The following is a 71,754-nucleotide window of genomic DNA, read 5'->3' on the forward strand; positions in this document are numbered from 1 at the left end:
GCCAAAAATACCCTCATGGGCTCCTTTTCGTGGACCACCTTGGCCAGCAGTTTCCTGATGAGGCAAGGGTCCTCTCGCGACCTTTGACCTTTTGAGAAATACGCGCGATCGTCCCATGAATGTCCAACATGCCACTGGAAACGGTGATCGGTTACTGGAACCGGTAATTGAATGACGAAACGGTTACCGGTTTATATGCTCCGTTTTAACACCGAAATATATACGGACTCACGGGGTTATACTGACATATGCTGTAGACGCATACACACAAAGAGGCCCATAGAGTTACATAGAGTACGTGTTATGAAGATCTTGATCCACCAACAGACCCACGCGCGCTGTGGTGGTTGGTGGGTTTTTACCTCAAACGCTTAATTCATCACGAAGCCTCATGCGCGCGGGCGAGGTTGGGATCACATTCGCAAAGTTGAGCCTTAAAACTCATCTTTTTTCAAGAGTATATCCCTATAAATCTTCCGGTCCGCATCCTTAAAACCTTCACCATCCTCCCCCAGTCCCCTTCCTAACCTCCCCCTATCACCACCCTTCCTTGCCACCCCTTCCCCTCCCCAACACTCAAACCCCATCACTTTTCCCCATCAGTCAATAACTAATGAAAATGTTATAATTAATTATTGTAAAGCGCTTTGACGAAAGCGCTATATATCCTTGATAAGATCAGTGTCGTTTAAAATCACCCTCGATTTAAATAGAGGCGGCTTAATTCACCATCGCAATCCATTCGTGGAGATTAACTCTGGACTTGAGCACGGACAGGGAGCCAGCAGCACGGGAGGCTGCGAGCGGGGAGTGAATGACTATGGCAGGCAGCAGAGGAGATTGGACTATTTTTTTTTATAACTTTTGTTGTTATTTTACCGGAGAGGGCCCCGCACCGAGCTGTATAGTTATTTTCAGAAGCGACTTGGCCACATATGATAGCCCAACGAAGTGGCTCGTCGTGCAGAAATTGATTTCAGCCAAATAATCAAAGCGCACGTAAAAGTATCTAAATGTGGCGATAAAAATGGGAGAACAATCCACACGACGACGAGGAGCGCGTGCAAACCCCAAATACACAGCAGGCGTCAGTGTCTGGATCGAACTCCACGACCTCCTGTTTACGAGGCGAGGTAGTTAACATCTCGCCACCGTGGCGCCCATTTGAACATCATCATCATCACCACAATCATCACAAGCTATGAATGCGATTTCAATCACACGGCTAAATCGGACCCGGACTGGACGAATCGCGAGTTCTTGTTCGAACAAGTCCCCCGTCGATTTCCGCCGCAAAATCGGCGGAAAGTTGCGACTGAGACGGCAGGTGGTGAAACACGGTCGACGTGTGGGGGATTGAGGATAAGGAGTCGGGGGGGGGGGGGGTGGGGGGGGAAGAGGTGGGACGTGGATATCGGGGAGGGGAGAAAAGGAGCCGTGGTGGGAGGGTGATGAGGGTGGTGGTGGTGGGGGGGGGGTCGGAGAGGTGGGAGGGGGGACAGAGGGGAGGGGGCAGGGAGGGGAAGCAGGTGGGCAAGAGGTGGGAGAAGGAAGCCCCGCTGCGCTCGCGCGCTCCGATTGGCTCGCGACTCGTGAATCGCACGTGCGCGCGCGCGCGACCCGAGACCCGGGGACCGATAAAGAGGCCACGCGCAACAGCCCGGGGCTTCATACCGCACCTGCACCGGTGCTGAAACGGGGGACCACGTCCCATCCGGATCCGAACCACTCTCTACTAACGAGACCCCGCATCGCCGTGCCCTCAGAAACGGGCCACCCTCCAACAGAACCACTCCTACCTCCTACACCCCGCACCTCCTACACCCGGTCAACATTATTCTCACACCTGTACTGTTACACTTGTAGGCGACGTCTAGAACCGTGCGTTACACATCGAGACGTGAGCGCTAAGTTCACCTGTTGGCTTTGCTCACAAACCTGACGCAGTAGCAACAGCAGTAACCCACTCCACCTGCACGCCGTACTAAAGCACCCGCATATTTATCAAACACGTGCATACCCACGCAGCGGTACATACACAGGTGCACATATACTCGCGCGCGCGCGCGCACACAGTGTGTGTGTGTGTACACTGGTATAGACACACGTGCATATAGACGCAAGCGCACATAGTCGAGTACGTACACGTACGGAGTGCAGCACGCGCACGGCAAGATACGCGTGTGTACACAGAGACACGCGGCGAACACAACGCGCAGACACGCACGACCGCTCGTGTGCACGTGTGCAGACACACACACGAGCACGCTCACACGTGTGTGCTCACACCCACACGTGTGCTCATACTCACACTCACACGTGTGCTCACATCCACACGTGTACACACACGTGTACACACACACGTGCGCTCGCACCCACACGTTGCGCTCAGCCACACGCGCACGTGTGCACACACATCCACACGTGCACTCACCGACACGCACGCACACGTGTGCACACACACACACTCCTCGTGTACCGACCCACGCGTGCACACGTCGAGACGCATGCGCGCGCGCAGCATGGACGCCGTGCTGGAGCAATTTGTGGACATGGAGCGCTTCTCCTCCTCCTACCTCATCGACGACGACGACGACTTCTTCAGCGACGAGGGCGGCGGCGGCGGCGGCTCCTCGTCGCCGCGCGACCAAGTGGACCTCATCATGTGCGACAGCGTAGACTACCTCGCGCACTCCCTCAGCGACTACTACCCCGAGGACGACGACGACGACGAGGAGGAGGAGGACCGCCAGCAGCAGCAGCAGCACCACCACTCACATGGACAGCAGCAGCGTGGAGATCCCGGGTCCCTTCTGCTCGCGGGGGAAGGCTTCGAAGGTGGCGTGGGGACACCTGGCGGCGACGGCGGCGGCGGTGGTGGTGATGGGTCCGCTCCTCCGGCGCATCGGAGGTCATCGGGCAGGAGGCGCAGATCGCGCGTCCACGGCGACATGTCCCACCTGCGACAGGCGGCCAACCAGCGAGAGAGGAGGCGCATGCAGTCAATCAACGCGGCCTTCGAGGGCCTCCGCGCGCATATCCCCACGCTGCCGTACGAGAAGCGGTTATCCAAGGTGGACACTCTGCGCCTCGCCATCGGCTACATCTCCTTCCTGGGCGAGCTGGTCCACTCGGAGAGGCCCCTCCGCGCACAGGCGGGGCAACCGCTGTTGTGCCAGCAAAAAAAGATCATCATCTTCCATCGCGCGTCCGGTGAGTGAACTTGACTGCTCCTCGTCTGTTTTCGTGATCTTCCTCCTCCTCCTCCTCTTCTTCCTCCTCGCGGCACGCGTGTTTCGGCCCGTGTCATCTTTTCGTGTGGCTCGCTGTGTCCTTTTTATTGACGAGTCTCAAGGCTCATTTTTCGGAAAGACCTGCTCAGGGCTATAATTCTTGAGTGCGTATTTTCCGTGTCGCTGTTAGACCAGATTGGGTACGTGCCGAGTAGCCCAGACCGTAGCGAATATATCTACTCTACTGTAGGTGGTGTCCATAATACAGTTTTTTTGGGGTTAGATCGCGTAAATATAAATGTGTCGTTAAACCCGCCACCACCCGACGCAGCCAATTAGTAAGGGTTGTCACGGCAAAAAACATGCAAATGCATTACTAGTACAGCACACCGGTGTGTTGGAGAGCGAATTCGCAACATTTACAAGCTGAGTACGACGTTTCGCCAGTAATTACAACTGGCATCATCAGGCGGCAGCCATATTTCGTTGTACACATATTGTAAATGTGGATTTGCTCTCCAACACACCGGTGTGCTGTACTAGTAACGAATTGGCACGTTCTGTTTTACGCGACAAACCTTACTAATTGGCTGTGTCGGGTGGTTGCGGGTTTAACGACGCATTTATATTTACGCGATCTAACCCATAAAAAACTGTATTATGGATGATATTAGTCGCGAAAGCCCTCTACGTGTTAAACTGCATGTGGTGTGCCGGTGACGGAAATAGTGTCCGACTCGTTGTGCCGGAGAGACTCGGATGACAGTAAGCCATGGTCCTGGTACATGGCCATGTTTGGTCAATACATTATCGTTTGGGTGGAAACTGGAGTGCCTGGAGAAAACCCATCACGCATGTCAGGAGATATCACTCAAAAAGTTCCGCACAGATGGATTCAATGGCATAATCCCACAGTACCTGTTATTCCCAGACAGTCTAACATCCAAGTACCAACCAGGCTCAAGCCTGTTTATTTCTAGATTTGAAGCTTTCGTGACTGCAATGATTCATATTCTTAGGTTTTTTTCGGTAAAGTCACGTAGGTAAAAAACATTAAAAAGTAAAATAAAATAAAAATAAAAACAGGCTCAAGCCTGCTTAGTTTCGCAATGATTTGGTCGTAGGCTGCGTGGATGTATCTGTCTCTCTGTGAGTCTGTGAGGAGCGGGTGGACCCAGCGTTAGACTCCCTGCCGAGGCTATCAGCGGCGGGTCATCTGAAACAGCCCTGGGTCGCCATCCCCTCTGTCAATTTAGCCGTGAACGAGGACCTGGTGCGTTGTAGAGCTATGAACACGGGACACATTGGCGGGCAGGGCGATGTACTGGCCGCACCGACTCTCCATGCTCAGTGTTGGCCGCAACAGGTGCCCACGAACAAGACTTGCCCCAACAGTCTGTATGGTGTCGTCTTCTTGTTTCTTTCGGTAAAGTCACGTAGAAGGGAAATAATAAAATAATAAAAAATAAAACATAATAAAATAATTCTCACGACGTTTCGGAGGCAACACAAGCTCTTACTTGATACAGCTATCGTGGCTGTGACGGTTCCACCTGAAGACGGAAGCTTGTGTTGCCTCCGAAACGTCGTGAGAATTATTTTATTATGTTTTATTTGTATTACTTTATTATTTCCCTTCTACGTGACTTTACCGAAAGAACCAAGAAGATGAATCCTTGCAGTCACGAAAGAAGCTTTAAATCGAAATTTAGTCTGTATGGTGGTTTCGCGGAGAACCTGTGTCTGTTCTGCCACTCTGCGTCTTTATAAGTTGTGCGTTTGAAGTTTGTTCTGAATATTAGACTACTCTGTGATATTTATTTAGATAGTGTTTACTATACATATTTATTTTGTGCGTCTGTTGATATAGTATGGGGGGATAAACGATCGCATGGCTAGAAAAATAAATAAACGTAACTTGATTAAGAAGTAATACCTTCAAGACTTTGACAAATACACGTCCATAACCCTTTGTTTCGCTTCATCACTCTGCCCCCCCCCCCCTTCATCTCCACACAGCATCAGAATATATATTCATACTGGAGGAATCCGATAACCTATAAACTCTTTTCCACAGATGTCCAGTACACTGTCGCTCCTTCCATCCCTCCCCCCTCTTTCTCCTCGTCTCTGCCTCCCGCTCAACCCCCGCTCACTGTCTCTTGATCGTCACCGTCCGCGGCTCTCTCTCCCCCAGGTTTGTCGCCGGGTCTCACCCCGCTGGCCGGACATTCACTCTCCTGGACGGACGAGAGGCAGCGCCGAGAGCGACACGTGGTCCGCACGGCCCGGGTCTGGACCCCTGAGGATCCCCGCTCCCCGGAGGGTGCCGACGCGCCGAGAGAAGGCCCTCTGTGACCGCCCCCAGCACGTGCGAATCCCCGGGCATCCTTGCCCGCACGCGCGGCGTTCATCCCTCCAACCGCGTACACGGAGATCTGACCCACGGTGGACAAACGGGTGACCCTGTGGAATGGACTGGCACCATGGATAGGCTGGTTCCCGCGCTGCTGAAAGTGTGGATTTTTCACCACTGGCCCACCGCCGCTGCGGGCAACAAATTAAGTCACTAAAAGTTAGTTACGGTAGAAGCCCTCCTCTTAACGATGGTAATTGGTTCGAAGAAACCGGTCATTACGGTAAGCGATTTGGTCGTTAAGCAAGTATAGGGAATACACGGTTAAAGGGTTCATTCGTTGCGATAGCATCGAAAGTTACACTTTTCACCCCAAAAACGTGCTTTATTATAATATGTAAACAATGGATATGAATACATGAAGGTACTAACAACATTATGAACACATATTTAAAATAAAACGTGGTTAATCAATGCATTCAGTAATATTACTGTACCTACAACAGCGATTAGTCGTTAACAGCAGGGGTGGTCGTTAAGAGGGGTTCTACTGTTTAAGGACTTTGGTTTAATCACTTTGATGATAAAAATTGCAACTAAGCCATTAGACAAAAAATGCTTTCAGAGAAAATTCAACCCAAGTGGAATGCATTTTCCATTAAAATGGTAGTGTGGTACAACGTGAACCTCGCGAGTTCAAATCCAGGTCGCGAGTCGAATTATCGTCATCCTCACGGGGTGGATAAATGAGACTAACTTAGTGGGACATCGGGAATGGTTATATTTTGGATGAACCAGCCCCTGGCATAGAAATGGGGAGTGTCCAACAATGTCTCAGGGACCGTCAGTGACAGGGAGACGCTCAGTCTTGGTTGTATTCTATAAGTACCGTAGTAACTTATACAAAAATTGCTAGAATGCAATTGTGTATTACAAGAACTGTATAAATTACTTTGTAAAATGTGATGAAATTGACCGTATTGTCTCGCGTTATTAAAACTGACTCGACTCCATCACGCACATGTGCAGCAATTTTCTCAATTCACCACTGCATACTTACTTTGTCGAGATGTTAACTACCTTGCCTGGTATACAGGAGGTTGCAGGTTCGATCCCAAGCCTGACGCCTGCTGTATATTTGCACTTTGCGTGTCTCTCTCCCCGTGGTCGCGTGGATTTTTCTTCGGGTTCTCCAGTTTTTCCCTCCACATTTAGAATCAACATCACGCGTTCAGAATATTTGGCTGTTTTACATTTCCACGTGGTAAGCCACTTCGTTGTGGCTATCATTTGTGGCCAAATCGATTCTGAAAAAGAGAGCTATATGGCTAAGTGGGCCTTTCCTGTCAAAATAAAATAAAAGTTTATAGTTTAGTCTACTTCACCACGCCGGTCAATGCGGGTTGGTTAAAACGTTGAGCATAAACGTGGTAACACATGAACACAGTACAACAACAGATGCTGCTGCTCTTGCCTCTGCTGATCACCCACCAAGCACAGCCACGCGGTCGGCCCGTTCCACCACCACACGCGGTCAGGCTCAAACATTTCTGAGCCTCACAGACACGAACAAGATCGTGGCGCGTTCGGTGATAAGCGAGCAGCGCCACGAAAGTGAGGATCGTAGTTCATTAAGTTGCACGTGCATTGCGGGGAGAGCATTACCAAAACCATGAACACGCCTCTCACCCCCGAGTTACATCACCCCTCGCCCCCCAGCAACAAGGCAAACTGGTCGAGGTATGAAGCGATTCACACCCTCCTCCTCCCCCTCCTCCCCACATGATTAGATTATTCGTCATGATTCATCGTCACGTTTCAAGTCAATAATCGGTGTTTTTTTGCGTCTAGATTATTTCGATTAATTTGCTGCTGTGGATTTCCACGCGATGATGGGCCACTTCGTTGAGCTATCATTTGTGGCCAGGTCGCTTCTGAAAAAAGAAGCAAATGGGCCAGTGGGCATTACCTGGTAAGAGAAAATGAAGTTAAGTTTTATTTGTATATATTTTGAATGTGATGTGTTTTTACCCTGTCTATAATTTGCACTCCGATCGTGTTTTTTTTGCAATTGTGTTGTTGTTGTATCGTTCTAACCTCCCGACTGGACATCTGTGAAAAAAAGCTTTGTAGCTCATCGGATTCCTCCTCCGGTATAAACACATATCCTGATTCCGTCGTCTCGTTTGCGTTGGCTGCCTCGTGTTCTTGGTGTCGCTCGTTCAGTCCCTTGAGTTCATTTAAGCTAAATGCAACATTTGCATAACATTTGCATACGCTTTACATCTCATCTGCACATAAGAGTGTATGTATAGCCACGCCACGCCGTTATGAAAGGCGGACGTGGGTGATCATGATCATAATTATAGAAGGCGGTGGACGAAAAAGCGGCTTGCAAGAGCGCTTTGGCGAAGATTGAAGTTGACAATGAGCAGCAGCTCACACTCGTGAAGACAGAAGAAGGCTCTCAGTCGAAGTGTGGCGTGCGGATCCTCTTGAGCCAGCAGTGGAGTGGCCAAGGAAGGGCACATTATCAGCGCGAGACAGCAGCAAAAAACACACAAATACACACACATAGACACAGACACACACGCAGACACACACACAGACACACACAAACACAGTAACACACAAACACACAGACGCACGCACTGACACACACAGACACACACAAACACAGTAACACACAAACACAGTCACACACACAAACACAGTAACGCACAAACACACAGACGCACGCACTGACACACACAGACACACACAGACACAGTAACACACAAACACACAGACGCACGCACTGACACACACAGACACACACAAACACAGTAACACACAAACACAGTCACACACACAAACACAGTAACACACAAACACACAGACGCACGCACTGACACACACAGACACACACAAACACAGTAACACACAAACACACAGACGCACGCACTGACACACACAGACACACACAGACACAGTAACACACAAACACACAGACGCACGCACTGACACACACAGACACACACAAACACAGTAACACACAAACACAGTCACACACACAAACACAGTAACGCACAAACACACAGACGCACGCACTGACACACACAGACACATACAGACACGCACACAGTCACACAGACACACACACACAGTAACACACAAACACACAAACACACACACAAACATAGTGACACACACAAACACAGTCACACACACAAACAAAGTAGCACACAAACACACAAGACACACAAACACACACAGTAACACACAGACGCACGCACACACATACACACACGCAGACACACACAAATACACACAGTAACACACAAACAGAGTAACACACAAACACAGTAACACACAAACACAGAGACGCACGTAATGACACACACACAGACACACACAGACACAGAGACGCACGCACTGACACACACAGACACACACACACTGACACACACACATGCATACGCAACACACACGGCGCTCTTGTGGCAGAGCGAAACACGAAGACGTTCACCCCCCCCCCACCACCAAGGTTGAAGTCTTGCGAGTCAAATGAAACTTCAAATTCACATTCATTTCGCGCCGCCGTGACGTCAGTGCGGTGGCACTTTAGTCCTGTGACGTCACTGGAGCCCACCTGACGGATTTAAAACGAAAATTTTTGGTCGCTCTCGCGAAGCTTTTAAACTCGCGTGGGACAGGACACAGGCAAGACAAAACGTCCATATTTTAACGTAAAAATCGCATTTTATATCCGTCCATCGAAATAATGACCCCCAAATTGTCGTTGTTTTAAGCAGAGGCTTTTTGTTTTTTTTCGGGTCTCGTCAGCAATGGTGAGGCTGTTAAAAACTAAAAAATATAAAAACGACTTCTGACTTTTTCGCCATGCGCCAGAAAAGAAAACGTCGCTTCTCAGGCCGATCTGAGGCACCCCACCCAAAAACGCGTGAAATCAGACACGGTTTAGGCGGTGGGAATATATTTTATTTAAAGGCTTAAGATGAATTTTTTTACACTTACGTTTTTTTGGTAAAGTCACGTAGGTAAAATTTTTTAAATTAATAAAAAGTAAAATAAATTATTTTTTTTACCTACGTGACTTTACCGAAAAAACCTAAGAGTATATGAATCCTTGCAGTCACGAAAGCTTAAAATCTAAAAAAAAAAATTTGTCAGCAACGAGGTCTTGGCATTTTCTTTTTAATTCGTAACGTCTAAGATGCGAGAGGTCCCTGCCGCCCTCCCCCCCCCCCCCCCGGGCTCTCGAAAGCACGCGAGAGATGAGCTTCCTTCGGCCTTCTGTAACAAACATCACTTGCTGCACAGGAGTAGCCAGTTGACCAGGCCACCATGCAAGAGTGGATAGGTCCTGGTGTACGACTATCATTGTTGTGCATCACAAGTGTCACGCCACAGTCAGTTCATGCACCATGCAGAGTGCTGTGAAGCCGACGGGGGTTGGAAGATTCCTCAGAATAGGAAAGCGTCAAACGCTGGGGGGGAGGGGGGGCAGGGGGGGGGGGTGTAACGATGTATCGATTATTTAGGACTCTTGACATCCACGTCATCGTGGGGTGTATAATAATAATCGATATGGTTCGCTTCGTACGCATTTCCATTACAACAGAGAGCTACGCGTGGCCCGTGCAGCCCCTTACATGCCGCTATTTTCACCACACCGCCGATTTTTTGTTGTGTATATATTTATTTACGGTGCTGCGTGTTATTGCATCGAATCGCACGAACTTAGTTCGCGACAATTGACCGAATTGCAGGGGGGGGGGGGGGGGGCGGAATGGGGGGGAGGGGCTGGGGGAGAGAAGCGGGAATCAATAAACCCTCGCTAACACGAAACGATCGATACCCTAATTGATGTATTGATCCCGCCACCTTCAGATAAGATAGCGGGCAAGGTCAACACACAACATCACACACACACACACACATCCACGGTGATTGGCCACCGAGCGAAGCGACACGTGGCTCTGTACGACCTCTTGAGGCCATGCCCGTACCGAGACGCTATACAAATGAAAACAATCATTAAAGACTCTTTGTAATTGAAGACCGAAAACACGAGGAGGATTTCTCCACAACTCTGGCTGTCGCCTGATGATGCTGGTTGTAATCACCGGCGGAATGTCACGGTGCCCGAATTGTAAATGCTCTGGGTTTTACTCTCCAATACACGGGTGTGCTGAACTAGTAACTAATTGGTACGTTTTGTTTACGTGACAAACCTCACTAATTGGCTGTGTCGGGTGGTGGCGAGATTAACGACACATTTATATTTACGCGATCTAACCCCCCAAAAAAACCCCTCTATTATGTATAATATTGGTCGCGAAAGCCTACGTGTTAAACTGGCTAATTGTACGTATGTATGTTGCACTTTTTTCGCACCCAAATGTAGCCAGCCGTGCTCATCGGAGGTGCTGTGGAAGGAAAAAATAAACCAAACACACACAAAAGCAGTTCACAGTCATTCACAGGTCGTCGTTAAAATCCACTGCTGGCTGAAGGCCTACCCGTGCCATGGAGGTTGTTTTGACCATACTTCACCACGTTGATCGTTAGGGGGGGGGGAGGCGAAGGTTGAATTGACACGACAGCAGTTTTCCGTTTCGCAGTGCAACGTTGCTTAGCAAACAAACGTCTGCAACAGTAAAATACCCAGGAACTTATTAAGATTGAAACTCTGAATGCGACTCAAGTACTGCATTATTGGAGCTGATGCGTCGTACCAGCGCGGGTCACAGTGCTGTAGCAAACGAGTCACAGATTTGCGTGGGTGAGCGAGTTCATAGCTGCGCGCATCATAGGTACTGCTCGCTAACAGCACTTTGCCCCAACAGTCTGTTCAGGCTACAGGAGGGTGGTCGTTGTCTTTACAGCTGCACATGATGGGGAGCACCTGGCTAGGTGTGAACGAACCTCTTCTGCAGTTGTTCTCAGCTCTGAAGACGGGTTATTGCCCAAAACGTCAGCCTATTATATACATCTATGTAATATTGCAGTGAATGACAAATGTGAGTATTTATTTTAAATAGTATAAATAGAAACACATAATTACACGTGCCCATCTGCACCTGCCCATACACCTTGACTTGATTTAAAGTCGAACCGTGATACGATTTCTGCAGTCATGGCTGCAGATTCGGGGGGGGGGGGGTGGGGGCGAGGTGGGCAGGAGAGTTGGGGGGGAGGGGCTGACCCTAAATGTACGCACACGAGATCGCGTCTTGCAACTCACGTGTCCCCTTTCCACGTGTCCACCAAACACCACGGAGGTCGTTTCCTTAGTCACGCGTTTATTATTTTCTACCAAATTTCCAGCTAAGGCTTTCGTTTCCTGCATCGCAGCGGTGGCGCGATGTTAACTACCTCACTTGGTATACAGGGGTTTTCGTGGGTTGGAGCCCGACCCTGACGCCGGCTGTATATTTGGAGTTTGCGTGTCTCTTTCCCCGTGGGCGCGTGGATTTTTCTCCGGGCATTTGCGTTTAGAGCAGCGGTTCTTAACCCGGGGTGCACGCACTCGCTGGGGGAGCGAGATGACCTTTCTGGGGCTGCCAGACGTAGCCAGATTTTTTGAGAAAGTAAAGAATCGAAACACAAATTAAGCACGGGCACGAAAGTTAAATTAACTTTGTTTTTTTTTACCAAACCTTATGTATTTATTAGCATTATAAAAAAAATTACGATTGACAACCAAAGGGGTGCAAGGCTGCAGTAAAGGGTTAAGAACCACCGGATTAGAGTATTTGGCTGCTGTACATTAATTGGGCTATCATTTGTGGCCATGACTTTACAGCTCAGTAGGCCTTACGTGGTAGAATAAAAAAAATAGTTCAGTTTAACTTTCTCTATCACGTTCCACACGCCCGTCTCCACTTACAAAGCTCCCAAAATTCCCGTCTCCGCCAATGTTCGAGGCGTCCGTTGCGACCACGACATCGGTGTGTGTTAGTCCTCTTCATATGCCATGGACCCATGGCCCACAAAAAAAAATCTCGGCTGCTCATCTCCATCCCATTGTCAAATTTTCACTCGGTTGATGTTGTGAATGGAGGAGACGCGCGTGGCAGGAACGTAAACGCCTCGTTAGGCGCTGACGTGCCGCATTACGTGACATAAATGCACTAAACATGCCTCTGCGAGACTCTCAGATATTCAATTGACAGCCTGCGACAAATACAACACTCGACCGAGAGGGCCATCTATCGAATACATGGCAACAGCACTCACATTTCGATTTGGTACACCAACATCACCAACGTTCAGTGTTTCAGTCGTTATTACTCGTATTGTTTCTTATTAGGTAAAAAACAAAACACGTCTGTGAGAATTGCTCGCATACGCAGATTGGTGGTCCATAAATGCGTGGCATTTGTGGACTGTTTTGCTCGTGATATTTATTTATTAAAAGTTAAAAGTCTAGCGGGTCTTTGAATAAGTGACCTCGACCGAGTTGTTTTTCATTCGTGGGCCCGTGTTCCACTCTCAGTGCCACTCCCTCACTGTCGGGTGGACGGCATCTTAAACGCTCCCCTCCTGCTCACGGGGAAGCCGTGCAAGCCGCAGGTAACAAAAAAAAAGACGCGAATCATTAAAGACCAATTTGAACAAACGCTGTTTTATTTTTGCCGTCTCTAGAAATCTCTCTGCCCCAGTTGGCTCAGTGGCGGTGGGTAAAATCGTGGGTAAGCGCCCATCGCCTGTCAGCTCTTTTATCCGACGCGTCTGGCCAGCTTGGCAGAGTTGGCTGGGTGCCCTCTCGTGCCGGTTGCGAGTGGGCGGTGCGCGGGAGCCGGGGCTTCACCCGTCCACACGACGTTAATGCGATGCCCTTTATTCGATCGCCACGTGAGAGTCCCCTGGCTCTTCTGTCGGGGCGATATACTGACACTGTTGAACTTGGGTTGTTGAATCTGGTTTGCAGGTGAACGTTTATTAATGTCACATTTTTAAAATGTGAGAAAATCACCCCCCCCCCCCGCACCCCCCCCCGCACCCACCCGCCGGCCCATTCTCCGAGCACGCATGGGAAAGATTAAGGCGATTAATGCGTTGTTGCTGCCATTTATTTAACCAATTGGGATTTATCATTTCAGTTTAAGAAGAGAGCTGGGATACAGTTATAGCTTCACATATGTGAATATATATTATTTTTAAAAAATTGTCGTGAAGTTTCAGGAGATATTATTGAATTTTCGCAACATCACACAACGGCCCACGCTCACAGAAGGTGCCCTAACAATCCAATGTCTACTTTTCAGCAGTAATAACATTCTGTACAATTCACCAGGCCAGGGATCTAATTGTGAATTCCGTGGCTCCGTGGCTCAGTGGCAAGAGCGGGCACCGATTCCAAGCCACTTTGAACGCTCTGCCATGGGAGTGAGGAGCCGCTTGGGATAATCCCACTCTCAACTCCACCTCGCCGTTCCGATGGCCGATGCCCCGAGCCGTCGCCAATTCCCATGCCCAGCAGGGTCCACCATCTGTAGACCCATGCACGCCCCCACACGCCTCAGTTTCTCCCTCTCTCTCTGTCTCTCTCCGATATCTCGCCCCCACTGTCTCCCACCCCTCCACTCGATCTGGCTCTCCTTCAGTCTCTCGCGGACTCCTGCAGGTGACCCGTGTGGCAGAGCGAGAGGGAAACGCACCCGGGGGTCCAGGCGAACGCCGCGTGGGAGCCAAAAGCTCTCCAGGGTCTCATGGAGCTTTGGGAGCCACGATGCCGCTTGGCTCCCACCACCAAAGCCCCCCCCCCCCCCCCCCACACACACACCATCTCCCCGTCCACCCCCACCTTCCCATCACCTTCACGTACACCCCACTGTGCACCAGCGCCACCCCGCGCCGTGCCTCCCGCGACGCCGACCAACAGGTGTGGAGTCGTGGACAGCCAACAGCTCACCCCGCGCCCGAGCCCCGAGGGGACGAGGCGGACACACGGGGAACCTCAGAGCTCGTGGAAGTGGGGGGGTTGGGGTTGGGGTGGGACCCAAACCCCACGAGCCGCAAAGGCCGAATTCACCCGCGCGACGGTGTCCCTTGAACCCGGAGCGCGGATACGAATCGGAGATCCCTCCCAAAACCAATTGCCTCTCGTGCCCGGGGTTGTGCGCCTAGTGATTCACAAACGCAAACCGATTGGGACATCTCTAAAATGTGACAAACACGAGCAGAGCACTCTCCTGTCCGGCTCATCCCAGCGCGCCCATTCAAACCCCCCCCCCGCGCGCCGCCCATTATTATCGCCCCCCGCCCCCCAGCTTGCGTTGCGTGGCACGGCGATTATTTATTTATTTGCACATTAAATTAATTTACTGTAGGGGTCTGGCCGATCATAAATACGGCGACATGCACACGCTCGCACTCACGGGGGCAGAGCGGCGCGCACAATTAAAGCCAGACCTTCTGCTTTGTAATCAGCCAATTAAATTTTATGTCTCTCGATTTTTCACATCCAGAAAGTCTTTCTGTTTGACCCAAACACATTGATTTTCCGAACATCACCTGGCGCCGCGAAGCCGCGCTCCATCTATCACGGGGGGTGGGGGGGGGACCCGCCAAGCGTTATATAAAGTGACTCCAGTCACCATAAGGGCCTCACCATAATGTGCCATTGTTTGGCCCTGTTAATAACTCATTACCAGGATTTAACAAATCAAGCATTACATATGTTTTGTCCCTCCATATTTTGATGCCTGCGATCAAGCAGATGTTGCAATTGAAGTGGGAGCGCGCGGGGCGAGTCCCCTCTTAAAAGGGAACCGGCTTGTCGAGGGCTCAAACAATGAGCGGCGCCCGCCGATTGAGATAGACACAACGAGAAACCAGGCACATCGCGTCGAGCCTCGGCCACCGTGGACTCTGAATAATTAGGGCAAAAAGAAATCAAAATAAAAGGTGTTTTGTGTCCCTTGAATGCGCCGAGCACAGGTGCGGGCGGGTGACACGGATGAAATATACAGTCTCTTTTTTTCCCCCGCAACACAAAAGAGAAACTTGCCAACTTCGCGTGATCTATTACACGCGGAGGTAGACGCTGTCCTTTGCCAACCGGGGGTCCATGAGCGGCGAGACAAAGCGACCCACGGGAGGCAGCGAAGCCGCGGGCGCCGGCGCTGGGCACAGTGGCGCGTCCCCCGCGCGTAACGCTCCTCTCTCGCCTCCTCCACAGATTCTGAGTTGTGTGCTTTGTCCTCGCTAAACGAGCCCCCCCACCCCCCCCCCCCCCCCCCCCCACGTCGCCGCACGCCTGCCCGGCAGCCGCGAACCCTCGGGCCGTCGCGCGCAGTTTTCACGCCCAGAAGCCGCCGCTGGGCGCGACGCCGGGAGCCCCTGGGCGGTCTCCACGCCGCGGTATCCGCGGCTGCCGGTACCGGGCCACGGCGCAGCGCGCAGCGCGTCCCGCGGGGGCTCTCTTTGCGCAGTGGAGCGTGACGAGGGGGCGACCCGACCCGACTCGACCCGACGTCCCGCGGAGCCCGCCCGACCCGGGCCCCACGTCGTGCCCCGTTGGGCCGCGACCGCGGGCGCCGTGAGCCCGCGGGGACGGCACGAGCGAGGGGACTGCGTGCGGGGCCGCCCGCATCTTCCTCGACGCGTCGCGAATGCGTAAAGACGCGTGGGGACCCGCGGGGCGCGCGAGGGCGCGCCCCGCGGGGCACGTTCCCGTGCGCCGGGCGCGCGCCCGCGGAGGGACAGAGGGAGCGAGCGGGCGAGGGTGGATTCGTGGAACTTGGCAAGGTCCCCGATTTGGAGAGGTGGGGGAATCTCTTCGCCGTTGTTTCACTTTGCGGGGAGAGATGCAGACGCGTCTGCGAATCGGGCGGGCGGTACCTGCCGTGCGTACACGTTGCGCAACTCGGAGCAGTGGCGGGAGGGGCGGCCTGAACCCCGTTGAGCCCCGAACCTGGCTCGCGCCGGCTTCGGTTCTGCCCACGGCTCTCACCCCGATGTTGTTGTTGTCGGATTTGAGTCGTAAAGGGAAAGGGGACGCGCAGCCGGCTCGGTTCCCAGCGGCTTCCCCCGCTCCGTGCGCGCTCCTCTCGCGGGGTCCGACCCCGAGGAGAGGGGACTGGGAGCGCGGATAGCGGGGATCGAGCCCGGGTACGTGGGGGGGGGTCTCAGGTCACCCCCTCGCCACCGTCCGTACCTGAGCTCGCGTCCATGGCTCCAGGTCGGGGGGGGGGGGGTGGGGGCTGGGGGCGGGGGATGGGGGAGGGAGACGCGGGGGGCATCATGGGGTGTACGAAAAGGAGGTGGGGGCTAGGGGGGGTTGGTAATGGAGGGGGGGCGAGGGTGGGGGCTGATCCATGGTGGTGTTTCCGCGCTTGCCCCCCCTTTCTCCCCGACGCTCTTGACCCCATAGCCCCCCCCCCTCCCTCCCGAACTCTTAATTTATGATCCGTCGCGCACCTGTGCTGGGCACACGATGCGAGTCATTTACAGCCAGAGATGTCACGCACGCACGGTACACACGCACACACACACGCACACACATACGGTACACACAGTACGCACACACACAGTACACACGCACACGGCGCACACACACACGGCGCACACGCACACACACACACGCACATGGCGCACACACACAGTACACACGCACACGGCGCACACGCACACGGCGCACACGCACACGGCGCACACGCACACGGCGCACACGCACACGGCGCACACGCACACACACGGTACACACGCACACACACACACGGTACACACGGCGCACACACACACGGTACACACACGGTACATACGGCGCACACACACACAGTAGACACACAGTACACACACGAGATCATAGATACAAAGCAAGTGCTATTTGCGCGTTCATCCAACTCAGAGGCGACTAAAGAAACTCAACGCGTGTTCGTTTACCACCCACGCGTGCCATCTTGTTTATGGGCATGTCGAAAGCGTGAGTGGTGTAATTTAACGCAGAACATTTTTCTTTTAAATCGTTACCTGGTCATATAAAGCCCCAAAAGGCTCATGTCAACACGTGTGTGTGTGTGTGCAGTTGGATGCAGAGGAGCGGCGATCACAACAACGAGCGGAGCGCCGGGCGGCTGAAATGCAGCAAGTTGGCACAGAAGGGGGCACAGGTGGTGCGTCTGCCAGTCATCCCGGTCAGCCAACCCATGGCACCTGCAGGGTCTGCCCCGTGACCTCCTGCCAGCGAGCCTTCGACACCTCACGTGGCCTCAACGTGCACCTGGCCTGGCACAGGTCCCGTGGTGACGTCAACGTCACTTTGTGGCATTGGTATTGGTGTGTATGTGCCATGCGTACCGTAGTTGTGCATTTATACCCACAATGGTTCCACGTGATGTCCACCACCGTCGGTGGAAAGCTGCGTGTGTCGGACAATGTCTTCATTGTCGTTTGGGATTTTCCACGTGGACCATGCATCGACTGCGTTGGCGATGCGTTGTGTGCCACACTTTTACCTGTTGCATCCGAACACGGTTACGCGGGGACACACCATTCGTACGCTGCTGCAATGATTGTGACCAATTATCGAGGAAGTAGCCACCGCCGCTGTGGGGGCTCCCGTGCGGGTGCAGGGGACGCAGTAGTGACTGCTGTGCACGTCGCTTGCGCCAGTGGTCGGCCGTATCCCCTTGTCGACACCATCATCACCACCACCAGGTGGACCAAGCACTCGCCACCAAGCGTTCCCAAACCCTCCCCCCCGTCCTCACGCACCACGAGTGTCCGCCCTTCCTACTGAACCAATCATTCCCGTAAGTGGGAATGCAGGAGGTCGTGGGTTCGAACCCGACCCTGACGCCTGCTGCTGTATATTTGGAGTTTGCGGTGTCTCTCTCTCCCAGTGGTCGCGTGGATTTTTTCTCCGGGTCCTCCGGGTTTCCCCTCCACATTTAGAATCAACATCACGCGTTTAGAGCATTTGGCTGATATAGATGTACACGTGATAGCCACTTCGTTGAGCTATCATTTGTGATAGTCAGGTCTCTTCTGAAGAAGAGCTACATAGCTCAGTGGACCTTACCTGGTGGGCCTTACCTCAAACACATTCAGGACTATCACGTGAAATTATTTTTATGGCTGTTTAGGGAACGCTCAGAATTCACGCAGACTGTCCATGGACAGCGCCTGACATTAATGAGGACTTACTCTTTAGTTCCTTCGGTAAAGTCACGTAGTTAGAAATAAAATAAATCACGACGTTTCGATCGCAACACAAGCGGTCGTCATGAGGCGGTCGTCATCAGACTGATGATGGACGCTTGTGTTACGATCGAGACGTCGTGATTTGTTTTATTTTATTTTATTTCTACCTACGTGACTTTACCCAAAGAACCAAAGAGTATGGATTCCTGCAGTCACGAAAGCTTCAAATCAAGATTAATGGTCGACCGCCCGAATATTGGAGAATGCGGGCAGCAGCCAATTCAGATTGCTTGCAAACTCAACAAATCCGCCTGAAATGTTGTGAGATGTTCAAGGAAATGTTTGAACGGTGTACACGCTGATTATTGTGGTGATAAACACTGCCCATGTGACCATTCCGTAAATATTATGGTGGCACCGGTGTAACTTAAAACGATATAAAAACAAATCGCCAGTCGCAGGGGCTGGCAGTTTGGGGGACACCTTATTGCCTTAACCAAAACCCCAACGGAACGCGTGCACATAGATCCAGGGAGCAAGGCAGGCGAGCGGTGTGTCCTGGACGCTCCTCATGCTCGCGACTGAAGCGGTGGGTGGGGGATCAGTGGGAGCGGGGGAGAGCTGGAAACGACGGTCGTCGCCCGATGTCAACGAAGGCGCGAATCGATGCGGAACACCTGGGCCATGGGGATGGGACGAGCTCAATGAGCCAAATCGGAGTAGGCGCGGAGTCCCCTCTTAATGAATCAATGATCATTATCGTCATCTAGATTTGAAGCTTCCGTGACTGCAATGATTCATTCTCTTAGTTCTTTCGGTAAAGTCACGTAGGTAAAAAAAATGAAATTAAAATTAATAAAAATAAAACAATAAAATCACGACGTTTCGGAGGCAACACAAGTCTCCGTCATCAGGTGGGACCGTCACAGACAGATTTGCTGCATCAAGTGAGATTTGCTGTACCACGTGATGCCGCAAATCTGGCTGTGACGGTCCCACCTGATGACGGAGACTTGTGTTGCCTCCGAAACGTCGTGATTTTATTGCTTTATTTTTTATTAATTTTAATTTAATTTTTTACCTACGTGACTTTACCGAAAGAACTAACAGTATTATCGTCATCGTCGTGCGTGTGGCGAGCGGCAGGGAGAGGGTTTTGGTGTTGAGCCGGAGCCAAGAGCCAGCAATGGAAAATTCCACGTTCCTATGAGCAGGATCAGTCCATCGAACCAGCAAAACTACCGTGATCAGGCCAATTGGTGCTGCCCCAGTAGACGGTGTTCGATTAATTGTAGCCGGTAAAACAAATATTTGTATATTACAGTACGTACAGTACTTATAATTTCACGGCCAGGGGGTCGCGAAAGTGCACGTGTTCCACGCGGCTGCAAGAAGATGTCACCATCAGCGACCATGAACAATTCACTGCTGGACGGAGACCTCCACACGAGGTCGCCATTCACATTGCCCCAAAACGCAATGACGAAATATGAAAATCAGCACGACTGATGATGACGAGGACGACGATTAGTCGATGGTGCTGCTGCTGCTATTGCCGATGGTGACGACAACGGGTGAGAGAAATTAGATTGGGGACAGGCGGATATGGGGAGACAAATGTACGGAGACACAAGATGCGGACACGAATAGACAGGTGGCTAGGATTCATACTCTTAGCTCTTTCGGTAAAGTCACGTAGGTAAAAAAAATGAAATTAAAATTAATAAAAATAAAACAATAAAAATCACGACGTTTCGGAGGCAACACAAGTCTCCGTCATCAGGTGGGACTTGTGTTGCCTCCGAAACGTCGTGATTTTTATTGTTTTATTTTTATTAATTTTAATTTAAATTTTTACCTACGTGACTTTACCGAAAGAACTAAAAGTATGAATTCTTGCAGTCACGAAAGTTTCAAATCTAGAATTAGGTGGCTAGGAGATGTGTAACTACCTCGCCTGGGATACAGGAGGTCGTGGGTGCGATCCCGACCCTGACGCCTGCTGCTGTATATTTGGAGTTTGCGGTGTCTCTCTATCCCCGTGGTCGCGTGGATTTTTCTCCGGGTCCTCCGGGTTTCCCCTCCACGTTTAGAAAAACGCGTTTAGAGTTATTGGCTACTGCTATACATTTCCACGTGATGGTAAGCCACTTCGTTGAGCCATCATTTGTGGCCAGGTCGCTTCTGAAGAAGCGCTATATAGCTCAGTGGGCCTTACCTGGTAAGAGGCCGCCCATAAATGACGTCACGCGATTTTGGACGATTTTTTACCCCCCCCCCCCTCGTCACACGGCGTCACAAAAAGTCAGACCCCCCCCTCTCAAATATTACGTTACAAAGCTCTGCCCCCCCCCAAAGAAATATAAAAAAAATGCTTAAAATAGCTTTAAACTATTGTCATTGTAGTGCGTATTTAATGTGCCGCTGCACTCTGATGTTGTAGAAGACATTTGTAAAAAAAAAGTATATTTAATTAAGTAGAACGTGTTGTCTATATTTATTTAAAGTTGCGCATTTTGATGTGACGTCACATTTCTCAAACCCCCCCTCCCTCGTCACACATCGTCACAAATGTCTGACCCCACCCCCCTAGGTGCGTGACGTCATTTATGGACGGCCCCTAGAATAGTTTATGGTTAGGTACATGGGGAGTCGAGAAAATGGGGACGCGCAAGGTAGAGTGTGTACAGTAATAAGTACGCAGGGGTTCGACGTTTAAAGGACAACTCAAGGACAACTCAAGGACAACTTTAAAGTTAAAGTTGTTTGTGCCACCGGTCACCGATGCGTGTGTATCGAGACGACAGCGATGGACGGACGTTGGGTATGGCACCGATTCCATCACGCACATTGCCGACTCTCGGATTTCTATCGATCCTGTGATGCCAATCGTCAGCGAAAGTTTTACTTCACCAGGAGACGGCAAAACACGCCGAGACAACACGAAACATGGTCTTGTTCGCAAAGAGTGTCCCGGGTGACATCGCACGGATATTGATTTCAAAAATCATACAGGCAAAACAGGGCATCGATAACATATCTGATCAACAACAACAACAACGGAAACTCGAGATCGAGGTGAAATTGTACGTTAACAGGACTCCGAAAGTGATATTCGCAAATTGTTACAAACGCACAGCAATCATATAAACGACGCATTCCCAGTGAGTCTCGTTGATACACCTCCAAGATTAGCACGGCCAAACAACGACACGGAAATAAACCACAGCGCTGAACGATAGTGCACAGTCGATTTGATGATACCATTAATTCTAGATTTGAAGCTTTCGTGACTGCAAGGATTCATATTCTTATGTTTTTTTCGGTAAAGTCACGTAGGTAAAAAAATTTAAATTTAAATTAATAAAAGTAAAATAAAATAAAAATCACGACGTTTCGGAGGCAACACAAGCCTCCGTCTTCAGGTGGAACCGTCACAGCCACGACAGCTGTATCAAGCAAATGAGAGATTACAGGAGATACCACTCCGTATATATAATACTATTACTGTGCTCTGTTTAAACTCTCGTGTTTTCATTGTATCCGAGCCAGGTAATACCTTGCACGATATTCCTGTATGACAAGTTCCCGCTTGGGTTAAATTTCATTTTGGTGCTGGTGGTGTGTGGAGCGGTGGCGCAAGTGTTAGGGGCCGTCCATAAATGACGTCACGCACCCAGGGGGGGGGGTCAGACATTTGTGACGATGTGTGACGAGGGGGGGGGGTTTGAGAAATGTGACGTCACATCAAAATGCGCAACTTTAAATAAATGTAGACAACACGTTCTACTTGATTAAATAGACTTTTTAATAAATGTTTTCTCCTACAACATCAGAGTGCAGCGCCACATTAAACACGCACTACAATGACAATAGTTTAAAGCGATTTGAAGCATGTTTAAAAACATTTGGGGGGGGGGGGGGCAGAGCTTTGTGACGTCATATTTGAGGGGGGTCTGACTTTTTGTGACGCCGTATGACGACGGGGAGGGGGGTCAAAAATCGTCCAAAATCGCGTGACGTCATTTATGGACGGCCCCTTAAGCGCGCCACGCTACATACCTGGCGACCAGAGTTCAATTCCTGCTCACGGCTAACACCATTGACAATTATGTGAACCAGTCAATGAAAAAATGTATGCAACTACATCGGCCATGGGAAAGAAAGAAGTACGGACTGATGAAGAGGAAGGGGGGTGCAGGACCAGTTGAGATCTCATGCTCCGAGTTTAGCTGTGGCCAGAAACTAAACTTACGTTAAATTTCGATTAAAATTTCATTGGGACGCTGTCTTTCCGACAGCCCTTTTTTCTTCACCTGAGGACGGCTGCTTGCGTTGTGGCCGAAACGTCGTGAGAATTTTATTTTATTATGTTTTATTTTTATTATTTTATTATTTCCCTTCTACGTGACTTTACCGAAAGAACCAAGAAGATAAACTTAAGTTTATTTGTTGAGCTTTCATTTGTGGCCAGGTCTCGCTTCTGAAAAACAAGTTAATGCCTCAGTGGGCTTTGCCTGGTGGAATGGGGATGGTTTAGTTTAATTTGTATGTCTTTGGGTGATTTGATTACCTTTCTTGTACTTTGCACTCCGATCGCGCTTTTGTACTGCTTGCTGTTGTAACGCGCTTACCCCGTGCCCCGACTGGACATCTGTGAAAAAGAGCTTCACAGCTCATCGGATTCCTCCAGTACGAATACAAATTCTGATTCTGAAGTCGCTGGGTTCATAGCTCAGTGCGCTAACAATTGTGTCACCCAAATGTGATTATTAGACCTCACGAAAAAATGTGGAAGAAATCAATAACCGGTAATCGACGATCATTCGTTGCAACGTCACCGAGGTGCCCACTCATTGCCAGGGTCAACGCAGGGTGAATGACTATTTATGACGGTCACAGTTACAAACCGCGCAGCAGACAACACGCACCAGTGCATTTAAAATTCAATGGGCATTTTTTAAAGTGCCCGCGGTACCCGTGGGGTTTTCTCCGTTTCCACTCTCTCTCTCTCTCTCGCAAAAAACACAAGACAGGGCGTTGGGGAAAAACGTTGCACACAAGATCCTCTTGTAAATAATGGCCTCGATGTATCACACTCGTGGAGAGATGATGGAAATAAACTTACGTTGTAATCTTGATTTGAAGCTTTCGTGAATGCAGTGACCCATACTCATGTTTTAAACTATCCTCCGTGTATCGAGAAAGCCTCACTGAATCCAATAACGTTTTGTCGGCAACATCCCTTTGATAGATACGAATTTATATCAATACACCTTTAGCTTCTGGAGAAAACCCACCGTGCATACGAGGGAATAACACAAGTCAGCAAAAACGAATCGGGAAGCCACTTTATCTCCTGCTATTGCCGAGCCATCTTGTATCCCTCTGTGTGTATTGGGGAGCCTTTCAAACACATGACGATGATCATCTCTGCATAATCCACCAACCCCCCCCCGCCTCCACAGCGCAGCAGCATCTTCTTGGTTCTTTCGGTAAAGTCACGTAGAATGGAAATAATAAAATAATAAAAATACAACATTATTATGTTATGTTTTATTACCGAAAGAACCAAGCAGATGAATCCCTGCAGTCACCAAAGCTTTAAATCGAAGCAGCAGCAGCAGCATGGTCGCGCGAGTGGTCTCCACACGCACCAGGGCCCCCATGGTGAATCGCCACCTTGTCTGGATCTTGAGCCGTAGCATCTGCGTGCCCCCTACTGGCGGGACGATGGGAGTTTCGGGACTAAAGTGGTTCAATAGGACAGCGTTTCACAACTCCAGTCACCCACAACTCCAGTCATCCGCCCGACCACCACGGTACAGATTTCCGTAATTGATCGACCGGTGTCTTAATTTGACCGCGAGTATACGAGCTCTAGAGTCGAAAACACAGCCACATGGAATATTCCTCAGGAGACGGGGTGTCCAGTCTTCACGTTCCACAGGAGTGACTCGTCGACTCGTCACTGTTGTTGAGAATTTATTTAAAAAACATAGTGTGCCTACATGTTTAAAAAAAAAAATACATATATAGCATGGGCATACAGCCCAAGAACTCAACTTCCAGGATGAAAAGATCTCAAAACCTGGCAGGCGGATGACTCAGGGGTTGGACACCCTAAGCCCAGCACTGCTGAGAGACTAAGTTCAAATCCAGGTTTCAGCCGTCCCTGCCCTGGTTCAACCGGATGTTTTCGGGTAGCTTCAGTCATTGCGGTTCTGAGGGTGCCACGGTGGCTGGATGTTAAGTAACTCTGTTTTTTTTCGGTGAAGTCACGTAGGTAGAAAATAAAATAAATGAAAAAAAAATTAACCCGTAAAAACAAAGTTTTTCACTATAAATCATTTATATGCGTGGCATCGGTTTTATTTTATTATTTATTTCTGTTTTTCTTGAGTAAGAGTTTCATTTTAATCACATTGGTATTTTAAATTAAATATGAAAAAAAAAATTTTCCTAAAAGGTGGAAAATTTTGGAAAAATTTTTTCACGAAAATAAATTGTCACGCACAACGAGTCTGTGTGCAAAATGTCAGCTCGATTGGATCACGGGAAGTGGGTTAAAAAACGACCGAAAGATTTGCACGGTCGTAAGCGCGCAAGCAAGCAAGCAAGTGAACTTAATATAAAGGATTTAACAACTAAATTTTTCAAATTTGCAAGTGCAGGGCTGAATTTCGCAGTTACCCCTAAACATATACCAGTAGAGGTTATAATCTCCCATGTCGATGTAGCCCTCAAAGGCTTAGGACACATCCAAATGGACGTTGCGAAAGCTGAAATAGCCACTATCCTCAAAAATCTTAAGTACCTCACCTTTGAACTACCTTTCCTGGTATACAGGAGGTTGTGGGTTCGTCCCCGACTCTGACGTCTGCAGCATATTTGGTGTTTGCGCGTTCTCTCTCTCTGTTGTTGCGTGGACTTTTCTTCGAGTCCTCCGGTTGTTCCCTCCACATGCACAAACGTGCGTTTAAATTATTTGGCTGCTGTACATTTCCACGCGATAAGCCACTTCGTTGAGCTATCATTTGTGTCCAGGCTGCTTCTGAGAAAGAACTACAAAGCTCAGTGGGCCTTACCTGGTAAAATAAAAAGTAGACTTTTTTGTTTAATAGTTGAGAATGAACATGTGATGGGCGTCATTTGCAAGGTGTGTAAAAGTTGTCTACTCCAGTGGCTCAGAAATTTCTGAGGTTATTCTCTGACACAGGGTAGTGCATTGCTCACTGCGAAGTAAATGTTTTGCCTCATGATTTCATGCTTTTAGCACATATTGCGAAAATTAACAAAAAGCTAAAACATTAAGGGCCTTAAGTCCTTAAAAGTTATGCGACTGCCCTTGTCGCAAGGACTTCATTTCCTGAAATAAAAATAATGCAAGTTGGCCAAGAGACTGCATGTGCTGTGATTTTACACTCACTAGTGTGCCCGTATGTACGCATGCCCTTGGAAGCTAGGATTGCATCATGGCCACTTTCGAATAAAGAAAAAAAAAATATATTTCGATTTAAAGCTTTCGTGATTGCAGGGATTCATCTTCTTGGTTCTTTCGGTAAAGTCACGTAGAAGGGAATTAATAAAATGATAAAAATAAAACATAATAAAATAATTCTCACGACGTTTCAGCCACAACGCAAACAGCCGTCCTCAGGTGAAGAACAGGTCTGTCGGAAAGACATTCAGACGCTGTCTTTCCGACAGACCTGGTCTTCACCTGAGGACGGCTGCTTACGTTGTGGCCGAAACGTCGTGAGAATTTGATCTTATTATGTTTTATTTGTATTATTTTATTATTTCCCTTCTACGTGACTTTACCGAAAGAACCAAGAAGAGAAAAAAATGTCACTCGGATCAGACGAGAGAGACAGCGTGGGTTTTGAAGTGACACTGTCGGTAAAATCCTCCAACTGAATTTACAGCTGAAAGGGGGAGAACGTGTTGACGCGGAAGGCTAGAGACACGACGCTGTCTCATACAGCTGAGTCAATATTAACAGATTTCAGCCCCTTACACACAAGAATCACGAGGAATTGTATAATCCATAATCAACAAACACAAGATTGGTAACCATCAGCTGCATTTGGCCAGTATCGCCCAGAAATAATTTTGGCGAATTGCCCAATGATGCTGGATGCAATTTCCAGCGAAACGTCGTACTCAAATTGTAAATGTTGTGGTTTCATGCTTCAACACACCGGTGGGCTAAAGCAGTGAACTATTTGTCTTTTGTCAACGTGAAACTTTTTTACTGATTGGCCGTGTCGGGTGGTGGAGGGTTACGACACATTTATAAATAACGCGATCTAAACCCAAAAACGTTGATTATGAACAGAAATAATTCGTTGATGTCCAGTTAACCAGATAAGAGGCCTATACTAATTATCATGATGGCTAAAGACTAGTTCCTGCCAATATTTAGGGGGACAATGGCTAAATCCTAATTTGGCAGAAACCTGCCGGCACTTGAATTAGGTCCCAGTTTCTGCACAATGGTACAAAGGTAAAGGACATTTGAAAAGTAATTTGCTCAAGTATGTCTCACTTGAAGTGGATACAATGCTCCTGCAGGTTTTCAGTTTGATCTGCCCTCTTTATCTCTGAAAAGGTCTTCCACTTTGCATTCAGCGAAATTCTCAGCGATGAAAAGGAATGGCTCCATGCGGTCTCTAAAGCCAGCCATTATGAATCACGAGGGTCACGTGAAACCCGGCATCCTTGTTAATGTCTCTCTGAAGTGTAAATAACAGTGGGTGCTAGGTCGAGTTCTGCGCTTTGGCTATTGAGTGGATGTTGAGTTTTGTGTTTCAAAGGTGTAAAACTGCAGCGGGAATGGTTGCGATAAATGTGTCCACACCAGCACAATGCAACACCAGGCACAGTCCCCGTGCCAGATGAACGTAGACATGACTGTGAGGGTTACTTGGCGGTGGCTGGGGGCCCTGGCGGACGAGTTAGGAGGGGGCATGGCTCTTGCTGTGTACCCAAGAACATCCCTGAGCCTGTGGTACAAGGTGGGGGAGGGGGGGGGGCAGGAGGAAATGACCAAGGTTTTCTTTTTGTGAATGTGTGGCCTGAAGTTCATCTGAAAATTTACTTCAGGGAAATATTCCTTAACCCTCTTCTTGGTTCTTTCGGCAAAGTCACGTAGAAGGGAAATAATAAAATAATAAAAATAAAACATAATAGAATACAATTCTCACGAATTGTATTTATTTCCCTTCTACGTGACTTTACCGAAAGAACCAAGAAGATGAATCCCTGCAGTCACGAAAGCTTTAAATCGAAATTTACTTAACCCTGCCATATATGATGATCCATGCTCTTAATTAAAACCTTACGAAAAGACGCAGTTCTAGATGCATGTGTGTATGCATGTTGAACTTCTTTTGCACCGTACATAGCCAACCGTGCTAATCGGAGGTGCGGGGGATGATCAACAAACCGAACACAAAAAGCCATTCTAAAGAAATTAGTTTTCAATCTATATTTTTTAAAAAGTGAGTTTTGAGTTCATGCTGGGGTGACCCGTGCACTGTCGTACCCCACAGTGAATCACGCGAACCAGCAGGGGTCCCTTTCCACCCTCCGCCACCCCCACTCGGCGAGGAAGCTTGCTGGCTGACGTGAGGCTGCAAAGACAAAGATCCCTCGTGTAGCCAGTTTAACATATAAGATTGTTGGTTATGATCGCAAGTTGCGATATACCTTGCCCATGACGTCGCAGGTGAGACATTTCGATAACAGCAAGGAAATTGTAGTCATTGTCCATTTGATATTCTGTACATTTGGAACCCGAATTTTCGTTCGTCATTCAGTTTTGGCTCGGTCACAGTGACGTCCTATACCGGGCACCTGCCGATATTGTCGCGGTCTGTCGTGGAGCCCATAAGCACCGCAATGACCCCACGTGTGCCAGGGTCACCGATTGGCAGTGCTGTAAACGTGCCCCCTTGGCGGCCCGTGCCGATAACGAGATTCAAAGGACAACGAGGTCCTGATTGCTGCAGGAAACCATGGAGGGCTCGGCGGTCAGGCAGTAAGAGCCACTGTTATAAAATATCTGTGGGCTGAGGGGCTGGGTGCTGTGGTTGAGATTACGGTGGTGATTAGTGTCTTTGTTAGGGTGTATGCCCGTTTTAGGATTACAGGTTTGAGCGAGGGTTACGATGTGGCGAGCATTAGGATTACAGTAAAGGTTTGATACGGGGCTAGGACCAAAGTTAAGTTGACGCGAGGGTTTAAAATAATAATTATTCAACCTCTGTGCTCTGTCACCATCGTAACTCACACTGCCTCTAAGTGTACAGGATGTTGAGGTGATATTCTATTCTTTACAAATCCACATCTACACTATTGGTACCTCATTTGCCAGTAAAAAATAAGATAATTGTTTTTTTACCCTTTTATCTGGCAATTATCATATTTTTTACTGGCAAATGAGGTACCAATGGTGTAAATGCTTACCCCGAGCTCTCATACTCTCATGGTGCATTGTCTTTGAGTTGTGCGCCTTTTGGCGTCATCTGGTCCAACCCATGTGAGACTAGGCTCTAAGGAAAGCTGTCTCGGGTGTGGACCAATCAACTTCAAGGACAGTGCATACATTATCAGAGTTATGTTTTTTGTTTGCATTACGACTGCAGGTATTGTGGTCAATGCAAACATGACTCCTTGTAAAAAAAAGGTGTCAGTTTTGTTGCCAGATAAAAGGGTAAAAAACCAATTATCAAATCCCCATACATTGCTCCAAGAGGGATTTTGGTCGGAGTCGTGAATCTGGACCACCCCTAGCGTCGCCACCCACCACTATCACTGTTGTGTGCACACTGCCCCCTCCCGCCCCATCCCCTTCCACATCCTCCACCACCACCCAAATCAGCCCAATTGTCTTGGGGGATGGGTTGGGTGGGGCCTATACAGAAAGAGGCGGGGCCTAAAGAGGAAGGGGTGGGCCTAAAGAGGAAGGGGTGGAGTCTAAAAAGGAAAGGCACAGAGCGAAAGGAAAGGCACAGGGAAAAGACATTGGGGCCGAACAAGGAAGCGACGGGGCCTAAATAGAAGAGGTGGGGACCTACAGAGGTCGAACTTTTTTGTTGATTTAAGGCAATAGGAGCACAGACTCAATTACGTGCAGCAGGCAGCATACCTTTAGTGCTGCAGAAGCCCAACTGGCCAACTCGTCGTTTTTTTCCGGCTATGCCTAGGAAGAGGGCTAAGGCTAGAGGAATTGCGATTATGGGTATCAATTAAAATAAATGTGCCAGCCATGCTCAGAGCTATGGTTTTTGTTAAGTTGACATCCAGTATATGGGATAAGCCGGTGCCTTTACTTTTGCTTGTTAACACGACGGAAGGCAAAGGTTACAGTTCAAAGTTTAGGCCAGAGGTCGAGTGCGATGCTGTCCCTGCCATTTGACCCCTGGGTCTTACCATGTAGCCAACGGCGGCATGGTGCAGGATGGCTGCCTGCCGTTGAAGCGAGGTCCTCAGAAACATCTCGTCCTTAACGGCATGCAAACTGTGCGCCAACACAACCCACAGCGTGGAAACACACGAGGCACGCAGTCATCGCTCACTGCTGAGGCACGTCATGAGGAGTTGAATAGATGTTATATACCCTGTGACAGCATTTAACAGAAGGGCCTCTAGCGTGGCAGTGTGACAGTAAAAATTCCCAGTTATGATTACCATTATATTTACAATAATTACATCACTGGGGTGGTGGGGTGGGGTGGGGTGGCAACGCAGTTGTTCAATGCACTTGCACTGTGAACCCAGCGACTTGAGCGATTAGCGCAGTTGGCTACGCACAGCGCGAAATAGTTCAACATAGATATATTAATACTTCACTGATATCTTAACAGAATTTGGGCACCCATTCACCGACCTGCCCTGGCCCGTGTGGTGAAATATGGTCAAACCACTCCCACAATGGATACGGCATAGAAAGACCATCCTTCATCCAGCTGTAGACTTAAAAGATGCTGTATATTATCACCGATGAATTGAGGACACCAAGCTCCTCCAAAAAAAAAACATGCCAAATTGAATTTCGATGACAATTTCTCACATTTTCTAAATTACATGCGAACTGGGAGACTTTTCAAGGCACCAGCCGTCCGTGCTAAAGACCGACAGCGCGCAGAGGCTGGAGAGGGCCTGGCACTCCTCGGTGATGCCACAGCTGCCGGCGCTCACCTCTGCTGCAGCACGGCAAACTTCTGCTCCCACATCTTGTTTGTCCTCTCCAGCTGTTTCTGGAGGCTGTTGAGACAAGCGCAGACGGTGAAACAAACCCACCGTCGCCGCTTGCCCCCCCAAAAGAGATGAAACCGCTGCGAATATTTCCCGGCCCATTTAGATCACGAAAGACGAAAGATTCCCGGCCCATTTAGATCACGAAAGAGGCCGCATGCGGCGCTTGCGCGATCTGCCAGGCGTGCGTTTAACGTGGGTGAGTACTGGCAAGTGCGGGTGTGCGTGCAGTGGAGTACCGATTATCAGCGACGGATATCTCAACCGGTTCTGGGCCTCCCCTAGGTCGACTCAGCCTCAAATGAGCACCTGGTGCAGTGCGTAAAAACATTGGCACTGGGGAGACAGAGGTGGCCCGGCATGGTTGTTGGCCACCCACCCCCTCGTGTGCCGTGTCGGCCTTCATAGGTGCTCGCTGACATCACTTGCCTCAACAGTCTGTTGAGGCTATACGGGGGGTCTTTGTCTTTGCAGTGGAGTAAAAGGAGAAACCAACGTTCACGTTGGAAAGAGATAAGGCGGCAGGGCATATGTGCAGTGCCATCCTGAATAGCAGTTCACTACCATGCCTTATCTCAATAGTCTAAATATATTTAGACATTCTTCGATCCATGTATAAGCGCTGACCCAGTGACATCACTATAGTTTGATCTTGTTACGAATAAAGCGTCAAACAGATGTCAGGCATTCTAGATTTGAAGCTTTCGTGACTGCAAGGATTCATACTCTTAGGTTTTTTCGGTAAAGTCACGTAGGTAAAAAATAAATTTTTTTTTAATAATAATAGAAATAAAAAAATAAATCACAATTGATAAATCACAATAGAAATAAAAAAATAAATCTCGATTTATTATTTTATTTCTATTATTATTTCTATTATTTATTTTTTTACCTACGTGACTTTACCGAAAAAACCTAAGAGTAGAAATGTCATGCAGTCTGGGGCATACCGCCTAAGTGTGTATCTGCAAGATAAGAGCTATTTATTTTGGGTTGCATCTTATTGTGAGCATGCATTGCTGCACCTTAGAAAGGGATGCAACGACCACTACAAACCCCCCCGAGCAGTAGTGTAGCCACGGAGTGTGCCGGCGGTGCAACTGCAATGGGTCCCGCAGGCCAGACTACAAAGTGGACAGAAGGCCCCTGTTATTCCTTGCCCCAGGGCCCGTGCCAAACCCGCTGCTTCCCGTGACCCATCGCCATCGGCACTTGCACGGGCCGACGGGCAGCGCCGAGACAAGCTGACAGGGAGGTCTCAAACACACTCAGGGCTCGAGACTCCCGCACCGTGTGATCTGGGCCCTCTGGTCTTCCGTCTCCGCTCCTCCTTCCCAGCTTCTTGGAGACTCTCGTTTGTTTTTAGCAGAGGCCCTGGCCTGCAGGCGAATGGAAAAAACCACGCACCAAGGGGCGGACAGACACCGAGCTCAAAAAACGACACCGGCAACAGTTGTGTGATGGGAAATGTCCTCGGCAAGGCAAAGGTGTTCTGTGTATCGCAGAGAAAGTACCACCTCCAGGTTAACTCCTGAAAAGAGATGATCTCATTGCCATTGTTAAACAAGTAAACCCGTAAAAACAAAGTTTTTCACTATAAATCCTTTATATGCGTGGCATCGGGGCGGCTAGAGTCCTCTCGTCCTCTGGCAGCATTAAACAATTGGTAATTAAATATTTTAAAAAATTTCCCTAAACAGTGTAAAATTTTGGAAATTTTTTTCACGAAAATGCATTGTCACGCACAACGAGTCTGTGTGCAAAATGTCAGCTCGATTGGATCACGGGAAGTGGATTAAAAACTACCTAAAGATTTGCACGGTCCTAAGCAAGCAAGCAAACTTAATATAAAGCATTTAAAAAAGAGGTTGGGAGGTCTATCGAGACCAAAAGTTTCTTTCTCAAGGGAGACTTTGGAAATAAAGCAAACGTTTAAAAACAGGTTCCTAAGTTCAAACAGAATTTAAACTAATTCCAGGTTTAGGAATATTACCTAACGAGTTTTGTTGAAAGATGAACAACATCAAATATATGAAAGAGCACGGTCTTGTGGACTCCTCTTCACCGAGCTGAGCACGGCTGCAACACAGGCTCCTCTGTTTCTCTGGTTTATGCTCGCACTGAAATTTCTAATCAGCCACAATTGGCAAATTGTTGCTGGGGTTTATTGCATGCGACGTCACGACAAAGCCTCAGAATAACTCAATCAATATCGCACCGACTGTGACATCTCCCACGGACGAGTGCACACGACCCTATATGTGGTGGTGTGTGGTTTCGTGTACAAAACGTGCGGTGGTCAACCCGGGTACTAATGTTGATGAGGGCACAGGTCGTTTTGCGGAGCTGTAAACACTGGCTTTCATAATAAAGGTTTTTTTGGGTTAGATTGCATGAATATAAATGTGTCGTTAACCCACCACCACCCGACACAGGGAATTAGTAAGGTTTGTCACGGAAACAGAACGTGCCAATTAGTTATGTCTTCAGCACACCGATGTGTAGGAGAGTAAACCGACAATATTTACAATGTAATAACTGAGGCACCTACTTACTTATACAAAATAATTATCAAAACACGGATGAAGATCCAGCAGTGAATGGATCAGAGCTGATGATTATGCACATAATATTAATGATACCTTTGGACCAATGTTTCTCGTATTCCAGACCTCATGTCCCCGCACGGTAAAACTTTCTGAAATTAACAATCGTATCCATCCATATGCAAATTAATATGCTACGTTGCACAAACCCGATGGTTGATAATCACGGATTTTCTGCTCCATAACGAGATTGTCAGGACTGGAGTTATAGAAACACAAATTTTAGCTGAATGGAATAAACAGGACAGAACATACAAGGCAGACAACATGCACGAGACAGTACAAATAAGACAAATACGAACTCATTCTTAAATGAAATTGTGACCATGATTCGTGACAATCCAATTGCAGGGAGAGAGGGGTGAATTGTTCATTCAGGGCTTAATTTTCAACTGAACATTTTCCAGGGCACTGGCAGACTAGAGTAGGTACGTGCATAGAAGCCGCAGCCACAGGCGAGAGGTGTATTGGATGTGGCATGCACAGGTGTGGCATTATTTTCCGAGCCCTTGATCCTTAAAGTCCCGGCTGAATACAACCCTGGTTAAATGCCGAGTGATCGCAGTCCGAGGCGCTGTGGCTGGAGGCAGACGGGGCCGCAAAATATATGCTCCAAGCACGTGTGCTGTTTCATTCAGACGCTGTCTCCCCGACAAACCTGGTCTTCACCTGAGGACGGCTGCTTGCGTTGTGGCCGAAACGTCGTGAGAATTTTTTTATCATGTTTTATTTTTATTATTTTATTACTTCCCTTCTACGTGACTTTACCGAAAGAACCAAGAAGAAGAAGAAGGAGAGTCGTTCATTCAGTAGCTGCAGTCCCCATCGTCAATCACGCAGACGGCGGTGGGGGGGGGGAGGTTGAGGGGGTGGGGTGGTGCCTACCGCAGCGCTGGCGCGCGCCGTCTCGGCAGCCCGGTGAGCGTCTTTGAGGGACAGGGATTCTCGCTCCGCCTCCCTCTTCTTCGACTCCATCGCCTCCTTTTCTGCCGTCTCTCGCTTGGCCAGTGTCTCGGCCTCCGCTGTCCTCTGCTTCTCGGCCCGCAGCTGGGGACGTCACGTTCGGGAAAAAACCCACCCACAGCCGTGAGCGGTGCAGTCTGGCAGATCCTGGTACTCTGAAACTATTTTTTATTTGACCAGATAAGGTCCTCTGAGCTATATAGTAGCTCGTTTTCAGAAGTGACCTGACCAAATTATAGATCAACGAAATGGATTGTACTCTTTGGTTCTTTCGGTAATGGCTTATGATAATAGGGTTTTCCCCTTTTTTCTGGCAAGAAAACCGGTGTTAAGATGTTAAAACACCAAACTGAAACTTTTTACAAAGAATAATGTCTGCATTAACCACAATGCTTGTGATCAGAATGCAAAAAAAAATTACTCTGATAATATATGCATTGTCCTTGAGACTGAAGACGTCCTCTGGTCTAACACCATTTGAGACGAGGCTCAAAAGAAAGCTGTCTCTGGTGTGGACCAATCAGTCTCAAAGGACAATGCATATATTATCAGAGTATGTTTTTTTGGCATTCTGATCACAAGCATTGTGGTTAATGCAGACATGATTCCTTGTAAGAGGTTTCAGTTTGGTGTTTTAACATCTTAACACCTGTTTTGTTGCCAGAAAAAAGAGGGAAAACCTATGATCATATTTTGGGACTGGCAAAGGAGGTCCCATGATGAAATGGCTGACCTTGTAGAAATTTGCAGCAGCCACATTACTCTAAATGCACGTTTCTAAATGTGGAGGGAAAAACCAGAGGACCCGGAGAAAAATCCATGTGACCACGTGGAGAGAGACATGCAAACTCCAAATATACAGCAGTAGTCAGGATTGGGATCAAACCCACAACCTCTTTCATACGGTGGCGCCTCTAAAATAGAACCTCAAATTCTATCAGGCACATGCCTGTAGTTTGTTTCTCAGTGGGATGCTTGTCTCTCTTCTATCATAGGGGTTTCCAGAAAGGAAACGGCACCTACAGATGTGGATAGCTCTACTGGGATGTAGGTCATTAAAAAATAAAAAAGGGGATAAAAACTCAGCAACTCAATGTACATGAACCCATCATTGATGGTTGTGAACACTGTGGGTAATTCTATCAATATGTTTCGATTTAAAGCTTTCGTGACTGCAGGGATTCATCTTCTTGGTTCTTTCGGTAAAGTCACGTAGAAGGGAAGTAATAAAATAATAAAAATATAACATAATAAAATAAAAAAAAATATTAAATTTCGATTTAAAGCTTTCGTGACTGCAGGGATTCATCTTCTTGGTTCTTTCGGTAAAGTCACGTAGAAGGGAAGGAATAAAATAATAAAAATAAAACATAATAAAATTATTCTCACGACGTTTCGGCCACAACGCAAGCAGCCGTCTTCAGGTGGAGAACAGGTCTGTCAAGTAGACAGAGTCTGTCTACAGAGTCTGTCAACAGGTCTGTCAAGTAGACAGACTCTGTCTGCTTGACAGACCTGTTCTCCACCTGAAGACGGCTGCTTGCGTTGTGGCCGAAACGTCGTGAGAATAATTTTATTATGTTTTATTTTTATTATTCTATCAATATGATTATATAATTATATAAATTAAGCCCTCAATTCATCATCTCTCTATAACACAATATATTTTACAAACCAAATATCATCTGGCAGCCTTTGTTTAAACAAGCAGCAAGTGCCTCACACACTCTTGCAACAAAATTATATTTGAGGGGCAATTTGTGGACCGGATGGGGACCTGTTCATTAATAAAAAAGTCACACAAAAGTCACTTCAAAATATTTACACAGTGCTCAGCAATGCTCGCCTTTTTATATTTGGGCTGTGTATATTTATTTTAATTGGAACCTGTGGCTCACGGGGGGGGGGGAGTATCACCGCGGGTAACGGGGTGGCTCATTGTGTCCAGGCATACATATCCACACTATCAATGTATATGGCACCCGCGGAGGAAGTTTGTACGATTTGAAAACAAATAACAGATTGAAAAAAAACCCCCAGCTTCATAAAGCGAGGCCTGTGCGCGTATTTTTTCGCGCTGCCGACTGCCGGAATGGTCTTCCTCCGGCAATATAAGTTGTACATTAACTCTCAGACCGCACGCGCGCGCGTATCGGCTCGCGTTGAAGGGACCCTGGGGCCAAACCACAGCCGCGACCCCCCCACGCCACCCCGCTGTTGCCTGCTGGTGGAGCACGGAAGATAGCCCAACAGAATGCGTCGGTTTTAGGGGCCATCCATTTAGTACGTACGCATGGAGGGGGGAGCGGGCGGGGGGGTCTACTGACAATGTACTTATGCATAGGAAACGAGGGGGGGGGGGGGTGAAGCCTCGATAATAATTTAATTTGTCTATATTGGCCTTCAAATTAGTCCGCCGGTGGACTATCTGTTTGCTTAAACACGTTAATATTAATTCTAGATTTGAAGCTTTCGTGACTGCAAGGATTCATATTCTTAGGTTTTTTCGGTAAAGTCACGTAGGTAAAAAATTTGAATTAATAAAAGTTAAATAAAAATAAAATAAAAATCACGACGTTTCGGAGGCAACACAAGCTTCCGTCTTCAGGTGGAACCGTCACAGCACGATAGCTGTACTTTTATTAATTAGAATTTTTTACCTACGTGACTTTACCGGAGAAAACACCTAAAAATACGTTAATATTATTCATCCTTGATCGTTTCTGCGTGGATTAAATATCGGCCGTTCTATAGGATTGGTGGGGTGGGGGGGGGGGTAAAAAGTCCGCGTGCGTACAGGGAGGGGGGGGGGTCAAGTTTTGACAGATTTTTGCGTTACATACTAAATGGATGGCCCCTTATCTAAACGCTCTCCAATTCAACGCGGGATCGCGATAACTCTCGTAAAAGTGGTCCAACACGAATTACATTTTCAATGTAAAGGAGCGTTGCTGTTCAGGACTTGCCCTGCAGAACAAAAAACGATTGTTTGGCGATGCTGCACTGCTATTGGTGTGCAAGCGCAGATGACAAAAAGTCAAGAAACTCGTCAACAACACTGCCTTAAAAGACAAAGGTATGCAATTGGGAACGTTTCGGGTAATGGCCCTTCTTAATAGCACATAAACATTGAGGATAGAGAGAGAGAGACAGAGTTAATAGGGGTATGGAGACTGCACTCAACACCACAGGGCCTGATGAGAATTAAATGTTTAGAATGTTTTCTGATCACCAGTTTTCAAATATGCATATGAATAGTTACCTATAGAAATAGGTAACTATTTCGTAGGGTTTGCTAAAACTCGGTGATAAAAATCCAGTGCTAATCAAAAATAATTTCTGGCCAAGGCGGTAACAAACCTTACTAATTGGCTGTGTCGGGTGGTGGCGGTTTTAACGACAACATTTATATTTACGCGATCTAACCCCAAAAAAAATCTCTATTATGGACGATGGCATATTGGAAAGCAGATGCAACAGCATGCATGTGCATGCTTTTTTTTATTCTTGCTTTATAAGTACCTGCCCAGACGCGTCAAAGTATAGATCCATACTCTGTGGTTCTTTCGGTAAAGTCACGAAAGCTTCAAATCAAGATTAAAGTATAGATGCTAAAGCCAGAGCGAGTAAAGGTTACACTGATGCACTCTTCGTCAATTAATATCGATTCTTCTAGGTCAGGATACATGCGTAGAAAGGTAAGAATTACTGTTTTCCAACTTGTATATAAGTTGTATGTAATGGGCTGATGTCATCACTACAGCCACTGGAGGTGAAATACATCTCAACAATTCATCGATTCATTAGTGTAGTGAATTGTTCCACCCTGAAAACGCTGTTTTATAGCAATGAACAATTACTGCTTATATACCCTGGGTTAGCAAAAATGCGTATCATACAATTTGCATTTATTAAACATTTTATCATGACTGCATCTCCAAATTCGGTTCAGAGTGAAGTGACACACATAAGAAGGGATGCTTTATCAGGCAAAGCCTGAGACTAAATTGGGTTCTCAAGTGCAGTACGTTTATTGGTCTCAGTCCCATCTTCCCTGGCTGCATTAAATCTCACATGGTCAGTATGCACAGATCGCCCCCTTTTCCTCCGCTAGGAGTAGGTAGCCAATCACAATATAAACCCTCCCTGATTTACATTATGCAAAGGTGTATTGTTCTGGATACTATTGTAGCTGCTCAGGCGACAAACTCTTCAAACAAGCTTGCTTAATAAGAGCAGATTAGGCGGTGAGGCAAAGTAACTTGGCGTATCATTGTCAAGATATGTGGAGAGGTTGAACCATTTCTTATTTCAAGGTTACGGATGCTCTCTTCCCGACGGGATGCACTGGTTATGGTATACAACACTGTGATCAGTCTCTCCTGACTGTTTCACAATTCCGGACGGGCATGGTTCTAATTTGCGAGGTGATGCTTGCAAAGCCGTTCAACAGTAATTTGGTGTCTTGCCAATTCACAAAAAAATCCACACAAAGTGTGATTGTGCATGAGTACGCAGTCGGCCAAAACCGGCAACAATAAAAAAATTAATAACAGACATTTTGTCATCATTTTAGGACTCCCACAGTTTTAAAAAAAACAAACATAATAACAATGGCACCATTTCTGTCTATCTGTGCCATAGGAACTAGCGGTTAGGGTCGTTCTGTATTGTCGAGTAATTTTCAGATAACACGCAAAATAAACATAAAACACTGCTCTCGCAACGCTCTTTTATGACTGTAATTCAGCGCCGGTGGCGGCGACGGTATTTGTGTAAACCGGTGCCTGCCGGTGCGTTTGGTTACTTTGGCCTCTGTTGACATCCTGTGGAGATAACGCACACCATGGACTGGGAGGCTGCTGGCACACTGTGGGCTGGGAGGCTGCCCCATGCCGCACGACTTGTGCACGGGCGTCGCACCACCACTGTGAGCGAGGGGCACTGCTGCACCACTGCGTTTTTAAGGAAGGACACTTTTTTGAATACAATTTTAATTAACCCAACAATTTCTCATCGAATGTGTGCAATACGGCAGTGCTAGTAGTGAACGATGGGCGCATTCTGATGCGCGCCTACTTTTTTGTGCAAGCGCAGATTTTTGTTCGGTCACCGATTATTGTCTCCCACCAAAAGAATGTGTGGCGTTGCCTTGCCACGAGATGCCAGGACATTAAAACAAACAATAAATGCCCCTTTCTGATGGCGCTGGAATGGCGCCACAGGGGACGCCCACTGTGCCCATTCCGCGGCCTGAAACCCGGAGTCCTGGAGCCAGCTTCAAGCGAGAGAGTGCTTCTGTGTTCCCTCAGCCGCAGAACCAGCCCTTCTCCCTCCCAGCCAAATGAAGGGTACCCTCGATCCCAAGCCGCGCACACTTCCAGGTACTTTTGACTAATATTATCACTGCCCAACCATCTGAACTGGTAATTGCGAGCCAATTTATCTCTGGGCTCAATGTGAAACGAGTTACGAATGACGGCGGTGCAAAGCGCACACTCACCTCCATCTTCATCGACGACAGCCTCTGCTTGGCCTCCTTCTCCAGGCTCTCTCTCTGTTTCTGCAGCTGAACATCGGCACATGGCTGTGGTTACTGTGTGGCAGGTGCGGGCCTCAGTGGCCTGGTCGCAGGTGAGAATATTAGTAATGCCCCTATATGTACTAAATATAAAACCTATAAGTAACGCGCCATACACCATATATACACCCTCTCTGTTCACTTTCCATAGATCCTCGCTCATATCATATATCAACCACCGTGCATATAACCGATTGTTATAGGCTGCTGTGGGGTTATGCTACAACGTCATGATTTTTTTTATTTTTTTTTACTTTTATTAATTTTAATGTTTTACCTACGTGACTTTACCGAAAAAACCTAAGAATATAGATTATGCTACATTGTGGGCATCAGAGGACAGTGCAGCAAAATCCATTGTTGCACTGTGCTTCTATGCTCCCACCTTGCTAAACAAGTAAACTTGGTTTACGCTCTCTGCCCTCGCCAACCCGCACTTGCCAGAGTGGTGAACTGTGGCCAAACAACCTCTAAGACTGCGTACAGGCATCGGGAGGGCCTCATCCAGCAGTGACAAAAGGGCTGCACGTGAACTCGACATAAATCCACGTCGTATTGTGTCGTCGCGGCGTGGGAGTGGTGTGGGAGCGGCGCGCGCGCCAGCTCCGTGGCACCTGTGCGCTGTGGAGCGCCTGCTCCCTCTCCAGCGCTGCCCTCAGTCCATCGCGCTCCTCTTGCAGCTACACAGGACACAGGGGATGGTAACCACACGTAGCGCCACTATCAGGCATTGGATGGTACATGGGGTGGGGGGGGGAGGGGGTGTCTGCACCCTGCTCACTCTCCCAGACGCCCGTACACTGTGAGGCACAGAGAACGACACAGCAAGGTGGGGGGGAAGTAGTGATGGGATTGGGTGGAGGCCAGAAATGTGCAGCATTCATATGTTTGTAAGATCTTTAGAGTGTTTGGCATTCCGGGTGGACTACCATGCTTACTTGGTACGTAACAAAGCATTGGTTAATCGATTAAAATATATTCCTATGCTCATGATACATGAATCGAATTGTGGATGTGAGAAACAATGATTTACACTTTACGCAAACTTTCTTGGAATCACACTCCACTGTTACTTTACACGAATGGAGTGAACAAAACCACTCAAACGAGATGGCCCAAAGAGACAAAAAATTAACCCGTAAAAACTAAGTTTTTCACTATAAATCCTTTATATGCGTGTTCAATGGGCCACAACCCAGCCAAAAATTGGTATTTGAAACGGGCGGCTAGAGTCCTCTCGTCCTCTGGCTTGAGATGGCTGCCACCTATGGGTCAGATGATTGCCTGCCACCATTAAGCAATTGGTAATTAAATATAATTTTTTTTTCCTAAAAAGTGTAAAGTTATGGAAAAAAATGTTCACGAAAATAAATTGTCACGCACAACGAGTCTGTGTGCAAAATGTCAGCTCGATTGGATCACGGGAAGTGGGTTAAAAAAACGACCGAAAGATTTGCACGGTCGTAAGCGCACAAGCAAGCAAGCAAGTGAACTTAATATAAAGGATTTGAAAAGAGCATAATTCTCTTTTTTAATTAATCGACTTAAAACTGTGACAAATCGGCAGGGGTATGAATATTTACCATTTCCCGCTCCTGGGCTATTGGGTTTGCCACTGACCCATTTCTCACTAAGACGTTGGCTCAATTTCCATAAACGCTCGGTGATTACCGCAAATGGCATCTTTAGCAAAGCATGCACCCTGCCATAAATGTATGTTTGTTGAACATCTTTCGCACTGAACGTAGCCGACCGTGCTAATCGGAGGTGCAAAGTAAAGTGGACGTGAAAGACCGTGTGACGTTGTTCGTAATAGGAGGCAAATCTATTCACCACCATCCAAAAAATGCACATTAAAAAAACAATATGCAACTGTTAGATTTTTTTCCATTTATTCACATGGATATCACCGAAAAAATGACTAAATCAATCGCAGTGTGTTATAAATTGGTTAAACAAAGTATAATGAAGTGAAAATGTTCCACTTACTGTCAAACACTGCCTGTTCATCTTCTCTTTCATTTGAACTATCTCACTTTCTGAAAACACAAACATACACACATATATACACAACAACAACAACCGCCATTCGCCACTGAGTGGCGGTGACGTCACCACGACGCTTGTGCCCGGCCACATATACACACGCACACGTTTATACACACAAATATGAGAAGACATGCAACAACGGCCGTCACTTGTCTCTAAGTGAAGGTAACGTAATTACAGGAGTTGTGCCAGACTAAGTGCAATTTGACATCTCATGAACTGTCAAAGGCTCACTGGCAGGAAGTCACGGGACAGGCCCCGTTGTAATTAGTTAATTATGGTTAACAGAGATCTACACATACACACACGCACGCACAAAGACACACACGATGACGATTGGCTACGGCTACCACGGCCGAGATTTGAACCCTTGAGATCCTGCAGCTAAGTCAAGTGACCTTTATCTGGGCCGTCACATCGTGCAGGCACGCGTTGTGTAAGTTTAAACACACAGTGCATAACTTCAGCGCTCTTGACTGCCGGGCTGACGTGCATGGGCAGCACGTGAAGATGAGGGCAGCGTGTTAAGGCGACTAGTCTCACCGAGCTCCGTGCTCTGCTGCTCCTTGGCCAGCAATGCACTGTGAGATGCCTCTACGCGGCTCTGCAGGGCCGACAAGGCCAACTGCAGCGCCATGTTCTCCTCAGCGAGACGCGCGGCCTCTTCAAGATCCGTGGTGTCCACCGGCTAGTAGGGGCAGAGAGGGCGACAGAGGGAGCGAGTAATGGCCGCTTGTTACGGATGGCTTGGTCAGTTCTACGCACACTGCACTGGCCCCTTCACACTAGAGAGCACGTGCCTCTGCATACCACGCGAGTCGGTCCCGCTGCCTGTCCCCTATTACTGTTCTGAAACGGTTTCCAGTTAACTTTTGTGTTCACGTAAGTACTGGTAAAAACTTGCTTAGAAAATATGTGTGTGCATTAGCAGAGGGCGGTGGAGTGATGATGAGCGCACTGCGCGAAAAAACTTGTCGATCAGAGTGCAATTCCCAACCATGGCTAACATAACATGCCCTGGGCCTTCACTAGGTCGACTCAGCCTGAAATTGAGTAACTAGTGTGTTGAGTAAACAAGAAGGGCCGGGCGTTGTGCTGACCACATCACCCCTTCGTACATCATGCAGGCCCTTTATGGGCGCTCGACTAACATCACTTGTTCCCACATTCTCCTCAAGGCTATAGAGGGCAGCAGTGGCCAACTGGCATCCCCTGAGCCGCATGCGGCTCTTTGATCCACCACACGTGGCTCTATCGAACGTAGAACGTGCTACTAGCACAGAAGCAAGGAATAATGATTGTCTCCCGTACTCTTTGGTTCTTGCGGTAAAGTCACGTAGGTAGAAAAATAATAGAACTGTTGACATAGGAACTCCTATGTCAGCAGTTCTCCTGCTGTATCTGTTCCACCTGATGACGGTCGCTTGTGTTGCGATCGAAACGTCGTCATCTATTATTTTTCTACCCACGTGACTTTACCGAAAGAACCACAGAGTATGCATTCCTGCAGTCACGAAAGCTTCAAATCAAGATTGTCTCCCGTGTTGTGCCAAAAACTGTCAATATATATACTCGTATACATTTGGCTCTTAGTCTGTTCCAGGTTGGCTCCTCCTGCCATAGGGGGATCTTTGTCGTTGTAAATGAGTGTGTAATGACTACCGGCGTGGGCGAGGCCTGATCTCCCTCTTCCTCCCTCAGAGCCTCCAACTGCAGTGTCAGCCGCTCCACCAGTGCCTCCTGCTCCTCCAGACGCTCCCGCAGCCGCGCCAGCTGCAGCTTCGCGTCCGAGCCGGCCGGGCATCCTCCTTCTGCCTTTCGTTGCCCATGTGAGTCCTGTCAACAGCCAGAGTACCCGTAGCAGCAGCAGCAGCAGAATCAGTCTTTGAGCCTTAATTAACCCAAATCACTCCTTACGAATAAGATCACACTTCGTATTGTCTTAACTCGTTGTTGTTGTTTTTTTACCTTCTGGCACATATATTTGAAAACATTGAAAAACTCACCATGCAGCGCACTCACCATGCAGCGCACTTTTACATATCACAAGAGTTTTGTATCTCAATCACTAGGCCTCCAATTGTGACACTTGATAGCGCACGATGTGTGCGACAGCGGTGCATATGGAACGCGGGCTGGCGCAGTGCGGTGAGTGCGCTGCATGGTGAGTGCGGTGAGTGCGCTGCATGGTGAGCGCGCTGCACACTTTCTTCACCTTGTGCGCACCATCGCGCTGCACCAGGGCATCATCCAGCTGCTGTCGGAAACTCCTCCGGGCAGTGTTCAGCCTCTGGAGCGAGACAGACAGGAAGGGAAGATGAGGTGGGGAGCTTGGGGTTAACAATTCAGCTACTCCCTACCCTACAGTGATTCCATGAATTGTCACAATTCGGGGTCATGATTTGATGTACGGCTATGCCCAAATCACTCGTAATGCACTCGATCTTGTCAGATCTCAGAAGCTAAGCAAGTTTGAGCCTGGACAGTGCTTCAGCAGCAGACGGCAGTCCAGAAATATCCATTGCTGCACTGTACTTCTACGCTTACACATCCCAACTTTACCAATTCATGTGATTGGATATAAGAATTGATTGATTGCCACGATCGGGCAAGTAGTTTCCAGCGGCTGCGGGAGTCACGTCCACCAATAACATACTACAGGTGTGAAACAATCAATTGTAGTGATCCAGGTCATGAATCCATTAGGCCAGTGGTTCTCAACGTTTTCTGGCTACGACTGCACCTCCTTGTTGAATTTAGTTTCAACCGAGCAAGCCCCTTGGCCCGACCCAACATGGTTCTGAGAAATAAATGCATGCATAATGAACATCAATATTTTAACCAATTGTCCATTTTGTGAGGTATCCTAACCAGCTAATAACTGCAAGGGAATAGAAACGAAAATCAACGGACGCTCTGCACGCGTGACGTAACGTGTTCGTGCTCGCCGGTTACTCTCGGAAACCACATCGTTTACTCTTAATGAGTTTAGAAAGGTCTTTTATATCGTGCCAGGTTACCATATGGATTTACATTTTATTACAGTTATTTTATATTGGCAGATTCATACATGATTATTCATCAATGACTCATGTACGATATAATTTCACACATTTATAAATCACCGCAGGTACCCCCTGGGGCTTTGCCACGTACCCCGAAGCATCCGCGTACCCCCCCGGTTGAGAACCACTGGCTTAGATAATCAATTGTTTTCCATCTCAATTTTACTCTCTAGTTTCTATTGTTTCTTGTTGACCTCTCTGGTTTGTACAGTTTTCTCTGTTCTGGAGCCATTCTCTAACACAAGGAAGTCGGCAGTAGAGTGCCTATTGTGAAAGTTCAAAATGGCAAAAGCCTTCATTTCAAAACTTGGCGACAAAATGTCAACTGATATATAATTACAAAAAATGAAAAAAATATATACCCTCGAAAACTAAATTCGCAGAAGCACATCCACTTGGAGGGAAAGCAGACGCAACGACAGAAGCAGCTGAAACAGTGGAGCGCAGCAGAATAAACAGATGCAGAAGCAGCAACAGCAGTCTGAGAAATGGAAGCAGACGCCACAGCAGTCAACGTGAGTTCCGTGTCACGCCAATGCGGCGCCACCCCCTCGCCTCCTCGTGCAGCGTCTCCAAATGTCTGAGCTTCTGGTTGAGCGCCGCGTGCAGCTCTGAGGCTTTGTCGCGAATGTTCTCCTCGTACTCGGCCCTCAGGAAGCGCTTCTGCAGCTGCAGCTCCTGCTGCAGCTCACTCAGCCTCTGAGGACGCACCGGCACACAGAGGCGGTGAGCATCGAGCGAAACCGTCGCTTGCCCACGCAGTGGAACGCAAGCCTCTATTAAACTAAACTACACTTTGTATTTTACCAAGGCGCACTGAGCTGTATAGCTCTTTTTCAGAAGCGACCTGGCCCCAAATGATAGCTCAACAAAGTGGCTTATCACGTGGGAATTTATCGCAGCCAAATACTCTGAACGCACGTTGATTCTTAATGTGGAGGGAAATACCGGAGGACGAGGAGAAAAATCCACACGACCACGGTGAGAACATCTAAACTACAAAAATACAGGTGTCAGAGACGGGATTGAACCCACGTCCTCCTGTAAACCAGGCGAGGTAGTTAGCATCTCGCCACCACGACACCCGATTGAAAAAGCAAGAAAAATAAATCAATGGGTGGAGCCCTGCAAGTTCCAGATTTGTTCCCTACTACAACTTATCTTTGCTGTAGGGACAGTGTCATAGCAGAGGCCAGTATCCCCATAATACAATAATGACTATTGAGTTGTTGAGTTTACAAAGTGCCACTTATTATTAATCAAAAATTGCAGTCAAAACAATTCACATGTCGATGGAGATGTGTAAGTGGAATGATCAACATCTCCACTTTGGCATGAGGGGCTGGTCCTGCGAGAGTGTGGGGTAGGGGTGCGTTCGCGTAGCGGTTAGGGCACTGCGCTATGCACCAGAGGTCGCAACAGGGTACCCGATACCCGTACCCTACCCGATACCCGGCTACCCGTACCCGGCCGGATACGGGTAGCCGGGTAGCCGTTTGCGACCCTGGTGCGGCCGGGTACGGGTACGGGTAGACCGTGAGTCACTGGTGAGTAACCGTTTGTCACTCATTTCCCAACGTCTTGTCTCTTCTCACAATTCAAGATCCTAGAATCAACCCATCCGCGCCTGCAACATGGCTTCATCCCAGAGGTCGCAATCGGGTACTCGTACCCGTACCCTACCCGATACCCGGCCGGGTACGGGTAGCCGGGTATCAGGTAGGGTACGGGTACCCGTTTGCGACCCTGGTGCGGCCGGGTACGGGTACGGGTAAGGAATCAAAACCCGTTTGCGACCTCTGCTATGCACCCGGCAACTCGGGTTTGATTGCCGCTCACGGCCACCATCAGTGACGATTATCTGAACCGGTCCTTGGCCTCTGCTAGGTCGACTCAATCTCGAAATAAGTACCTGGTGCGGTGTGTAAACATCGCCACTGGGGATACAAAGGCGACCGGGTGTGGTGCTGGCCACCCACCCCCTCGTGTGCGGTGCTGGCCCTCATAGGTGCTCGCTAACAGCACTTTCCGCAGCAGTCTGTTCAAGCTATACGGGGGGATCTTTGTCTTTTTGAGGGGAATGAGCCTCAAACCTGCCTGCAAATGCAAGTGCGGCGCCATCTCCTGAAGCGCCGCTCACATTGCACTCACGGCTTCCCCTCGCTTTCTCGCGTAACATGCAGTGAGAAAGGCTCACCCCGTCAGTTCAATTCATTCCATGAGTATCGGTTTATAATCACAAACATCATGGCTAAAAGTAGTGCTTGTGTTGAGGCTAGGAATCGTATTTGTGTTTGATTTAAGAGGGTAGGTCCGGGGCTATGTTAGGAGACAGAGTTCGGGTTTGTTCAAGGACTATGACTTGGGTTTGGTTTTAGGACACGGATTTAACGTTAGGACCAGAGTTCGGTTATGGCAAGGGCCACGGTTGTTTTTCGGGGTAAGGCTAGGTTTAAAGATAGAACTGAGGCATGGGCTATTGCTCATGGCAGGGTCAAGTTCAGGGTCAGGTTACGTATAAATAGTTGACGTGATGGACACTGCTTGGATTACGATTTTGGTTGTAATTATGGTTTGGTTCAAATTCCTCATCTTTATTGGAAACACTACTGTCATGTGTCACGTTTTCATCACCATTGTCGTCCACCATGATAAATCCACTGCTGGATCAAGACCGCTTAAAGCTGTTGCCATCTCTCAAGTTCTGCGATATAACGATCCACCTCGCACCTGCACACGAGATGATTTCGTCGCTCCATCTCCTCGGCAGTTCCTACCTCGATCATGTTCCCTCCTTTGGCTCCTTTTTTTTTATTCTTGACCATCATCCATCATCCTCTCTAGCAATGGGTTTCTGCCCAAGTCCACGAACTCTTCTTCAGAGTCAATATGATGTCTCTAACTTTGCATATGTTCTCTAATCCATGTGTTCCCTTATCTGTATCTCCGTGTAGGTGATGTGTTTAAAGTGCGTGTTATTTAACAATGTCACAAATGGACCGTGATAACAACTTCTTCAGACGCAACAATGTCTCTTAGAAACAAACAGGGTCCTTTCCCAGAGATGAACTGCAAGGATTTTTTTTTTAAATACCCAACCGCTTAGTCCAATAAAATACAAATAACTACATCACGTCGCTTTAAAACTGCATAAGAAAATGTTTCTGCCGTTAATAATATTTGTAATAGTTCCAAAAGTTAATAATAGGTTGAAAATTATAAAAAATAATAATTATTATTATCATCATCAGCCCTGCACACGAGTTCTCTATCTGCCAATAGTTACAATGATGGCTTTTAAAAGCCCTGCATCAATCGGCGGTTATTAGTGGTGACTCAGTTGTTCTGAGACTCCTCTATTTATAGGCGATGAACGGTGATACCAATCCGAGAGGCAAGGGTATCTCCACATGCTCTCCCTCACAGCTGTGCTCATGCATCACTCACTCTGAGTGCCCCACTGAGCACATTTCTTTGCAAAGAGCTCAGTGGTTCGATTTAGATAAACCACCTGGAATGCACTTCATCAGACACAATCAAGGCCCAAGGTTAATCACTCCACCCTTTTGGCCTCGCCCCCCCTCCCTCCCGATACGTTCCATTCATTGGCTACCATAGTCTGATGAGCTCCCCCCTCCCTCTCCCTCCCCCCTCAACTCGCTTTTAAGGGATTACATCTTGAATCATTGCCTCACTTGATGCAGCTAATCTGGCTGTGACGGTCCCACCTGATGACGGAGACTTGTGTTGCCTCCGAAACGTCGTGATTTTTTATTTTATTTTATTTTATTTTCATTCATTTTGATGTTTTAGCTACGTGACTTTACCGAAAAAACCTAAGAAGATGATTCCTTGCAGTCACGAAAGCTTCAAATCTAGATATCAGTGCTTGACTTAGCAGCATAGAGGTTGTGGCTTCTGCATAGAGTCACCCTGCAACTCAAGATTTACCAACCGCCACTCCTCAGGGCCCACCATGGTCCACTTTTTCACGTTTTCGACCAATCTTGTCCGCTAAAATACAAATTATGCCTTTAGAAATAGCACGGGCCCGATGACCGATGAACATGCGCCACGCGACACCAAGAGCATCCGCAGCGGCGGACACCGAAGAGCTGCGCTCCTCACCAGCGTGAGCGTGCGAACGGTGGCCCTGAGCTCCTGCAGAGTGCAGATGTCGCTCGCCTCCGTCTGCGTTGCCTTGTTCTCTCCAAACAGGTTGAGCTCTAGGAACTCAGCCAGGCAAGGTCTGAGCGGTGGGAGAGAGGGAGGAAGGGAGAGACGGGTGGAGAGAGCAGAGACATACAGGCATGGAGCAGAAGGGCTTGCAGTGACTTTTCACCACGCTGGGAGGTTTGATATTAAGTAATTGGGTGAAGCTCTGTTTATGGGGAAAAACAGTTCCCCTGTTAATTTCCATTGGTGGACCTAAGCAAATGGAAAAAATATCAACACTCATTTGACAAGGCCCCCTTTCTGTCCATAGGAAAACAACTGATGACTTTCGTTCAGCTTATAAAATGTGGCCCTCATTATCTTCCACTGGAGCAATTTCCCATGCTACGGGTGAGCTCTGTGCAGTGAGCAAGGTTGCGTAAATTTCCACGCAGTCGCCAAAACGCAATGGGGAAATACCATGAAGTAGTTATTCCTCAGTGATTGAAAAGATATAATTGGATTGTTAAGTTAGGACAACTGTGTTCAAGTCACAGTAATCGGCGAGTTGTTGCACAATTTGTACCTGCCTTGTGGCTCTTACACTACTGGGTGCTGTGAATGCCATCAGCTTATCAGTCTCTGTGAATCGATGATGCAGTCCTTCAAATACTGGACTGTACTCTACATTTTCCAGTGATCAAGCTCTGGAAGACCCGTACAAGTAACGACGTGCATTTGCTCACGAAAAAATCTACTTGTTGAATATGTTACGCAATAAGACATTAAATGGCTTGAAAAAGCTCAAGCAAGAGCCTGTAACACAATACCAAAGGCATCATACCGAGTCTCTTGGCCCAAGGATTGTGTCCTAGGCTAAACCGCTAATGGCTTTCATGACAACTCAACCTGTTTGGAGAGAACTGCTTTTTGTTTTTAGTGTTGTTGTCCTTCCCCCCTCACCTTCGATTAGCACGGATGACTACGTACGGTGCGAAAGAAGTTCAACGTTTCAAGTTTCTTTTATTAGGTGAGCCATGCGGCTCTTGAGTCGGGTGCAACCGCAACAAACAAAATATGAACAGAGAACATCTTAAAGCGACGACGCGCAACAGAAACATCCTGGATAAACCAGCAAATCTTCCAGAAAAAAACCCACCGTATTACAACGTTGAGTGCAAAAATCCTAGTGTGATGCAAGTCAAACAATAACAACCATAAGACAATTTAGATTCAAGCTATCAGGCCAACTCCGCACTTCCGCAAGAAACATGGCTTAACCATGTTTTCGAAATCACCAAAATAAAGCTATAAAATACAATGTAACAACAGTAATCATAGGAACTTTGATTAAAATTTAATAATAAACGATATACATAACATGTACGACCAAACTTGCAGCCATAGCTGGCAGCATGACACTCCCAGTGTATGTTGTGAGTCAGTGGTAGTGTGAGTGAGTGTATGATGTGTGAGTCAGCGTATGATGAGTGAATACAAACGTAAATACATACGGAAAACAAAGCACGCACTACTTTTTATTTTATCCGAATCAAAGTCCAGAAATACTTTATGATAAAAGAGTCCATTAAGTCAAATTGAAAGACAAACCTTCATAGTAATTACAGGCTACAGTCATATAAATTGCTGAACTGCTAAGTTAATTCCACAGAATGAAAAGTCCTGGTAGAATCATTAAAATAAAATGTTTAATGACAATAATTTTTTTTCTTTCTAAATTTATGCTTCTCCATTCTCCCATGGAGAAGCTAAATGCTTCTTCATGGAATAAATAAAAGGTGACCTTAGTAAATTAAAATATTCAAATAATTAATAATTAACATTTATTTTAAAAAATAGTGTTGTTATAACAATTATATTTAATTCAGTTGAATGTGTTGTTTATATTTAAAGATTTGCATTTTTATGTGACGTCCCATTTCTCAACCCCCCTCCCCTCGTCACAAATGTCTGACCCCCCCTCCCCCCTAGGTGCATGACGTCATTTAAGGACGACCCTATGGGGTTTAAGCCAATCAGAATCTAAACCGGCCCAGGGTTTGTGTTGCAACAAAGGTGTTTTATATTATTGGTTCTTTCGGTAAAGTCACGTAGAAGGGAAATAAAAAAAATATTAAAAAATATAAAACAATAAAATAATGGTGTTTTAACTATGTACTCCCAGAAGCCGTGTGGTTGAAGGGATGTGTAAAGTAAATATATATCCACAGTATTTATGCACGCACACATAGACAGAAGGGCGTTTTGTTCCACGTATTGTTGCATCATTATCGAGGTTGCAGCGTGACGACAAAAATCTCTGCAGCGACGACGTATGTCTCAATCTCATTCCGCGTGGGTATGACGTCATCACTCACTCATTACGTAATGTCCACTGCGCATGCGCACGATAGCGGCAGAACACCTCTTTAAGATGGCGGCAGAAGCCTACGGCGAATAGGCCTTTCGCCGTGAACAGCTGCGGTGAGGGCTGGGGGGGGGCGGGGGAGTGGTTTGTTGCGCACTGATGGCGCCCTGATCGCCATACCTGGCAGTCCCGGCCGTGTGCCAGAGGCCGTGCAGAGCGAGCGCCGCGTCCTGGCGTCCCTCGCACACGGCGCTCGCACACTCGCCCAGGGCCGAAGCCCCGCGTCGCCTCGTCGCCATGGCAACTGGGTCACGTGCTGTGCCCGGGGGGAGGAGGGGGGATCACGTGGGCACGCTCGGGGAGTCATGGGGGCGGGGCAGGGGGGGGAGTCATGGGGGCGGGGCGTGGCGGGCGGGGTCCACGTGGGGACATCGACAGACAATCTTCGTGGGCAGCTGGTCGGGTTTGCAATGTTGGAGTGGTGGCCGGGTTATAAAAACAAATGCCTTAAGTTGATCAAATAACGAAGCAGACAATTCGCCTCCCCATATCTGTCCCCTTGTCCCCTCCACAGACAAAATATAGACGTATATTTTGCACATCCCATCAGCGACGCGGGCCTTCTGGGAGTGTGTAATGTCAACATTTGTGGTATAATACGCGAAAAACTCTGGACCGGTGCCGACATTAGTTTTAAAAGTAATGCTGGCGAACTGCCAAACGTGTATAGGAAATGTCCCTCTCTCTTAGATTATTAAGTATGTTTGTCTTTCAGCGCCATGAATGCCAAACTAATTGGACGATTCCACTTAGGTTCATTTATTTCACCTAAGTGGTCTTGCAAGCGAGACCTGGAAAAATACTAGTAATATATGTCCCATCAGAAATTTAATAAAAACTACTTCGTTCCGTTACCTTATGGACCTTTTGGACGAATGTCCAGCAACATTCGTTTAGGAAAAATCTGGACTGGTTTCGATTTAATCACGGAACAAGGCCTGTTTAATAAATGTTACAGTACTAAGTTGTGTGTGATGTTATTAAGGTATGAAACCTATCTGCTTAATACCAAATATATGTCTAATAAAATAATATTGACACCGTAAATTTATAACCAAAGCAACACGACACGTTGGGGTTCCACGGTGGATTTGGAATCATATCAGAACTTGACAACTGGAAAGAAGGCTGATAAAATACTACATTTCGATTTAAAGCTTTCGTGACTGCAGGGATTCATATTCTTGGTTATTTCGGTGAAGTCACGTAGAAGGGAAATAATAAAGATGAAACAATAAAATTCTCACGACGTTTCAATTGCAACACAAGCAATCGTCATCAGGTGTGAAAACCAAACAATTTCTTGCTGTGATTTTCACACCTAATGATGATTGCTTGTGTTGCAATCGAAACGTCGTGATAATGTTATTATTTTATTATTATTTTATTTCCCTTCTACGTGCCTTTACCGAAAGAACAAAGAATACAAAATACTACATAGCTATGTGAATAGGCATGATACAAGCTATACAGGAGTATAGTGTGTACAGAAAGTATCACAGGAATAGCATCGCTCGTGGCCTCCCTGCATGTGGTTATTGTTGGTGGAAACCCCAATCAGAAGTTTTGAGAATTCAAATCCCTGTCGTGTGTTGACTACGCCCATATCTTCTTGCCAGGGTCTGTATAAATAAGAAACTGTTTATATGAAGTCAAGTCAATGGTGGGTGCCTAATGGAAATGCTGACCGGCAATGGAAATACGGAATTTCCAACACTGGCTTAGCGCTGCCAACAGCGACGAGTGCCGTTCTATTTGTGCCACGGTGGCTATGAAATGTGAACTACCTCGCCTGGTATACAAGGAGGTCGTGGGTTCGACACCGACCCTGACGCCTGCTGTGTATGTGGAGTTTGCGTGTGTCTCTCTCTCTCCCTCCAGGGTCGCGTGGATTTTTCTCGGTTTCCTCCCAACCACATTTAGAATCAACATCACGCGTTTAGAGTATTTGCCTGCTATAAAATTCCACGTGATGATAAGCCACTTCGTTGAGCTATCATTTGTGATAGCCAGGTCGCTTCTGCAAAATAGCTATATATTCCTCAGTGGGCCTTACCTGGTCAAATAAAAATTGTAAATAGTTTATAGTTAGTTACATGGGGAGTCGGGAAAATGGGAACACGGAAGGTAGAGATTATATACATGATAAGTACACATGGGTTCAAGGTTTAAAGGACAACTCCAGGACAACTTTAAGTTAAAGGTTTTTGTGCAGCCGGTCACTGATGCATGTGTATCGAGACAATGCGCTGGGGAGACAAACGAGGAATTGTTTTCTATTTGCTTGATTTGAGAAGGGAAACGTTTTGATCTCTTGCTTTTTACTTTCTTTTGTTTTGATCGTGCATATAAAAAAAAACAACACGACAGTTTCATGCTCTCACAGATATCGTGGTAAGCTCGCTCCTTCAGACGAGGAAAATGGCAAAGCAGTTTCCACGTAACAAGTCTTTAAGGTCATCTCCCAACATCGCGGGCTATGTTTGACTGTTGATGTTTCTCGGACATGATCCATCCGCAGGGATGAAGACGCTCGCCATAGCAGCAGGACAACACACCAGTTGCTTTGCGTTGCAGATAAGCTGTCTCAACGTCACGTCCTTAAAAAATACGCAATCCTTTAAATACACACACAGAACATTGCATATCCTGAAGCAAAGCACCCGAAACAATGTGAAGACAAACTCAGTAAGCCATATTTAACGAGGCCAGTCCACATGCACCAAACAGATCCTCCGTTTGTACCGCTCCCATTCGCCGATTTTCATTTCAGGGCGCTTCTACCTGGAGAGAGAAGACCAAGCACGAATCACTTGATGTGAACATGGGCCAGGAATCGAAATCGGCTCACTGGGATAATTGTGCTAAAAAAAATACACTCAAGAATTGGATGTAACGACTAATTGGTACAAAGACATACTCTTTGTTTTTTTCGGTAAAGTCACGTAGGTAAAGAAATCAAAATAAATTAAATCACGACGTTTCGGAGGCAACACAAGCTTCCTCCGAAACGTCGTGATTTAATTTATTTAGAATTTTTTACCTTCGTGACTTTACCGAAAAAACCAAAGAGTATGAAATCCTTGCAGTCACGAAAACTTCTAATCTAGAATGGTACAAAGACACACAAACATGCCACGTTGGAGACCCACCGACACGTGTGCTCTTTAGCGTCGTGCAGCGCACACACAGAGAGAGGCTCTGACAAGCGTTGTCTCATGAACGCGGTGAGTTTAAAGTGTGGATAAAGTTCAGCGATGAGTAATATAAATGGCATTTTAAGTACTGTCCGAGCAGTGGAACGCAGTCGTCACCGCGCTGAACACTGCCTCGCCATCGTTGGGCACGCAGCCCGTCGAGAGGAGGGAATGGAATTGGCAGCCACGGTGGGAGCCATTCTCGCTCTTCTGTTGGACGATTCTTCTCCATTCGTACGGCCGACGTTTTAGGCACAGAGCTACAGCCACAATGTTTTTTTTACGTTTGGGGTGGTTTGAGCCGGCCAGGAGTACGTGGAGTGCAAGACCGTAATTATAATTATATTGGGGGGGGGGGGGGGGCACATTCCCAATATTCAAATATGCTCGAAATGCCCCCCCCCCCCAATATATTGCTATAAAATAGATTTCTGTTTATATGATTGTGGTTATGGTTGTTGTGCATTATTAATACCTCACCTCTGCCATTACATGCAATGAATCAAGAAAAGGTAAAAAATAAACAAAGCAATGTAAATACAATACACTATTAGACATTATTGTAAAAAATAAATAAAAAGTCCATCCTATGTGTTAGTGAATTTTTTAAATATTTTAGGCAGGAAATTTGTTTTCAAATTGTTGAGTCCATGGCTACAACCTTGGCGGAGTGTATCGGCTGCGAAGTCTCCTTCGTGTTTGTGCAGATCGGGGAGGGGGGGTGAGGCATTGCGTCGTTGCACGTTCTCTTGTTCTGGACAACCACAATCGATGGAGGATTATCTTCCCCCACCACCATCCCATCACCACCCCACAACACATCCCCATTGATCGCCATCGCTCGCCAGTAGAGGGGGTGGGAGAGCGTCAACGAAGTTAACGACGCCACTGCGGAACAGCACCGGGCGAGGTGTGGTTCAGGCAGGCAAGGGGGCGGTGGTAACATCCCACGTTCTAGAAGGCTTCCCGTGTTGTATGTTGTTCATGTAGAGAGTTAAAAGGCGTCCACACACACACAGACAGCAGGACGAGGTGAACGCCTCCTGCACGCCTGTGCCGTTTGGCCATTTTGCAATGTCGGCGTGTTTACAATTCGCGGATGGCACGCAAATTGGTTTAGTTGTATCTTTTAAACGGCACGGTACTGTTGTATATATTATTGTTGTGCCATTAATACTTGTGAAGTAAGCGCTTACTGGAGGGAGGGAGGGAGGTAGTGGGTGGTGAAACGTAAACAGACCGAGACAAGTTTGGAAGAGTTCCGGCATCACGTAAGTGGGCCCTCTCTCTGTAATTTTAACCCGAGCACGTAAGGCGAATATATTTAAACTCTTGCTGCAGCCGTGACGCGAGCCGCTTATTATAATCCCACCGTGTACAGAGAGAGAGGAGATAGAGAGAGAGAGCTGTGGAGGAGGAGGAGTTGACAGTAAGTTTTTTTTCGGGGCGATAAAAGAGACGGGGGACCACGTCCACCGCCAGAGAACGGCCAAGGGAGTTGTTGTTGTTGTTGAACAATAAAAGTGGGGACCCGGACGCCGACGAAGAGTTTACAACTCGTGTTTTTTCTCGACATTCCTTCGGCGAAAGCGGATTAGCCGAGGGCTAGTGGTTTTGTCGACAGGTCGGGGGATCAGTGCTCTGAATTTTTTTTTGTACCGTGTTTGTACACCGCCAACAGAGGAGAGATGCCGGCCCTGTCCACCTACTGCCACGACTCGGTGGCCCCAGAGAGGGCCTCGTTGATCATCATGCCCAGGAGGACCGCCGCGTTCTCCACGCAGCCCGGGCCGGCTCGAGAGAGGGTCGTGCCCGTCATGGTGATGGGACGAGCTGGCAGCGTCCACCACCACCACCACCACCCTGGGTCGGCCAGCCCAGCCAGGGACACCATCTCGTTCCTGACCGGCATGAGGTTCGAGCTCAGCCCCAACTCGCGAATTCATCATCCGGAGGTGACCACCCCCACGTGCGTTGGTTATTGCCCAGACGACGACGACAACGACGATTGTTGGATAAGAACAAGGGCTGAGAAGGAGGAGGATGAGCAGCAGCAGCAGCAGGGGCAGAGATGCTGCGCAGAGAAACCCTGGGGTCGCTTGCACCTCAAGCCCGCCACTGCACACAACGCGCGCTCTGCTGGAGGAGACGTGGGGGGTGGACAACGTGGCGACGAGACGACACGGTCGCCCAGCCTCCGGAGTGTCCGCACGCCGCCGCCGCCGGTGGTGGTGGAGGCGATCCCCCCCGTGAGCGAAAGGCTTCGGAGTCAGCTGTCGGTGCCGTGCGTCCGCCAGTCGAGCTTGGAAGTCGAGCCCCCCCAGCCCCAGCCCACAGAGCTGGCCGCTGGCACCACGGATGCCGCCACCACCACGGCCACCACCACCACCACGGATGCCACCACCACGGCCACCACCGCCGTGCTCCACGTGGCCAGCGCACCGGGGGGTCATCATCGTGGTGGCAAGCAGCCTGATGCATCATCCGTGACCACGCATCACAAAACTCCAGACACCACCACCACCAGCAAAAGCAGCAGCAGCATCAGCAGCAAGCAGGATGACCACCGCTCAGAAATGGAGAAGCAGGACGATTACCTGCGCTCCAGCAGCCGCTACCGATTTCACATCATCCCGGACGGCAACTGCCTGTACCGGGCCGTGTCGAAGGCGGTGTACGGCAGCCAAGACATGCACGCCGAGCTCCGCGAGCAGACGATCCACCACATCGTGGACCACCTGGACGAGTTCGGTGCCCTCATCGAGGGAGACGTGGGCGAATTCATCGTGGCCGCGGCGCAGAACGGCGCGTGGGCCGGCTACCCGGAGCTCACGGCCATGAGCCAGATGCTCGGCGTGGGAGTTCGACTCACCACAGGTGGCAGCGCCAATTGTCCCACCGTGTCGACCATGCTGCACCGATTCGGCAAGGGCAACGATGAGGATGGCCCCACCATCTGGCTCAGCTGGCTCAGCAACGGCCACTACGACGCCGTGTTCGACACGCCGCTGGCAAACGACGAGTACGAACGCTGGTACGAGCGCTACGTGGCACAGCAGCGGGACGACGAGGAGATGGCCAAAGCCATGGCAATGTCCCTTTCCAGACTCTTCGAGGAGCAGAACATCAGGACCCGTTAGCTTGAAATGTCTCCTTTTTGCCTGGTGGGGTGGGTCGTGACCAAAGTTTGAGGATCTGAAGTTCCGAACTCGAATGATTTGTATAGGGTGAAATGATTGGAACGTGGAGGAAAGTTTATAATTTACAAGGCAACTTATGAATGGCAATGGGCTGGGCTCCCGGCAGACCAGTTCTCCTGGGAAGCTACATGCGCCGATTGTTGGTTGAAGATAGAGAACTTGCTCATGAATCCATCTGCCTCACACGTCACCCGAGACTATGAAACCAGAGACTGGAGTGTGTTGCCACCTCGGTCTGGAGCCGAATCATGAGAGGCAGGCACAACGTTGCCTGCGTGGCAAGTGGACATTGTTGGTTTGTGCAGAAGAGATGGCTGGGCCACATGTTTTCAGTGTGCTTTTGGTGTAGGAGGGTGAAGGTTTTTGTTTATGCATGTGTAGTTATCGGACCAACTGTTTCAAACACGCACAGTCAAGCATTTGCAAATATTTTATAAGTAGCATTTTAAAACCAGTTGTTAAACAAATGTCTACTTTCGCCTTTATTTACACAAATTCTGGTTGCGGATTGCTTGCAGATGTGAAATGTTAACCGGTCACTTTCATGATATTGGTCGGAGTCGGGAACATTTCTAAAATGTAAATGCTGGACACTGTAAGTTATATTACTTTGCTGGGTTAAAGGTTAAGCTTTTATAGAGTATAAAGTTAACTGGATTTACACTGGAAGGCCCTCTGTTTGAGGGTGACAATAGTTAAGATTACAAGTTTTAGTCGAGTTCTCAATTTAATGTTTGGCATTGTGACACGATTTGTCCCTTGAAAAACATTGTGAAAGGTGTCGAATAAGCGCAAATTATTACATGTCGCGATTGAGTTCCAGTCTAGGAATGTTTCACATTGCTGTTTTGTCAACACTGGAAAAATAAACATTTAACTTTGCATAAAAAAAATTGGCTTCGTGTTTTCATGCATGTTGCAACGTCAAGGATATCAAGGGTGGGAAAATGCATATTACAAACCTTTTTGCCAATGGGTTTCATACATTGACTTAATGAGGGGGCCACAGAGCCGCACTGTAAAACAAAGCTGACTTTTCCTAATGCCATGTTAATGCTCTTAATTTAATGATATGGGCCTCGGGCAGAAACAACTCGCAGGGCTGCTGACCAATAACAGCCAAGAAAAACAAAAGCACCCGAAAGGATTTCGAATTTCTAACTGTAGAGATGCAGTGTTGAAGTCAAATTGTTAAGAATCGAATTGTGTTAAAGGGCATTGATAGCAATGGTAATGTCAGCCTGTCATTGTCAACAGCTCCGATTAACATGGTTGGCTACGAACGGTGTGAAAGAAGTTCAAAATACATACGAGTAATGGCTGATGAAGCATCGAAGCAGTTAATCAACCATTGTCACCTTGCCCCTTGCTGTGTTCTTAGTTACAGCCCTTTTTCAAATAAAAGCCGTTTTAAAATATTTTCTATCCTCGGGAGAGATTTGACCATACAGTATTTTGCTATGGACAGTGGGAGATCGTGTTCACCCATCATCGATGTCAGCCATAGCTGGGAAACAAACTGGGGCAACCGGTTTCATAGTGAAGAAAACTAACCACTTCGCCACCACTCCACCCACTGCCTGATTATAATTTAAGCTTAAGTCACTGGCTTTTCAATTGCTCGTGGAACATTCTGGCAGGATCTGGTTTTTTAGAATACAGTACTTTGTCATCATTCACAGACATGGTCGTTATTTTCCCCAATTATTTGGGTTTACTGAAAGTGGTACTCATTGGCAACAATTAACCTGCAATTATTTTCAAGTGTCCACACTACTGTTTGTTACTTTTAAATCAACATATTACACAATACATTCAAATAAAAACACTGCATTAACCTGTCAATATAGTTGGCATAGCTATCTACGGGTCAATATAATTGTGGTCACGTCTTCTTTTAACGATGTTTATCTGCTTTGTTATTCCTGACATTGAGCACACGTCTCTTGTGCAAAGTACGCTTGATATATTACCAGGCTCTCAGCTGATTAAACAAAGACCAACTGCTCTTTGAAGGATGTGTTGGCTTAAATCGGATCACAGTATGTTGCCAGAGCGGTCTGGACTGCAAGCACTTGATGCATGGAAGACATATTAGCAGTGTTCTTCACTAATTTTAAGAGGGGGGGCACTTTCACCGATAAGACATCAGTGTCAGGGCTGCCACACCGCCTGCAAGGGGTGTTGTCACATGTGTGTATTGTCGGGGTCCGCACGTCAGGGGCGCACTAAAGGCCACCAGGGTGGCCAATGTGTTTGCGCACAATCGGAGGCATTCCACAGAGCCATACTGAAGCATGCAACACCCAAACAATGTGTACTTTATTTACAAACCATAATTCTTGGCATTTAGCTGGTCATTGATGGTTTCGAAGGCCATGGTAAGCACAAGAAATCAGTGTCAATTCTGTCTGCCAGAAATCACAGGAGCCAAAGGCATTGCTTGCAGAGACTATGGTCTCATTGAGGAGCTGTGCATTCGTGATCAGCACATCCCACTTATGACTGAGGGTTTCCTTTCCAATAAGATGCAAACGAGTTGTAGGTCATTTGCCCATGGCAGAAATCTGTCGCTCATTTGTACCACTGCAGAGCAGGAGCTTTCTGCTCAACCATGGTCTCATCCAGCTCTGTCCATGGGTGCAGTTTGGGTCCAGGAATCATTATTGTCTGCAAAAGAGATTGTGAAAATTAGCATCATGGGTATGCCAAAATAACAGCTGCGATGCAACAGTACATGCCATTTACAAGTTTTATTAAGCTATGATGCTAATGTGTGAATTGACTCCCAGTTGTCTAAAGCAGCGGTCCCCAACCTTTTGGGCACCAGGTACCGGTTTCGTGGAAGACAATTTTTTCATGGTGGGGGGTTCATCATTGGATCTTTCCTCCTTTTCAAAGAAGCTCTCCAGCGACGTTGGTTTTTTACTCATTGTGGCTAGGGTTTAGCTTGTGGGCTCACCAAAACTGTGACTGAGACAAGTTCGCAGTGTGGGAAAAAGTCGCGGACGGAAGTGGTAAATTAAATAATGGGTGGACCACGTGCGGACTCACCGCTCTCACCTCCTGCTGTGCGGCCTGGTTCCTAACAGGCCACGGACCAGTACCGGTCCGCGGCCCGGGGGTTGGGGACCCCTGAGTCTAAAGGACCCAATATGTAATGATGGCAATGACTGACCGAAGCATACTTAATTCCAATAAATAACAAAAACAATTCTAATTGCTGTGGATTGCGCTGTTCAGCTGCAGATTTTTTGCATGTAAAATGTGCAGCTGTGCTGTGAGCACCTTAATGATGGGGTCCTTCTCCTTCGTCCACTGTGGCACGATCTTGCCATGGAGCCTCCAGTTGCCATAAGGGTTGGGCAAGTGCCTCTCAAACACCACATACTCTAGCACGTCCTTGGGCACCTCCTCACTGCCATACATGAGCCGTCCGAAGCGGTCATACAGGGCCATCGTCTGCAGGCCCATGCAGATGAGGCGTCATTCAGGCCATTGTTCGGGCAAAACAAGAGACATAATAGCATTGTGGCAAAGATGGCAAATATGAATGTGACAGCACAATGCGCGGTGCTACAGTGGGAGCCAAGGAGGCGATGCTGAATCCTACAGAGAAAAAAACTCTCCCTCTGTATAATGATGAGATAATTACTGCCCGTGTGCAATCAATTAATACAACACGGTACACGGGGGATTGTGTGGCTAGCATCGCATGCCAAGTCGCCATCTCTGCTCAGTGCTGGCATTAATATATATTGAACTTTCTGCAAAAACGTAATACAAATTGCCTAGCAACGGCACAGTGGGGGGGGGGGGGGGGGGGCACGTGCAGAGTTTGGGGGTGAAAGCTGACCTGCTTGGATAGCAGGCGCACGGTGACCTGCCCGTACAGGTTGCCGGGGTCAATAGTCTTGGGGCACCGCACGTGCACTACACGTGGGGGTTCCAGGGACTCCAGAAAGCGCCAGCGCAGCGTCTTCAGCCGGTTCCCTCGCACCATTTCCTGATCGGGCAAGTGTAAGGAAAAACAAAGAGTATTAAGTGCATTGATATATGTTGATAAAATATTTATTAAGGGGCTTGTGCTTAATGTGACTTTTGATATAACGCATTCAAAAGTTAAAGTATCCCTCACGTTGATTATCGACTTCCAATTTGGAAGACCTATTTAACTGGTAGAACATCTATTTTCCCTATGGCAGGGACCAATTTCTACATTGCACAGCCAAGTTCGCACAGAGTGAAACGACCTTAACAAGGACGTGCTTACTTTACTCAGCTCAGAGGGATGATGGGCTTTGGATTTGTGATTAAAAATGGGATATTGCTGCTCTATCAAGCTCATATTACTGGCTATTAGCAAACAAATCTCTTATCATTCATGCATCTGAGTCTATCATATAATAACATTAGTATTTACAATGGAGCATTTGCATATTTCACACTTTATATAGTTGCAAACTGAAGACCATATCTTAATAATTTTTGTTATATAAAACAATTGCAGTACAATTGCAGTGCAACTGGTACAAGAATCAGCTCAAGCTGTGTGTCGAACAAACAGGAACATGTTACGGGTGCTGTGCAGAGTGCTTTTCTCACCGGGAAACATCGCTCTGTCACCAGCTGGTGCAGTCTCACTTTGTTGAAACTGCAAAGCATCGATCGGGCATGACAAGTCACGTTATGACACAAACCAAGGGATAGAGCCGTGAATGCTTGAGCTGGGCTACGGTGCGAGGTGCTGCGACTTACTTCACCAGGCAATCATGTGCTTCCACGTAAATGTCTTGGACCTTGGTGGGAAACGTTTTAGTGCTAAATCCATCATCGTATTCCTTTACCTTCCGAATCCTGCATATGAGACAAAAACGTATATAGATATGGGGGGTGGCATAGGCATAAGAACATGTTACTTTGGACTATTTGATGTTATATGTAGCTTATTCGGAACAATTAATGGATGTTAATGATATGGTGAGAAATAGAGACGTGCAAGGAAATACATTGTTTTATTTTAATCTAAGCTCCCAAGCATATGCTCTCTGCCATCACCAACCCGCACTAAATAGTGTAAAGTCCAGTTTAAAAAAAACATGATCTCCATGATTATATAGGCCCTCATCCAGCTGTGGATTAACAAAGCGCTGCATACATGTAAACATACACATTAATGAGAGTTTGAATTATTAGGCCGATGTGGGAAGTGAAACATCTATCCGTACAAACTAGCGAAGTAACACGTGTACGCTTCCCTTCATGCATCCCCACCCACAACATTGTGAATACATTATCAGACTTTACATCAGCGAAACATTCTGTAAAGAAATACACAACCGTGTGCATCTTCTCTGGAGAATTGTGCACTGGCCAATCGAATGCATCATCCTGATGAACTCACGCAAGCTGTGAAGCTGCAGTCTGCCTTATCTGCATGGCACGCTGCTTCAGGCCTTCTGAGCTCATTGACGTCAGTCGGCTGTCTCCCTCCGGAGGGACATAGCCATCAAAGATGCCGGCTGTGGGACATAAAAAGGAATGTTATTTTCATTTGTGCATTAACCCATGTACAATGACTGATACAGTATTTTTTTACCCCTGATGAAGCTTCAATCTTGTGTTGGGCAGCTCAGGTCACAGAGTCTTGGTATGGGTCAACAAGACAGGCCCTACTGTGTTTATGACATGCCATCGTTAAAGAACTTTCCACTAAGTTTTTTTTATTCATCTGGATCTCTCGCAGAACAGTGCAACCCTTCATGTCAGAGAACGTCCTACGGAAACGGATATTACAGAGCTACTACTGAGATCCCTTCGTGTAGCCCCTGTTCAATACATTAGGGGGACAGCACTTTTCCACCCATTCTGCCACCGAGAGTAACGTTCATCGCACTGCAAGTCGCACTGACAATTTAAATTCTCAAAGCTGCAATTAAGCCGAATTGTGACGGAACCAATTTCCATGTCATGGGGTTTTTAAATCCTATATATTAAGTTCGCTTGCTTGCGCGCTTACGACCGTGCAAATCTTTCGGTCGTTTTTAAATCCTTTATATTAAGTTCGCTTGCTTGCTTGCTTGCGCGCTTACGACCGTGCAAATCTTTCGGTCGTTTTTTATTTATTTAAATCCTTTATATTAAGTTCGCTTGCTTACGCGCTTACGACTGTGCAAATCTTTCGGTCGTTTTTTAACCCACTTCCCGTGATCCAATCGAGCTGACATTTTCCACACAGACTCGTTGTGCGTGACAATTCATTTTCGTGAAAAAAAATGTGTAAAATTTTACACTTTTTTAGGATTTTTTTTTTATATTTAATTACCAATTGCTTAATGCTGCCAGGCAATCATCTGACCCATAGGTGGCAGCCATTTTAAGCCAGAGGACGAGAGGACTCTAGCCGCCACGCATATAAAGGATTTATAGTGAAAAACTTTGTTTTTACGAGTAAATTTTTTTATGCAATGATGACAGGGCCAAAACCATGAACTCGCTACCTTTAAAAATCCGGTTTTCGAACCCAGAATACCAGCGGTGCCAACTCAGTTGCTCCGACTCCTGAGCCAGCCAGTAACCTGCAGACCTTTGCACTACCGTGTAACAGCCAGGGCAGCCCTCATAGGTGAAGAGCGTAAGCAGCGCGTGTGGGGCGGCATCCACCTGTGCAGGTGATGTTGATGGGCCTCTCCACATACTGCTGCCGTAGCACGACCCCAGCCGCCCGGGCCCGTGCCTCTCTGTCAACATCTTGCTTGTACTTGGCTTTGATGGCTGGCGGAATGAAAAACCTTTTCTTTGTTCTCACTGGGATCACGATGCTTTGGAACGCTGGCTTGATGTCACTCAGAACACCCTGCGAGGTAAAAACGGGACACATCGAGAGCGTGGGGTTTTTTTGCTCAAGTACTGTACTGAGAAACGTGCGTTTAAAATATTTGGCTGCTATGAATTCCCACATGAGCCACTTCGTTGAGCTATCATGTGTGGCCAGGTCGCTTCTGAAAAAGAGCTACATAGCTCAGTGGGCTGAACCAGGTAAAATAAAAAACTTAGTTTATAGTTTAGTTTATATTGTAACCACCGTATTACACGTGCTCAAACATCCCCTATGACCTTCATCCAGCAGTAGATTAAAAAATAGCTGTACAATAATTCAAGGGGCAAAGCCGGACAGATGGCTGGGTCGAGCAAATGTGTTGACACTTCATCGAGCCATTGTCCATCTACTGCTGGATGTTGGGCCTCCGTGCATCTTCACCATCCCTGCATTGCCAGAACCCCCATTTCACTCCTTCACATGACATATAAACTAAATTTATTTTATTTTACCAGAAGAAACCTGGCTATCACAAATAATAGCACAACGAAGTGGCTTATCATTTGGAAATTTACAGCAGCCAAATACTCTAAACGCATGTTGATTGTAAATGTGGTGGGAAAACCCGAAGGACCCGGAGCAAAATCCACTCTACCACGGGGAAAGAGACACGCGAACTCCAAATACAGCAGCAGCAGGCGCCAGGGTCGGGATCGAACCCACGACCTCCTGTAGACCAGGCGAGGTAGTTAACATCTCAAAACCACAGTGGCGCCTCAGGACAACGTAGCTGATTAATTTTATGGCTGACGATGAGGCTACAGATAATTATGAAGCTGGTGATGCAGCTTATGATGAATATGCTGATGTTGAACATAGATTCGAGATGACCCAAAACCCTCGACCTTGACCACAACTCCGGGAACCCACGCGGCTCGCCGGCCTGGCCGCGGCGACACGGGCAGAGACAGAACGAGCCAACCTGCCACCTCCCGCGACTGATGCACAAGAGTGGCGCGCTGCATATATAACAACAACAACAACAACGAACAACATCATGAGGAGGCCCTTTCCTGGTCCGGGCCGCGACGAGCGTAGGACGAACGGGATAACCGCGGAGCGTGCTCAACGTACGACGGACGTTCACAACGGCGCCCACACAACCTCTTAAATCGACGCAACTGGGCGATTAAGGACGGCCGTCGCCGTTAACTTATTTAAGGCGTCTTGAAGCCCGCAAGGGAGCGACTCACGCGTGTCAGCGGTGACAGCCACGCCGCCTGGCTCAACCTGAGCGCCGCCATGATGATTCCGGCCTACCGGCAAAAGGGGCGGTGCCAGATCCTGGAGGGAAAACCTCCAGCGGGGTGGGGGGTGGGGTTTCAGTTTTTAGTTTTTAGTTTAATTTATTAGGTGGTAGCCCTCTTCTTGGTTCTTTCGGTAAAGTCACGTAGAAGTGAAGTAATAAAATAAAAAAAATAAAACATAATAAAATAATTCTCACGACGTTTCGGCCACAACGCAAGCAGCCGTCCTCAGGTGAAGAATGAAACAGCGCCAAGCTTGGAGCGTATATTTAAGCTGGGTTGGAGGGGTGGAAGAAGAGCGCCTTGACAAAATAATTTGCATATCAATAGGAATTTAGCATATTTATAGAAATGCGTAGGAGGTGGGCGGGGGGTTTCAAAGTCATATTATGCCCGTGCATTATGCAGGATTAGCAGCATCAAAGGGAGGGGATGGGGGTAGCATTAACAAAGGGAAGGAATGTTAATAGTATGTAGCTGCAGTTACTAAACAACAGAGGTGGGACAAAGTCATTGTTATGCAAGTCCAAGTCGAGTCGCAAGTCATCAAATTCATGACTCGAGTCTGACTCGAGTCCAAGTCACATGACTCGAGTCCACATCTCATAGGTGGGACAAAGTCATTGTTATGCAAGTCCAAGTCGAGTCGCAAGTCATCAAATTCATGACTCGAGTCTGACTCGAGTCCAAGTCACATGACTCGAGTCCACATCTCATAGGTGGGACAAAGTCATTGTTATGCAAGTCCAAGTCGAGTCGCAAGTCATCAAATTCATGACTCGAGTCTGACTCGAGTCCAAGTCACATGACTCGAGTCCACATCTCATAGGTGGGACAAAGTCATTGTTATGCAAGTCCAAGTCGAGTCGCAAGTCATCAAATTCATGACTCGAGTCTGACTCGAGTCCAAGTCACATGACTCGAGTCCACATCTCATAGGTGGGACAAAGTCATTGTTATGCAAGTCCAAGTCGAGTCGCAAGTCATCAAATTCATGACTCGAGTCTGACTCGAGTCCAAGTCACATGACTCGAGTCCACATCTCATAGGTGGGACAAAGTCATTGTTATGCAAGTCCAAGTCGAGTCGCAAGTCATCAAATTCATGACTCGAGTCTGACTCGAGTCCAAGTCACATGACTCGAGTCCACATCTCATAGGTGGGACAAAGTCATTGTTATGCAAGTCCAAGTCGAGTCGCAAGTCATCAAATTCATGACTCGAGTCTGACTCGAGTCCAAGTCACATGACTCGAGTCCACATCTCATAGGTGGGACAAAGTCATTGTTATGCAAGTCCAAGTCGAGTCGCAAGTCATCAAATTCATGACTCGAGTCTGACTCGAGTCCAAGTCACATGACTCGAGTCCACACCTCTGCTAAACAACCACGTAAAAAACTAAAGTATAAACTACGTAGTATCATCAGTATACTAAATATACTTTCCAATAAGCTGAACTACTAACAGCAAGTAATACATTACAATTCTACGTCGCAAAAAATATAATATGCTTCCAGCTAAACTTTTTTCTCTTACATCACACGGGTCTACCCCGTACTATATACTACCATAGACAAACCCAACATTAAATTATATACTGTATTACTATACACCACTCTATACCTTCGTCCATAATATTATCCTAAGTATTATTCTACCCACCCTACTGTATACCACACTGCTGTATATTCAAACGTCGTACTGAGATTATAAATGTGGGTTTGCTCTCCAACACAACGGTGTGCTGATGATACTAGTAACGAATTGGCACGTTCTGTTTAAGTGACAAACCTTACTAATTGGCTGTGTCGGGTGGTGGCGGGTTTAACGACACATTTATATTTACGCGATCTAACCCAATGAAACCTCTCTTATGGATGATATTGGTCGCGAAAGTCCTCTAAGTGTTGTTAAAATTAAACTGACAATTCAAGAACCCACTTGCTGTACTGCCATCTCGTGGCCACCTCAGCCTATCGCGGTTTAGAAGCTTCACAAATGCTGTGATCCACCAACCTTCAAAGGACTGAAAAAGTACCTGAAACTCCTTTAAGAGGAGACCTAATAAGCACGGTTGGCTACGTACTGTGCGAAAGAAGTTCAACATACATACATTGGGATTTAGCAAGACCCCTAAACATGCATTTTTGTGCAGCTATACACTAGTCCAGGGGTCGGCAACCTGCGGCTCCGGAGCCGCATGCGGCTCTTTTGAACCTTGACCGCGGCTCCGGGGCGGATGCTAGCGAGGGGAGGAGGCGCACTGTGACACCTGCTCTGGCGTTGCCGCTGCTGACAGGTCGCCGCTCCGCTCCACACTGCCCGCCCGGTGACAGGCAATAACGTTGCCGTTGCTTTGTCACATGTTTGGAAGAAGTAAAAACCTTCCTGGGCAGCAAAGAGCTCACCTTTGCTGAGCTGGAACAGCCAGAGTGGCTGGAAAAATTACATTTTATGGTAGACATGACAGCACATCTAAACACGCTAAATACAACCCTTCAGGGGAAAGGAGGCACAGCCCTGCACATGCTGGAGGAGGTTTTGGCATTCGAGCGCAAGTTGACAGTGTTTGTCAAAGATTTACAGAGAGGTACACTGTCTCACTTTCCCTCTTTGAGAGAGTTCAAACAAAGTCATGATACGATAAATTTGGAATATTTCAAGTCTGCAATCACCACAATGCAAAGTTCGTTTGGGAAACGATTCTGTGAGTTCAGAGAGGAAAAAACGACATTATCCTTCCCTGTCACTCCCCTGGCGATCGATCCATCCCTATTGAATATGACTGCATTTGCAGGTGTAAGTCAACCTGATCTTGAGATGGAACTGGCCGATATAGCCGACAAAGATATATGGGTGTCCAAGTTCAAATGCTTGACCGCTACTCTTGAGGATGTTGCCCGTCAGAAGGCCATTCTGGCTCAGAATCATAAATGGAGTGATATTGAAAACCTTCCCAAACAGGACAAACTTGTATTCGAAACATGGAATGCCATCCCCAACACTTATATAAACATGAAAAAGTATGCATTTGGAGTCCTGTCGATCTTCGGCTCCACATATGTATGTGAGCAGGTCTTCTCCAACATGAACTATATTAAAAACAAACATCGATCACGCCTCACAGATGACAGCTTGCAAGCCTGTGTGAAAATGAAGGTGACGTCTTACAGCCCTGATGTGCAGACACTGTGCACTGAGGTTCAGGAGCAAAAATCCCATTAACCAGGTAATTTAGCTATTAATTTGCAAAAATATATTTTACATTGTTAAGTGAAAAAGTCCTTTTTTTATTCAGATTGACAGCTGACTGCACGATCCTGTATATAGCAATAAGGTAAGAAACAATATATGCAGTGTTATATTTGTTTTAAATGTTGCAATGGTTTTGCGGCTCCCAGTTTATTTTTTCCTTCGGAAACGGGTCCAAGTGGCTCTTTATGTCTTAAAGGTTGCAGACCCCTGCACTAGTCAGATACAATGCACAGGCAAGCACACTCATCAGATACACATGGACAGGCAGCGAGAGACACGCAGACAGAGATATAGGGGCAGGTAGAGACAGACACAGAGATCGACAGAAACAGACGGATAGACAAGCAGACAGAGACGCAGACAGTTAGACAAATAGACACAGCAGAAACACAGAACAGACGTCTGGCTGGCAGAGTGGAGCGGTGGGCTCTGGTTAGCGCACTCCGTTCCTTAATGTTGACACTCCAACCGATGCTCCTGCTGTGTTGTGGAGTGACTCATGCAGCCAGCTATGGCTGCAGGGTTTTGGGTAGTACATGTTGTTTACGTCGTTAATTGTGAAAATTCGGTCACAGTTCCCATGATCACTGTTTCATTGCTTTTATGGCTTTATTTTGGTGATTTTTGAAAAGTTTTTCGGTTTGGCCATGTTTGTTTGTTGTAGTACAGAGTTAGACTGATGGCCTTCATCTAAGTTGTCTTGTGGTTGTTGTTGTTTGACTTGCATCCCACTGGGATTTTTGCACACAGTGTTGGTGTACGGTGCTTTTTCTGCAATATTTTGCTGTCTTTTCTTGGATTTTATGTTTGCACTCAGTCACGTATTCACTTTAAGATGTTTTTTTGTTCATGTTTTTGTTTTTTTGTTTGTTGCGGTTGCACCCGATTCAAGAGCCGAATGGCTCACCGGGCAAAACCTAATTAATGAAACTTGAAACTTGCTTTAGGTTCGATTCCCGACCACAACTAACATCAGTGACGAATATCTGAACCGGTCCTGGGACTCCACTAGGTCAACTCAACCCTTAAATCAGTACCGAGCACAATGTTGTCCTTCCCCCACACCTCCGATAAGGGAACGTCCATAAATGACGTCACGCACCGAGGGGGGGGGGGGGGCGGTCAGACATTTGTGACGATGTGTGACGATGGGGGGGGGGGGTGAGAAATCTGACGTCACATCAAAATGCGCAACTTTAAATAAATATAGACAAGACGTTCTACTTAATTAAATATACTTTTTAATAAATGTTTTCTCCTACATCAGAGTGCAGCGCCACATTAGATACGCACTACCATGACAATAGTTTAAAGCGATTTGAAGCATGTTTTATATTTTTGGGGGGGGGGGGGGGCAGAGCTTTGTGACGTCATATTTGAGGGGGGGGGGGGGTCTGACTTTTTGTGACGCCGTGTGACGAAGAAGGGGGGGGGTAAAAAATCGTCAAAAATCGCGTGACGTCATTTATGGACGGCCCCAAAGCACGGTTGGCTATGTACAGTGCGACAGATGTTCAACTTACATACCTACACACACAGGCACACATAGTAGACATACAACCAGTTAAAGACATAAATGACAGAGGCTCACACACATCGGGTAGCATTGAAACACATTTATTGGGTATCTCTGTACAGGACAGGGTTTTCATAATTCATTACTGGCCAATCATCCACAACTGGCCACGACTGTGCGCGTCACCGGAACTCGAGAACATGAAGAGCGAGATGACGCGTCCCGTCTTCATCACAGCTCCACGAAGCATCCTCCTTCACCCACCCGGGACGCGGCACAATAAGTTTCACCGCACCTCATTCCAATATAATTCATATATATACTATAAGTGACATAAATTACATTTTACATGGGCCAAATAAATTACAGCAGTCCGCTTCACGTAATTACACGAACAATCTTGTGGTGCTGTGTCAAGCGGCATTCCACGCACCCCAAGAGAACAGGCAGGCATGTTTATACCCTGTAGCTTCATCACAGGGCGAGGGAAGTTCAGTGTCGCCCTGCTCAAATGGACGTGACCCGAACGCTCAACTCCGTCGTCAGCCCTGAGCCGGTGGTGGAAATTCCACATTCATATGGCAGGGGCCAGCTTCCCCCTC

General features: G+C 47.5%; 4 protein-coding genes across 6 annotated transcripts; 2 read left to right on the forward strand and 2 right to left on the reverse strand.

The window, feature by feature from the left end:
• Positions 1-1,667: 1,667 nt before the first annotated feature.
• On the forward strand, positions 1,668-7,761 carry LOC144730292 (pancreas transcription factor 1 subunit alpha-like). The gene is made up of 2 exons (XM_078611030.1): positions 1,668-3,213; positions 5,431-7,761. Exons 1-2 carry the CDS (start codon positions 2,508-2,510, stop codon positions 5,589-5,591), a joined length of 867 nt encoding a protein of 288 aa, XP_078467156.1. The 5' UTR covers positions 1,668-2,507; the 3' UTR covers positions 5,592-7,761.
• An 18,767-nt stretch (positions 7,762-26,528) lies between these two features.
• Positions 26,529-45,785, reverse strand: C1H10orf67 (chromosome 1 C10orf67 homolog). Its single transcript, XM_078611161.1, has 12 exons — positions 44,426-45,785; positions 43,873-44,046; positions 42,754-42,898; positions 42,151-42,200; positions 40,776-40,841; positions 40,084-40,149; positions 34,503-34,664; positions 32,302-32,390; positions 30,955-31,020; positions 30,187-30,274; positions 28,298-28,385; positions 26,529-27,755 (listed from the first exon to the last, which is right to left on the reverse strand). Exons 3-12 carry the CDS (start codon positions 42,845-42,847, stop codon positions 27,673-27,675), a joined length of 852 nt encoding a protein of 283 aa, XP_078467287.1. The 5' UTR covers positions 42,848-42,898; positions 43,873-44,046; positions 44,426-45,785; the 3' UTR covers positions 26,529-27,672.
• A 10,128-nt stretch (positions 45,786-55,913) lies between these two features.
• Positions 55,914-59,148, forward strand: OTUD1 (OTU deubiquitinase 1). Of its 3 annotated transcripts, none has more exons than XM_078611246.1 (2): positions 55,914-56,326; positions 56,737-59,148. In XM_078611246.1, exon 2 carries the CDS (start codon positions 56,744-56,746, stop codon positions 58,193-58,195), a length of 1,452 nt encoding a protein of 483 aa, XP_078467372.1. In that variant the 5' UTR covers positions 55,914-56,326; positions 56,737-56,743; the 3' UTR covers positions 58,196-59,148. The 3 variants fall into 3 exon arrangements, with proteins under 3 accessions (XP_078467372.1, XP_078467383.1, XP_078467432.1); XM_078611257.1 differs by having other exon boundaries at positions 55,914-56,087; XM_078611306.1 differs by having other exon boundaries at positions 55,919-56,028.
• Positions 59,149-60,559: 1,411 nt separating this feature from the next.
• MRPL45 (mitochondrial ribosomal protein L45) lies at positions 60,560-66,425 on the reverse strand. Its single transcript, XM_078611430.1, has 8 exons — positions 66,329-66,425; positions 64,919-65,111; positions 63,660-63,777; positions 63,014-63,112; positions 62,861-62,909; positions 62,112-62,261; positions 61,544-61,717; positions 60,560-60,925 (listed from the first exon to the last, which is right to left on the reverse strand). Exons 1-8 carry the CDS (start codon positions 66,377-66,379, stop codon positions 60,830-60,832), a joined length of 930 nt encoding a protein of 309 aa, XP_078467556.1. The 5' UTR covers positions 66,380-66,425; the 3' UTR covers positions 60,560-60,829.
• Between the last annotated feature and the right edge of the window lie 5,329 nt (positions 66,426-71,754).

The sequence above is a fragment of the Lampetra planeri genome, chromosome 1, assembly GCF_965212315.1.
Source record: "Lampetra planeri chromosome 1, kcLamPlan1.2.h2, whole genome shotgun sequence".
Taxonomy (NCBI): domain Eukaryota; kingdom Metazoa; phylum Chordata; class Hyperoartia; order Petromyzontiformes; family Petromyzontidae; genus Lampetra; species Lampetra planeri.

Coding starts and splice junctions, on each gene's coding strand:
- OTUD1 (XM_078611246.1), top strand. CDS start 56,744: ATGCCGGCCCTGTCCACCTACTGCCACGACTCGGTGGCCCCAGAGAGG.
- MRPL45 (XM_078611430.1), bottom strand. CDS start 66,379: ATGGCGGCGCTCAGGTTGAGCCAGGCGGCGTGGCTGTCACCGCTGACA. Junction 63,113..63,659: donor ACTGCAGCTTCACAGCTTGC/GTGAGTTCATCA, acceptor TCTCATATGCAG/GATTCGGAAGGTAAAGGAAT. Junction 62,910..63,013: donor GCACATGATTGCCTGGTGAA/GTAAGTCGCAGC, acceptor GATGCTTTGCAG/TTTCAACAAAGTGAGACTGC.
- LOC144730292 (XM_078611030.1), top strand. CDS start 2,508: ATGCGCGCGCGCAGCATGGACGCCGTGCTGGAGCAATTTGTGGACATG. Junction 3,214..5,430: donor CATCTTCCATCGCGCGTCCG/GTGAGTGAACTT, acceptor TCTCTCCCCCAG/GTTTGTCGCCGGGTCTCACC.
- C1H10orf67 (XM_078611161.1), bottom strand. CDS start 42,847: ATGGCGCTGCAGTTGGCCTTGTCGGCCCTGCAGAGCCGCGTAGAGGCA. Junction 30,275..30,954: donor TTTGCCGTGCTGCAGCAGAG/GTGAGCGCCGGC, acceptor GTTGGCGCACAG/TTTGCATGCCGTTAAGGACG. Junction 27,756..28,297: donor TTCGCGTGATTCACTGTGGG/GTACGACAGTGC, acceptor CTTGTACCACAG/GCTCAGGGATGTTCTTGGGT.